We start from the raw sequence: 72,089 nt of genomic DNA on the forward strand, positions 1-72,089 counted from the left end.
TTTTAGAGAGAGGGGAAAGGAGGGAGAAAGAGAGAGAGAGAGAAACATCAATGTGTGGTTGCCTTTCATGCAACCCCTACTGGGGACCTGGCCTGCAACCCAGGCATGTGCTCTGACTGGGAATAAAACTGATGACCTTTGGGTTCTCAGGCTGGTGCTCAATCCACTGAGTCACACCAACCAGGGCCATATATATCTTACCTACTCCTGAAGAATCAGGAAATTGATGGCCCTGTCCTTTCCCTCTCTCCACCTGGAAGTCTCCCAGATGTCCAACTCTCTTGATTTGGGGAAGGGAAACATTGCACACCCCCAGGCTAGACCTCTTTTATCAACTGGACAGCTGGTTTTTCCACAGCAATATCTGTTGACTGGTGTCTGGCATTAAGAGTCTGGTCTTCTGAACTTAGAATATGGGGTATTGAGTGTCTTTTGCTTAGCTGAGGTTCCAAGAGAAAAGGTAAGCTATAGGGACAGAAACCAGATTAGTGGTTGCTAGGGGCTCAAATTGGGGGTTAGGGGATTGACTGTGAAAGAACATGCAGAAACTTTTGGGGGTGATGGAAATGTTTTACATCTTATTCTGGTGGTGATTTTATGATAAAACTCATTGAACTATGCACCTAAAAGGAAATACTTTTACTGAACTTAAATTATACTTCAATGAAAGGGAAGAATGGGAAATGGGAAAGTCTCTTTGGGCACCTAACAGTATCTTATCACTAGGTAAAGTGTGTAGTGCCTGGCACACAGTATTTAATAAATGGTAGCTGCTGTTTCCACTATGGGCCAGCTCTGTTGGTGATCTGCCAGCAATGTCATAGTCATGAAGTTATCTAGTTAAGTATCTAGTCACCCCATTGCTACCTTCCCTAGACTGCCCTGTTACCTGTGGCTCCTAGTATAGCACCATTACTGCACAGTCTGGTGAGGTTGCTATTTCTGTGAGACTCAGGCAAAGGAAGAGTCTGCTTCAACATTCCAGCTCTGGGTCCCTAAAAGTTTAGAGCCAAGGTGGAGGGGGAGAACCCCTCCAGAGAGGACCAAGTTGCTGACCACTGAGAAAGCCTGTATAGGACCTCCCAGAAGATTGGCTAAGTTGGTAGTTTGGTCTGTGCTCGCAACACTGCCTTTCCTGATGTCCCTGAAGAGAGGCATGACTTCATATTGAGCCAGACTCACTTATTCTCATTCCCAGAAGCCCTGCACTCAGCAAAGAGGATACAGTGAAATAAAGCAGGACAAAGAGACTTGTTTTTAGCTTACTGGTGACTCAGGATAGTAGCTGATAAGGCCTTATGTATGGCATATGCCTCCTTATTTCCATCAGAAAGTTTTACATATTTTATTTAAATATTTTAAGCTCTTGACCCGTGACATTTCAAAAAGGAGGCTTTTGAATAGCAGTTAATAGAGTAAATGAGTGACCATATGGTGTGGGCCAGCATTCTGTAAAAGTCAGGTATCACCCTGTCATTTGAGATTCCCATATAATTTGTTTAACCTCCTGTCCACATCCATAGGAACCCCAACATGTGTTTGGCATCCTGAGAACTTGATTTTCTCCTAATCACACACTTTTGGCTCTGAGTTCTTGCTTGAGCTGAATTAACTTAGCAAACAGATGTTCTCAACACCTCACCTTCACTGACACTATCCCCCATACTGGAGAAGTGGAATGTCAAAATTAAAAGCCCAGCCTTGGCTGAACATTTGCATCACCTGGAGAGCCTTTAAATCTTCTGATGACAAGGCTGCAACCCTTGTCAGTGTTTTTTAAAGCTCCCCAGGTGCTTGTGTTGTGCTGCCAAAGTTGAGAAACAGTGATTTTGAAGTTCAGACAGACCTAGGTTTAGTCCTGGCCTGGTCCACTGGCTGTTGATGCACCTTGAATATATTACCTAAGCTTTTTGAATCTCAATTTCTTCATTTCTAAAAGGGTTTGCCTAAGGAGCCTATGAGTTAATCCCAATAAAGCATAGTGCCTGGCAGAGAGTAAACATCTCATAAATGGAAGCTATAAATGCATTTTTCAGTTAGCAGTAATTGTGCCTTGGATAAACCTCATTGGCTATGATACTACCGCTGCACAAAGCTTGTAAATATATTTTTATAATACACTCTATTGCTATTATTTATGGTGGATAATGGGCAAGTTAATGCCCTTAGAACCATGAGCTCAGGAAACCAGTGCTCTGAATGGAGAAATTCATTTGGCTCTGAAATTTCATGTGGCTCTAAAATTTTAGCCACAAATATTTATTGTGATTTTAACTCTTGGTAAGCTTTGAGGAGATGAAGAGTTCATGTGATCTAAATTCTCCAGGGACTCACAAATCTAACTGTGGGGAGAATAGTTGTATAGACAAAGAAAAAGTTAACCTCAACTTATGCTACAGATGATAAATAAATTCAGACGCTATCTAGACTGGCAAGGACAGTTTTCACAGAGTAGGATGTTGCTTTGAAAGGACCTTGTCTTTGAAATATGTGTGGGGTTTATTTGTTTATTTTGGTCATTAGATACCACATATAAGTGAAATCACACACAACACAATATACAGATGATGTATTATAGAATTGTACACTTGAAACCAGTTAAAAAAGAAAAAAGAATTGTACACCTGAAACCTATATAATTTTATTAACCAATGTCACTCCAATAAATTCAATAAAAATTAAAAAAGAAATATGGGTATGATTTGAACTGGCAGAGAGGATTGGAGAGAGCACCTCAGAAAGAGTAAATAGCTAGGTAGAGATCCAATGCCTGGAATAAATATTGGTGGATTACTCTGACTGTAACACATGGTTTGTTATGGAAAGCACTAGGGGATAAGTGTGGAGAGGCAGGTTCAGGAGAAACGTGAATCCCAGATGAAGGGCTATAGACTTTATCCTATAGGTTCTTAAGAGGTGTGTGTATGTGTGCATGTTATGATTGAATCCTTTGGGCACTTAATGAATATATGAATGTATGTGTGTGTGTGTGTGCAGGGTAAAGGATGTGAATTAATTACATTCCCCCTATGGAATATAAACCAATAGAGAAATATACTCATGAATCAGAATGTCTGAACTTTGTTAATAATAAAGTTGTGTTGGAAAACATAGTATGACCCCAAGGCCAAAATGGACTTCCTACTCTTTTCTCCTAAATTAGATGAAATTAGTCATTTAGTCACAGGCAGGGAAAACCCTGACCTAGTTGTATAAGCAGGAAGCAGAAGGATATTTGCCACTTGTACGGAGAAATGGAGCAAGAGGTGAGGCCATTTATTTGCAGTGACTTTGAGCATATTAACTCTTCCCCGAATGGGAACCAATGGAAATAGGCTGTCATAAAATGGCATATTTTCTGTAAACCCCTCTCCCCACTGTTTACAGGAGCTACTATAAAGGACACATGGACAAAATCAAGGGGGAGGGTAGAGGCGGAGGAGCAAGGTGGGTTCGGCTGGGGTGGGGTGCAGGGATGGGGAAAAAATGCAGACAACTGTAATTGAATAACAATACAAATTTAAAAAAGAATAACAATAAAAATTTTTTAAATAAATAAAATGGCATATTTTAAATATAATTTCAGGAAGTTGACTCTCTAGGAGTTCATGAACCCCAGAATAAAGATCCCTAATGTAGGCAATGATAAGTCACAAGTTTTTTTTTTTTTAGTAGGGAAATGAAGTAGTAGATTTTAAAAATTGGAAGCAACCAAATCTCCTTCAACTTTCAAATGGTACATCCGTACCTTAGAATATTACTCAATTATAAAAAAGAATGAAGAGGATATGCTGGCACACTTGTACTTTTCAATTTATACCCTTCACTAAGAGAAAAACAAATAAATGTATCAAATATAAGAGGTAGGTGGTGAATCTAGATAAGTGGTTTTCATCAAAACTCTGGAGCCCAGCCCTGGCTGGTGTGGCTCAGTGGATTGAGTGCCAGCCTGTGAATCAGAGGGTCGCTGGCTCAATTCCCATTCAGGGCACATGCCCGGGTTGTGGGCCAGGTCCCCAGTGGGGGGCTTGTGAGAGGCAACCACACACTGAAGTTTCTCACCCTCTGTTTCTCCTTCCCTTCCCCTCTGTCTAAAAATAAATAAATAAAATCTTTTTTAAAAAAAACCTCTGAAGCCCACAAGGAGAAAGGACTTTGAGTTTATGGGGCTCTCAGCTCATTCAACCTTGTTAATGCTGAAGCATTTTCACTTTTATCTGTTATTTATATTGGATTTTAGTAGCTCTATTAGTGAGGACGAGAGAGAGACAGACAGAATGAATTGGAAAAACCTACAGTTCCCTTCCTGTGCTTTAACTATCACATAGAACACTCATAACAATCTGATACAAGATGAGAGGGGTTCCCCACCAAGCAATACTCTGTGACTGACACCAGCTGGGTGTCAAAATCACAGGTTAAGGGCTCAGTCACAAGATTGCTCATCACCCCCAATTCAGACACCAAAATCGCAAGTTCAGCTTGTTACCTGTACTTCTGACTGATCTTATATCAGGGGGTTGAAGAAGCGGGAGAAACTGCCAGCATCACAAGAGAGTTTGTTGGAAAGACCTACGGGGTCCTAGAATGTCCACAAGCCTACCCACCTGGGAATCAGCACCAGAAGGTCCAAATTTGCTTGTAGGTAGTGGGGAAGTGATTGAAAGCCGGCCGAGAACTGAGCAAGCAGCATTGTTCCCTCTCTGACCCCTCCCCAACATATAGTGCCACTGTGCAGGGCTGTGGGTTGCCCCACCCTAGTGAATAGCAAAGGCTCTGCCCCTTAATATGTAACAGGCATGCTGACACACACACACACACAAAGGCCCAAATGAAAGAACAGATCAAAGCTCCAAATATAGAACTAAGCAATGAAGAGATAGCCAACCTATCAGATACAGAGTTACACTGGTAATCAGGATGCTCACAGAAATAGTTGAGTATAGTTGCAAAATAGAGGAAGAAGTAAAGGCTATGAAGAGTGAAATAAAGGAAAATGTAAGGGAACCAACAGTGAAGGGAAGGAAATCAGGACTCAAATCAAAATTTGGAGCAGAAGGAAGAAATAAACATTTAACTGGAACAGAATGAAGAAACAAGAATGCAAATAAATGAGGAGAGGCTTAGAAAACTCTGGGACAACTTTAAACGTTCCAACATCCAAATCATAAGGGTGTCAGAAGGAGAAGAGGAAGAGCACGGAATTGAAAACTTCCTTGAAAAAATAATGAAGAAGAATTTCCCCCATCTGACAAAGGAAATAGACTTCTAGGAAGTCCAGGAAGCAAAAAGAGTCCCAAAGAAGTTGGACCCAAGGAAGCACACACCAAGGCATATCATAATTACATTACCTAAGATTACAGACAAGGAGAGAATCTTCCAAGCAGCAAGAGAAAAGGAGACAGTTACCTACCAAGGAGTTCCCATTAGACTATCAGCTGATTTCTCAAAAGAAACCTGACAGACAAGAAGGGGCTGGAAAGAAGTATTTAAAGTCATGAAAGGCAAGGACCTATATCCAAGACTACTCTCTCCAGCAAAGCTATCATTTAGAATGGAAGGGCAGATAAAGGGCTTCCCAGACAAGGTCAGGTTAAAGGAATTTATCATCACCAAGCCCTTATTGCATGAAATGTTAAAGGGACTTATCTAAGAAAAAGAAGATGATCAAAACTATGAACATTAAAATGACAACAAACTCACAACTATCAACAAGTAAACCTAATAAACAAATCCAAAAACTAAGCAAACAACTAGAACAGGAACAGAATCACAGAAATGGAGATCACATGGAGGATTATCAGCAGGGAGTGGGTTGGGGGAGAGTGGAGGAAAAGGTACAGGGAATAAGAAGCATAAATGGTAGACACAAAATAGACAGGGGGAGGTTAAGAATAGTATAGGAAGTGGAGAGGCCAAAGAACTTATATGTGCGACCCATGGACATGAACTAAGGGGGGTGGATTCTGGTGGGAGGGTGTTGCAGGGCAGAGAGGAATAGAGGGGAGAAAAAAATGGGACAACTGTAATAACAATCAATAAAATATATTTTGAATAATATAGTCCATCTTATTAGGATCAAAAAATAAAAAATAGGAGGTTTTCATGACCTTCTCCTTGGGTTTCATTATTTGCTACAGTGGCCCACAGAAGTCAGGGAAACACTTATGTTATCAGTTTAATAAAGGATATGATAAAGGGTTTAGATGAGCAGCCGGATGAAGAGATATATTGGGAAAGTTTTTGGAAGATCTCAAGTGCAGAAGCTTCTGTCCCTGTCAAGTTGGGTGTGTTACCCTTCTGGTACAAACATGTGTTTACCCACCTGGAAGTTCCTTGAACCCTATATTGGGACTTTATGAAGGCTTCATGGTGTAATCATGATCAATTATTAACTCCTTTTCCAGACCCTCTTCTCTCTCCAGAGAATGGAGGGTGGGGCTGAAAATTCCAATCTTCTAATCATGGCTTGGTCTTTCTGGTGACCAGCCCCCATCTAGTGGCTATCCCATAGTGCACCCCTCCAGCCCCACATTTGCCTCATTACAACAAAAGACACTCCTATTGTTCTTAACACTTAGGAATTTAGAAGAGTTTTAGGAGCCCTGTGTTGAGGAATGGGGACAAAGAGCAAATAGATATTTAATGGAAGTTGGTAAATCCCAAGATATACAAGGTGGATTGGCAAGCTGGAGACCCAGAATTGCTGATGGTTTAGTGTTAGTCTGAGTACAAAGACCTGAGAACCAGGAGAGCCAATAATATAGTTACAGTCCAAAGGCCAGCAGGTTTGAGACACAGGAAGACTGGATAATTCAGTTTGAGTCTAAAGACAGAAAAAATTCAATGCTACACTTTGAAGACCATCAGGTAGAAATAATTCTTTTATTTGGAAAGGGTCATCATCCTTTTTTGTTTTATTTAGGCCTTCAACTGATTTGATTAGGCCTACCCATATTAGGAAGGGCAATCTGCTTTACTCGGTCTACTAATTTAAATGTTAATCCATCCAGAAACATTCTCACAGAGACACCCAAAATAATGTTTGATTAAGTATCTGGGTACCCTGTGTCCTAGTCAAGTTCATACATAAAGTTAACTATCACAGTGACTAAACAATATTTGAATATCACTGACCTGCTAAATGTCCACCATTTTACTGATGAGAAAGTTGAAGTCGAAATGAGAAAGGCCATTGGTGTTCTGATCTTCCTTAGTAGATCTACTTTTGCTGATTCAATTCAGGTACAGGGCTTCATTCTCTTATGGGAGCTCCAGGGTAGAACCCATTTCCTTGCTTTTTCCATTTTCTAGAGTCTACCATGTTTCTTGGCTTGTAACCATCTTCCTCCATTTTCAAAGGCAGCAATGCTAGATTGAGCCTTTCTCACATCAAATCACTCCAACACAGACTTTCCTGACACCCTCTTTCACCTACAAGCTTGCTTGTGATTACTTTAGACTGACCAGGATCACTCCTCATCTTGACCTCAGCTGCCTTAGTTCTATCTACAGCCTTAATTCTTCCCTGTGAAATAACAGCATATTCACAGATGCTGGGGATTATGAAATGGACATCTTTGGAAGTCCATTATTCTGTCTTCCTCAATACTACTGCCAAAGACATCTGAAATAACCTCTCTCTTCACACTGTTGACCTGTTTCAAGAGGGACACTGGCTTCCTGGCCAGTATCCATGTGCCTCTACAAGAGGTTCTTAACCTACTTAGCCAGTATTATCTTCTCAGAATTTCTTCCTTTACTGGTTGTTCTACATGGAAAGTGAACATTTCTTTTTGGGCTGAGACTACAAAACCAAAGCTAACTCAACCTACCTAAGGTCAGCTTCTCATTAGTGAATGGCACATTGAATCAAAATTCCAAATAGTTTCTATACACTTCAGGGCCTTTTCATTTACTTTTCCTTCTGTTTTTGAATGTTCTTTCCCAAGATTTCCTTATGGATACCTCATTTCTTTCAGGTTTCTGCTCCACTCCTTCACAGATTACCATATGAAAAATTGCATATCTCTGCCCCACTCCATGTCTGTCTCTTTCCATCCCTTTATTCTGCTTCATTTTTCTTCTTAGCATTTATCATGACCTCACATACATCATATATGAAATTTCTTTGCTTATTTTTCTTTAACTTTTTAAAATTCAATTTAAAAAATTTAAGTATAGTTGGTACATGATATTGTACTAGTTTCAGTAGTTCAATCTAATGATTCGACATCTACATACCTTACAATGTGATCACCACACTAAGACTATTAATCTGTCATTGTGCAAATTTATCACAATATTATTGACAATATTCCTTTTCACCTTTTTTATCCATCCCCCACCCTTTTGTTTTTCTTTCTCCTCTCACTAGAACATGAGCTCCATGAGTAGATTTTTTTCTTCACTGCTATAGCACCAGCATCTAGAACTAAGTCTGTCACCTACTAAGTGCTTAATAAATACTTGTTTTAATGAATCCGCTTTTCTCTATCGCTATTGACACAAATTTAGTTTGAGTGTTCATCATCGCTTCTCATTTGGGTAATTGAAACAGTCTTCTAACTGGTCTCTAGGATTCTCCACTGCCATTTCTGCAGTCAAAATGATCTTTCAAAACCACAGATCCAATTGTGACATTCTCTTGCTCAAAACAGACAAACAAACAAACAAACAAACATACAAACAAAAAGCTTCAATGGTTTCTTACTTTCTTCAGGATAAAATAACATGGCACCAAGACTCTTCAAAATCTGGTCCCTGTCTACTTGTCATTCAGTCATGAAATAAGTACTTCATGAGCACCTACTATGTGTCAGATAGTTTCTAGGTTATGAAGCCACAATAGTGAATGAAATATGGCCCCTGTCCTCAAAAGACTCATAGGACTAGCTCATAGGTCTTGAAATTGACCAGTACAGAGAGCAGGGTGCGTTAAAGGATGAAAGTTGAGATGGAACAGCCAGATTTCCTAGGTATAAGCAGCAGCAGCATTTGTAACCAGCACCTATCCCAGGAGCTGCTTTCTTAACAAAGTAGAAAATTTACCTTGGGTAAATTGAATATGGAGATAAGGGACAGAATAGAAGAGAGCCTGGGATTTACTTCTGAGCTACACAGCAGACCTAGAGGGAAAACAGGAAGCAGCATCCAGGGGTAAAATACATAAGAATGAAGTCCTCCTTGCATTAGCAATGGGGGTGCTGGAAGGGTGACCTGAGCTGGTTTCTCCACCCAGGACACAAAGAGAAGTCTGTTTATTGGGGGCCCATCTACTTATACAGAGGCTGCAGTCAGGCAGTCTTTTCAAGGAAGATGATTTTGAAGAAATAGTTCTATACAAAGGCAAAGCTATCTCTCCTATGCATCAAAGTCCTCTAGATATAAGCATAAACGATCAACAAAGGAATGCCAAGTATTTAAAGGAAACAGTAACATAAAAGAAATCCAAGATGAACAAGGAAATATCTGATCCTGAAGAAACCAGATCAAAGGATTCAAAGGATCAAAAATTATCCTTTAAAAGTGTCCTTATTTAGCACACCCACAAAGATGAGAGAATATATTACATACATAAGGCCAGAGAGGGAATCAGAAAATGAGAAATTTCTTGTATAAATAAAGACATGATTAGAAAGTACAATGATATGAAGGACACAGAGAGGTAAATTAGATTTTCAGGAAGATATAGAAAGTATGAAATAGATTTCATCTGTTATAAAAAGCTCATAAAGGAGAAAATATTTTCAAAGCAGTTTTTTACAATCATTCATAAAAGTCCTGCTTTTGCATTCTATGTTGATGGACTATTGCAATTAGTCTTTATGCCTACAACTTGTTCCATATTTGGTGGCATAAGTGTATCACTGTGAAAAACAGCATCCCTCAAATCTGGAAGATCTCTGAACGTCTGCTCTTCATATCATAGGCAATACTTAGAATGAGTAACTAATTAAATAAAAAGTAGTCACTTATAAGGATTGGAATTATCCAAATATTTAAGAGAATACAGGGGTATTTCAATTTATACAATTAGAGATCCATGGATGTAGTCACAATTTTAGGAAAAGAAAGATAAGGACAATAGAGAGTAGGGGGAGGTGTTTATGGTCACTCAGAGCTTTAGCACAGAAACTGGCCTCCTCCACAGAGGAATGGAAATTAGTTTAAAGGTCATGAACAAACTCTTCTCAGAGTTTCCAAAGTTATGATTTTTTTACAAGTTTAGCAAAAATATTTAATTTGAAAATTATTTTTTTACTTTTAAGAATAACCTATAATGTCACTTCTACATAAGTAGAGAATATCTTTTTTAAAAAATTATTTTTTGTTGTTCAATTACAGTTGTCTGCATTTACTCCCCACCACTCCCCCCCACCCCAGCCAAACCCACCTCCCACCCTTGGTTTCACCCCCCCTTGGTTTTGTCCATGTGTCCTTTAGGCATTGCTTCAGTTGAACAGACTTTCATTAATGGAAAAACAATAGCTACCTTACAAAAATCTTTTTAAAAGGTGTCATACAAATAGTGAAACCAGGTGTTAGGGCTGCCTGTCACTACCAAACCCAATAAGCAATGACAGTGATTGAATCTTTATGGGCACTTTATTCAGATGGCCGGCGATCTGAGAAGATGGTGGGTTCATACCCTAACAGACCATCTTGTCTTCTATTTCCAGGCCAGACTTTTTATAATGGGGAATAAACAAGGTACGGTGAGGGCTTTGCGATTCAGGGAGGATTGGGTGTAAGAAGCTGCAACATTCCTGTCCTGGGCAGTTAGCTGTTCCCAGGGGCTGTGGTCATTTGTTCCTCCCTAGAACACAAAGGCCCGGATGCCTCCAGTTGTCCCCAGGCGGTAATCTTTAGCAGTGCCCCAGGAGGTCAGCTGTTTACCCAGGAGCCAGGACAGGCCTTATCTGTAGTTTCTGAAACAAAAGCTTTAACATGTACATTACTTGCTAGACTTATAACTTTTTACCTTAAGCTGAAATTTTCCAACTCTTGAGTCCCCTATCAATAGTTTTAGAGAAAACAACTCAGTTCAACTGCTGTTGGGGTAACAGGCAAACCATTTTAGTCTTGACCAGGATGTAAATGCTGTCCTCAAGTAAATGTGTAGTCTTAATGACATTCTAGGGCTTTTAGACACAAGTTCCCATAGAGATATGATGACCAATAAGAAATCACTTCTCTATACCTTTGACATTTTATGAATGATGTCTGTGTAGCCTTATCAATATGAGCTCTACTTCTGGGTCTGATGTTTAAGACTATTAAGACTTTGGACAAGTGAGTTCTCTGACCTGTTATACATTCAAGAAGTTGCAGCTATTATTAGTATTATTACCACTGCTACTATTATAAATTCCCACTTAAGATGGGGATAATTAAGTACTTACCTCATAGAATTTTTATGATAATTAAATCACATAACACACGTAGAACTTTAGCATGTAATAATACTCAGTAAAAGGTAGTAGCTGTCAGTAGCAGTAGCACTGTGAAAGTTAAGTTATAAAGTCAGCATGTCAAAACAAAACCACCTTATTAACAAAACAAACAAGCAAGCAAAATAGAACCAGAGACATTGAAGTTAAGAACAAACTGACAGTAACCAGAGGGGAGGGAAAGGGGGAAGGGTTGTCAGGAACATGTATAAAGGACAAATGGGCAAAGCCAAAGAGGGTAGCTTCAAGAGTCGGAGGTGGGGATGGCTGGGGTGGGGGGATTGGTGGGGGAAAAATGGAGACAATTGTACTTGAACAACAACAACAAAAAGGTTTTAAAAAAGACAAAATCACCTTAAAATTATTCCTGAAAATCCCCACAAATGTCCCATAAAGTACACTATCTGTGCTTTTGCATATATCCTGTCCAACTGACTAACTCCTTTTTCATGCTCATCCTGTAGCATATACTTCCTGAATGAAATGGCAAGTGAAATTGCTCTTTGTATTTCTTTTATTTTCCTGTATTGGGAGCAGGGGGAGGGGCAGCATGCACACACAGTTGAATTTGCGTTAATTATATGCAGGATATGGGACACCACTGGTTTATTAGTATTAGAAAGCTGGCTCCCTTCAGGGTTATCTACTGTGAGCCCTACCCTTTGCTACTTTCTTGTTTTCTGAGACAAAAGAGATGGAAAGTTTTTTAAAACCTGACCATGAGATCCTTTTCTATAAAAACCACAGAATTTTACTGATTGAAAGGATATTGAAGGTATTGGCCGATGAACTCACTAGGTGGCAGAATATGAATTCAGGTGTGACTGGGCTACTTAAAGTCAGATGAGCCACCTAACTCCCTGCCTTTCAGTATGCTTACAGGGGAAACGATAGCCTATTGCTGCCTATTTCAAAGTTGTGGAAAGACTTCATGAGATAGTAATTATCACAATAAAGATATCAGTAGTAGCAAACATTTCCTGAAGGCTAAGTTATCTCATTTAATTCATACAATACCCTTGAATCAGGTAGTGTCTATAATTATCCCCGATTTACACATGGAGAAACTGAGACACCAGAAGCTGTGTCAAAACATTTGGAAAACTCTAAAGGCTATGCAAGTGTAGAGAATGATTGGGATGAGGATGTTGAGAGGTAGAAATACAAATGTGACCTTGGGCAAGTTACATCCCAAAACTGGGCTTAGTTTTCTTATTTGTAAAATGAGGTTTAACTTTTTCAAGGTACATCCAAAACTTTGAGTATAAATACAAAAGCTTGGAGTAAGGTCCATGGTCTACACACCATAAAGCAAATAATTTAAAGAAAAAAATTTGGATAAATTTACTTGTCAAGCTCTCTACAGCAGCTCTATTAGATTCACATGTTGAAGCATGCATGACATTTCACCCATTGCCAAACCACATCTTTCTTTTGTGTTTATTTCACAAGCATGAATGCTTCAAAATATTTTCAATATTTCCTCCTCACAGCACAAAAAAAGGACCAAGGAACATTTTCCAGTAAAGCCTGCTTAGTACGGATTATAATTTAATAATATACGTGTGGCTACTTTGGTATGCTTACTGAAATATTTAATGTGCATTTTTCTGTAAGGCAAAAAGAATGTATTTCTTTTCCCATGTTTTAATTGTACACATAACATTAAAAATTTTTCAGAGAGAGAAGGAAAGGAAGGAAGCGTGGACAGAAAAGGAAGAAAAGAAGGAAAGAAAAGGGGGAGAGAAGGAAGGAGAGAAGGAGAGACTGATTCTGCTCCAACCCAATGCCAACACTTTTCATTCTCAGAGGCTTCTTTCAGTCCTCATTCAGGTACATCCAGGTTTGTCCCCATTTCATTCATTCAGTCCACAGGTATTTATTAGGCCATACCATGTAGCAGGCACTCACTGTCTAGGGACTGAACACGCAGCAGTAAAATTGTTGCAGCCCTAGTTGCAAGCCCTGTGCACATGCACTTTTATCCCCCCTCACCTTTTCTTTTTTGTGATTTAACATTATATTTTAAGCATTTTCCCACGTGTCTACTCTAAAAGAATGAGGACAGAGAAAAATAAAATAGGCTCTGTGGTCAGAGGGAATTAAGTTAATAAAACATTTGTGCAGTGCTGCTGGGGAAGAGATTAGAAGATAATAATGACTCTTTCTCGAGCACTTCCGTTGTGATAGGCACTATCTAAATAATACTCATGCATGATCTCATTTACTTTCATCTTCACTACAACTCTATGAGGTTGGAAATATTATCTTATCCCCATTTTACATATAAGAAAACTGAGGCTCAGCAAGATTATTACTAGCTCAATAATGTATACTTTATAAATTGCAAAGGCAGACTTGGAGTTCCAGTCTGCATTGCCTCAGACATTTCTTAAGAAGCACTGATTTGGTTCCATTCTTTCTTTTCAGGGAGAGTAAGGAGTGGAAAATCATTCTACACCACTTTTTGCTCAAGTTCATAACTACTTCCAGGCTTGAAGAAAGATAGAAGTAAAGAGAAATGAAGTAACGTTTAATTTAGAGGAAGTGAAATAAGTACTCTTCCTTGGCTTTTTTCTTGTCACAAGCCATTCTACTGCATCATTTTTATTTGGAAAAACAACTGAGAAAATAATACAAACAAGCTATTAGCAATAACATAAAACAAATTACTAAGATATAGTAGCTAGACTGAATAGGTAAAGAATGCCAAAGACCCACAGCTTTATTGCATACATGCACCAGTGATTGAAGAGAGGCCAGGGTCACCTTGAACCCTTGATATATCTCCAAGGTAATAACAACAAAAACAAAATTTCAGTAACAGGAATCTCTGGGCAGTCATGCAGCTGTTTACAGTGATAGTATCTTCAAAGACAATATGATATTATCTTCAATCCCTGCACAGCAGTTTCTCAAATATGAGCAATGTGTGGACATTTTCTACTGGAAAAAAAGTACTTCAAATACTCAGCATTGATCTTTTATTATGATATTTCTTAAATATGTGTTAACATAAAATGAGACACAAACTCCTTATGTTTATAGTAGTTAAACAACTATAAAATCAGACTGATGTTGCATATTAAAGCAAACAAAACTATAAAATCAATGAAATTCAAATCACTAACATTAATTTAATGTACTGGATGATGCTGTTTTCCTGAAACTAAATCACTTTCCCCAATATTGGTATGTGCGTTATTAAAACCCTTCCTCTGAATTAACTATGATATTATCTGCCTTCATTTGGAGCAAATATATCATTTATTAGGTCTACTTCTGATCTTTTGTTTTGGATCCAAAACAATCAAAACAGTGCTCTTCATGCTATTATGATTGTAAACAGAAAAGCAAATTCTGATGCTGAAATTGCATAACGATATGTGGTCATAAAGTGTTCATCCACTTAATACAATTCTGGGAGACAACTTGAGAACTGCAGTTTTGAAACACTAACGATTAAGAAGAGAATAAGCTTTGGGATCCTACAGATGAGTTTGTATCCTGTCTCTGGCTTTGTCACTTTCTAGTTACAACTTTTTCTGTTCTCAGGCTTCCTCCTGTATAAAAGAGGGATGACAATTATTAGTACTTTAATTTGCCAGCAGAGAGAGGCACCATGACCCACTTTCTAGACATGCATGATGCTTAAGCCCAAAACTGTAGAGAAACTTCAGAGCTCCTCTGTAACTTATTTCAGAGCTCCCCTGTAACTCAAGAACTACACAGAGTTCGGCAAGTTGAAAAAAAACTATTTCTCTGGCCTCCTACCTTACCCTCCCAATATCTGAACACGCTGTCCCAGGTTCATGTTTTAGACTGGAAACAGAATATATGATTGAGCCTAAAAAAGGAAACAATTGGTAATGCCAGTAGACAGTAGACAGTTGAGAATTATTTGAACCCATGCCACAGACAGCTGTTTTTATCTGAAGCCCACCAAGAAGAGCTTGCTGTTTTGCTTCCTGCCCTGGCATGAATCCCTTGATTCCTGAGGCCCCCAAGGTTGAAAATAGCCTAGCCACCTGCTAATGGTTGGTATATTTTTAGAAGGGGCAGGATTGGAAACAGGGCTCTGTATGCCTGGAACTTAAGCCAGACTACTGGGTAGGTCTCTTACCTCAATTAGGTTGGGAGCTCCTGAGCTGCTGGATTAAATCTAGCAGCCAGTCATGGAAGAGGTAAGAGTTCTCTGACAGGAACAGACTGGAATAATGAGAAGAGGTGGGGTTTTTTGTCTCAGAGGGGAGAATACAGGGAGAATAGTTTGAGTAGAGGGTTTTAGCTAATAGATATCTGGATAAAGAATATAGGAAAGTTATATAAAAGGTATAACCTCATAATAAGCAGAAATCACACCACTAGACCCTTTGTTTAAAAAAAAGTACACCCGCCTTGGGTGGTGTGGCTCTGTGGACTGAGTGCCAGCCTCTGAACCAAAGGGTTGCCAGTTCAATCCCCAGTCAGGGCACATGCCTGGGTTGTGGGCCACATCCCCAGTAGGGGGCAGCCAACAGCAACCACACATTCATGATTCTCTTCCTCTCTTTCTCCCTCTCTTTCTCTCTCCCTTCCCCTCTCTAAAAATAAATAAATAAAATCTTCAAAAATGTTAAAGAAACTATAGTTAAAATTGATCTTATCATCTTTCCAATCTCTCAAAAAAGCCCAATATACTAGAAATTGTTCAAGTACCATGTATTTGTCAAATTATAACAGAGAGGCCCAAAGGTTTTGTTCTTCTTCCTCTTATCCCCATCCCACTCTAGAGAAAAATTTATTCTTGTCTCACCATGGGTGTCTCTCTCTTCTGATTGATTTACCAAAGTCATTCTTACAAACTAACAGAAGATTTGCCCTAAGAGAATACACACACACAGAAAAGAAATGAATACATGAGAGAGCAGAACAGGAGGGCCTAACTTAATCTGGGAGACAGAAAATATTTCCTTGAGAAAATAATAGGATTAAAGCTGATTGTACACAAATGCTCATAGCAGCTTTATTTGTAATAGCTGCAAATTATAGACAGCGTAAGTCTTCATCAAGTGGTGAATGGATAAGCAAATTTTAGTCCATCCATACAAAAGGAATGAACTATTTACACATACAACACCATCAATGAATCTAAGGATAATTATTCTGAGTCAAAGAAGCTAGACCAAAATAAAAAGGATTCCATTTATGTAAGACTCTAAAAATGCTAACTATATTAAATATGTACAGCTTTTTACATGTCAGTCATACCTCAATAAAGTGATTTTAAAAATGCAATTTAATCTTTAGTGACATCTTATCAGGGGTTGATTGGAGAGTAGTGTAAGGAGGAAAGACAGGAACTAAGCAAAGTCATGAGAAAAATTTGGGGGTTGATTTCTGTGTTCATTATCTTGATTGTGGTGTTGGTTTCATGGGTGTATACTTATGTTGAAACTTACTGGTTTGTACACTTTAAACATATGCAGTTTGTTGTAGGTTCATTAAACCGCAATCTGTTTGAAAAATATTTTTAAATTGAATTTAAGACCTGAAGAATGAACAGTGGGTAATTGTGGTGCTGATGTGGGGGTGGAGAGGGGTGGTGGGCTGGGGACTAAGAGCACTCCAGGTAGAGAGAACAATGTATAAAGTTTCTGAGGTGGGCAGAAGGGTATGACATGCTTGAGGAATTCAGAAAAGTCCTATTCAGATCAGTTGAGAGATCAAAGGGAAAAGTAGCAGGAGATGAGATAAGAAAAGGCAGCAGAGACCAGATCATGCAGGGCCTCACATTCACCTATTTTTTTAGCAGATATTTGCTGAGTTCTTGGTATGTGCCAGGAGCACTTCTAGGTTTCGGGATTGAATTCATTTGCTAGGGCTACCATAACACAGTACCACAGACTAGGGAGCTTAAACAACATAAATTTAATTTCTCACATTTATAGAGGCTAGAAGTTGGAAGTCAAGGTTTTGGCAGGGTTGGTTCCTTCTGAGGCCTCTTTCGTTGGCTTGTAGATGGCCATCTTCTCCCTGTGTATTCACATTATCTTCCCTCTGTGTATGTCTGTGTCCTAATTTCCACTTCTTATAAGGACACCAGTCATATTGGATTAGGGTCTACTTACATGACCTCATTTTAACTTAATTGCCTGTGTAAAGGCCTTCCCTTCAACCACAATTATTTGCGGGAAAGGGAGAGAACACAGTTCAGTGCATAATAAGGATATAGCTATGTATAAAACAAAGATGCCTTCCCTCATGGAGGGGGTCTCATTCTACAGGGGGAAGACAGAGAATAAACAATAGTCATAATAAGTATATAGACTCTCAGAAGCACATAAGTGCTATGGGGAAAAAAGTAGGGCAGGATGAAGGGATTGGGAATACAAGCTGTGTGACAGAAGGTGGAAGTTGGGATAAACGTTAAGAGGGAGAGTTATAGTTTTATTTTTTATCCAGGAGGGATGAAAAGCTATTGATGGGTTTTAAACTGAGTTGTGGCATGACATTTTCTTTTGAAAAACATCATCCTACGTACAGGAAATTAGGAGTTCTGGCCAAGATGGAGGAGTAGGTAGAATCCCTTCACTTCCTCACACAACCAAAAGGAAGATAACAACCAATCTAAAATCAATAAACAACAAGAAGTGCCAGAAAATCAAACTGCATGGAACTCCGACAACCAAGGAATTAAAGAAAAAATCAACCAGAACAACCAGACCGGTAAGGTGGCGGACTGTGCGGGCTGGGCTGGCTCAAAAAACTGAGGTGAGGTGGTGGACCGCATGGGCGGGCTGGCTGAAGGCAAAACTGAGACTCAGAGCTGACTGTGGACTATGGTGGAGGTTGCTGTGGTGGGAGAAACTAACAGTCTCACACGAGAATCTGTTAGAAAGGGTGCTAGAGGCAAGCAGGCAAACTGCATTGTTCCCTCTCTGGCCCCTCTCCCACAGGCAGCACTGCAGCACAGCAAAGACAGTTGTACTGCTCAGGTGAATACCTAAGGCCCTACCCCCTTACAACTTATCAGGTGTGCCAAGACAAGGGTATATGGCCCAAATGAAAGAACAGATCAAAACTGCAGAAAGAGAACTAAGCAATGAGGAGATAGCAAACCTATCTGATGGAACATGGTTGAAAAAAGAAAAAACAAATGAAAGGTACCCAAAATGAAATAAAGCAAAATATTCAGGGAACCAACAGTGACAGGAAGGAAATCAGGAGTCAAAGTAACAATTTGGAACCAAAGGAAAAAATAAACATCCAACCAGAACAGAATGAAGAAACAAGAATTCAAAAAAGTGAAGAGAGACTTATGAACCTCTGGGACAACCTGAAATGTTCCACTATCTGAATTATAGGGGTGCCAGGAGAAGAGGAAGAGCAAGAAATTGAAAACTTATTTGAACAAATAATGAAGGAGAACTTCCCCAGTCTAGCAAAGGAAATAGACCTCCAGGATGTCCAGGAAGCTCAGAGAGTCCCAAAGAAGTTGGACTCAAAGAGGAACACACCAAGGCACATCATCATTAAGCTACCCAAGATTAAAGATAAGGAGAGAATCTTAAAAGCAGCAGGAAAAAAGGAGATAGTTACCTACAAAGGAGTTCCCATAAGGCTATCAGCTGATTTCTCAAAAGGAACCTTGCAGGCAAGAAGAGGCTGGAAAGAAGTATTCAAAGTCATGAAAGGCAAGGACCTACATCCAAGATTACTTTATCCAGCAAAGCTTTCATTTAGAATGGAAGGGCAGATAAAGTGCTTCCCAGATAAGGTCAAGTTAAAGGAGTTCATCATCACCAAGCCCTTATTATATGAAATGTTAAAGGGACTTATCTAAGAAACAGAAGATAAAACATATGAACAGTAAAATGACAACAAACTTACAACTATCAACAAGTGAACCTAAAAGAAAAGAAAAACAGCAAAAACTAAGCAAACAACTAGAACAGCAACAGAATCAAAGAAATGGATATTACATGGAGGGATTTCAGTGGGGAGGGGGAAGGGAGGAATAGCAGGTAAAAGGTACAGGGAAGAAGAAGCATAATTAGTAGGCAAAAAATAGATGGGGAGAGATAAAAAATGGTATAGGAAATGGAAAACTCAAAGAACTAATATATACAACCCATGGACATTAACTAAGGGGGGGGGAATGCTGGAGGGTTGGAGCATGGAGGGTGGAGGGGGAATAAAGGGGGAAAAATTGGGAAAACTGTAATAGCACAATCAATAAAATATACTTAAAAAAAAAAGAAATCACATCCATCCAGACAGGTAGGAGAGGCACAGACACAGAACAGGCTGGGCACTCACCCACATGTGATGGGTAAAAATTTGGGAGGGATATCTCTGGAACTAGGAGTCCCAGTCCCACACCAGGACCCCCAGCCTAGGGATGCAGTGACAGGAAGACAGGTCCCCACAACTTCTGGCTGCAAAACCCAGTGTGCATTGGTTTGGTGGAAGAAACTGCAGGAGCCCCAAGCAGTTCCTCTTAAAGAACCCATACGCAGACTCACCTTATTCAGCCTTACTCCCTCTGAGCTCCAGCACTGGGGTAGCAGCTTGAAAGGCACCGGCAGCACAAAGGGAGAAACTGAAGTGTCTGGCATCAAGGCAAGCAGAGGCTTCCACTCACAGAGCTGGCAAGCTGTTGCCACATCTGAGACTCCATCAACTTGGCTAACACTGTTTGCCCTGCCTTGGAGATCCACAGAGTCTGTCCCATCAACTTATGGGCCCATCCAAGTTGCTATACCATATGAATGGCAGATCTTGTGTAATGCTTCTCAACTTCCTAAATCCTATGAAACGTGAAACAGCTGGCCTCAGTGAGCCCCAAGCCCAGCACTAGCAGCAGCCAGACTAGATTAACAGTTTAGCTTCTCCTAGGAATCTCCAGGCCCAGCACAATGAGTAGCCATCTCAGATTGCTTAATAGCTTATGCAGAATGGCCCTGGGCAAAACACGGATGAGGGCTAACCTTTGCCTGTACCATCTGGGGAAAGCCCAGAGACTGCCCACCCAGGTGATAGCTACATACCATGTCTGAGCACCACCACCTCACCCTGACACAGCTGACCCTCCACAGAAGGCGCCAGTTGGTGTTCAGTGGTCATAGCCAGTCCTTGCAGCTGATTGGCCTGGTTAAATCCCTCCCATTGATCTGCCAACAGCAGCCAAGGCTGTACAAGAGGAGGGTGTACTCAGCGCACAAGAAGAGCACACCTTGAGTACCCAGCTTGGGTGATAAGGGAGGCTGTGCCACGGGACCCTATAGGACACCTACTAAATTAGGGCACACTACCAAGACACAGGGTCAAAGCAGCTCTACCTAACACACAGAAATAAACACAGGAATATGGCCCAAATGAAAGAACAGATCAAAACTCCAGAAAAAGAACTAAACAAAATGGAGATGAGCAATCTATGTGATGCAGAGTTCAAAACATGGGTTATAAGGATGCTCAAGGAACTTAGTGAGGACCTCAGCAGCATAAAAATGTCCAGTCAGAAACAAAGGATACACTAATTGAAATAAAGAACAATTTACAGGGAAACAACATTACAGTGGGTGAAGCTAAGATTCAAATCAATGATTTGGAACCTAAGGAAGCAAAAAACAACCAATCAGAGCAGGAAGAAAAAAGAATCCAAAAAATGAGGATAGTATAAGTAGCCTCTAGGCCAACTTCAAGAGGTCCAACATTTGCATCATTGGGGTGCCAGAAGAAGAAGATAAAGAGCAAGAAATTAGAAATCTATTTGAAAAAACAATGAAGAAAACTTCCCTAATTTGGTGAAGGAAATAGACATGCAAGTCCAGGAAGCACTGAGAGTCCCAAACAAGATGGAAACCAAGAGGTCCACTCCAAGACACATCATAATTAAAATGCCAAAGGTTAAGGGCAAAGAGAGAGTATTAAAAGCAGAAAGAGTAAAGCAGTTAGTTACTTACAGGGGAGTCCCCATAAGACTGTCAGCTAATTTCTCTAAAAAAAAACTTTGCAGGCTAGAAGATATTGGCAAGAAATATTCATATTCAAAGTCATGAAAAGCAGAAACTTACAGCCAAGATTGCTTTACCCAGAAAAGCTATCATTTAGAAACAAAGGGCAGATAAAGAGCTTCCCAGCCAAGAAAAAACTAAAGTAGTTCATCATCACCAAACCGTTATTATATGAAATGTTAAAGGGACTTATTTAAGAAAAAGAAGATCAAAACTGTGAACAGTAATGGCAAAACCCCCCAAATCTATCAACAATTAAATCTAATAAAACAAACTAAGCAAACAATAAGAATGGAGACAGAATCATAAATACGAAGAGCATTCTGATAGTTGCCAAATGGGAGGGCATTGGGGGGCGGGAATGAGTGAAGAGGAGAGGAGATTAAGAAGTACAAATAGGTAGTTACAGAATAGCCATGGGGATGTAAAGTACAGTATAGGAAGTGGAGTAGCCAAAGAACTTATATGCATGACCCATGGACATGAACAATGGTGGCAGGGGGGTCTCCTGAGGGAGTGACGGCTGCTGGGTGGAGGGGAGCAAATGGGGAAAAGTTAGGGCAAATGTAATAGCATAATCGATAAAATATAATTTAAAAAACAAAATGAATGAGTGAGCAGAGCAAAGAATCTGCACCAAATGTTGCAGTAAGCATGAACATTCCTCCATGGAAAGTATTCAGATGGTTCAGAAGGCCACAGCTATGGTCAACTGGTGATTGGCAGCCTTATCAAGACAATATGCTCACTCCTGTATCTTATCTAATGCAGAGGTTTTTCTGTGAAACATTAAATCACCCAGGTGACTCAGCCCCTCCACAGCCCATTATTTGGCACCCTGTGACTTCTGACTTTTCCCAAAACTAAAATCTCCTTTGAAAGGGAAGCGATTTCAGACAGTCAATGAGATTCAGGAAAATATGACAGGGCAGCTGATGGCAATTAGGAGAACTGTGGGAGGTCCCAAGGTGCCTACTTTGAAGGTGACTGAGGCATCATTGTCCTATGTACAATGTTTGTTGTAACTTGTTATGTTCTTCAATAAATGTCTCTATTTTTCGTATTACATGGATGGATACCTTTGGTACAGACGTCCTATACTGGGGAGATGGGGCTGGGATGATATATAAATAAAGGTGCTTAGAGTTGGAAATACACTTCTGAAAATAAACCTGTAAGCTACCTGAGACTTAGTCCTGCTGGCCTCTGGGAGAGTCAAACTCAGAACTACAAAATTCAGCTAAGGTTTTAAAAACAAAGTCCATGCGGTAATCATATCCTGAGGATATGGGGGATGGGAAGGCATGAAGTGGGTAGGAATGGATGGTCTTCTATTTTCTTAAAGGAAACCTCAGGCAGTTTTTCTCAGAACAACTGGACGTCGCCCCAAAGAAATGTGCACATCCATACCTGTTAAGAGATGGAAATGATTGCAGGCTTGAAACAAACTGACCCAGTCTGTAACCTTTGGAGTTATTTAAAATTATAGGGGCTTTTACCAGAGCACCTATTCAGTTATGATAAATCATTGTTAAGTGCTATAAATAGAACAAAAATTTAGCCAGACTTCCAGCCAAGATGGAGGCATAGGTAGATACACTTTGCTTCCTCGCACAACCAAAAGAAGAACAATAAACAAATTTAAAAACAAAAAACAACCAGAAATGCCAGAAAATCTAACTGTATGGAAGTCTGACAGCCAAGGAATTAAAGAAGAAACATTCATCCAGACTGGTAGGAGGGGTGGAGACAGGCAGCCTGGGTAGTAAGGATGCACGGCAAGGTTGTGGCTAGCAGACCAGGCAGGCAATGTGCCAGCTGGTGGGCCAGGTGGTCCCACATTCGCGTGTGGATAAACTGGGAAGAACAAGTGGGGAGCAAGACAGACCATGCAACCCAGGATTCCAGTGCAAGGAAATAAAACCTCAAAACCTTGGGCTATAAAAATGTGTGAGGATTTTAGCAGCAGGATAAACTCCCAGTCTCACGGGAGAGTCCACTGGGGGAACCTACGGGGTCCTAGAATGTACACAAGCCCATCCACCCAGGAATCAGCAACAGAAGGGTCCAATTTGCTTGTGGGTAGTGGGGAAAGTGACTGAAAGCACGGTGAGGGCCGAGCAAGCAGCATTGTTCCCTCTTGGACCCCATCCCCACATGCAGCAGCACAACACAGTGAAGTGGGTTGCCTCATCCTGGTGAATACCTAAGGCTCTGCCTCTTACAATGCAACAGCTGCACTGAGACAAGGACATGGCCCAAATGAAAGAACAGATCAAAACTCCAGAAAAAGAGCTAAGCGACAAGAAGATAGAAAACCTATCAGATGCAGAGTTCAAAACACTGGTAATCAGGATGCTCACAGAAATGGTTGAGTATGACTGCAATATAGAGGAAGAAGTGAAGGCTATGCAAAGTGAAATAAAAGAAAATGTACAGGGAACCAACAGTGAAGGGAAGGAAACAGGGACTCAAATCAATGATCTGGAGCAGAAGAAAGAAATAAACATTCAACCAGAACAGAATGAAGAAACAAGAATGCAAAAAATGAGGAGAGGCTTGGAACCTCTGGGACTTTAAACCCTCCAACATCTGAATGACTGGGGTGCCAGAAGGAGAAGAGGAAGAGCAAGAAATTGAAAACTTATTTGAACAAATAATGAAGGAGAACTTCCCCAATCTGGCAAAGGAAATAGACCTCCAGGATGTCCAGGAAGCTCAGAGAGTCCCAAAGAAATTGGACCCAAGGAAGCACACACCAAAGCACATCATCATTAAGCTGCCCAAGATTAAAGATAAAGAAAGAATACTAAATGCAGCAAGAGAAAACGAGACAGTTGCCTACAAAGGAGTTCCCATTAGACTATCAGCTGATTTCTCAAAAGAAACCTTGCAGGCAAGAAGGGGCTGGAAAGTATTCAAAGTCATGAAAGGCAAGGACCTACATCCAAGATGACTCTATCCAGCAAAGCTATCATTTAGAATGGAAGGGCAGATAAAGTGCTTCCCAGATAAGGTCAAGTTAAAGGAGTTCATCATCACCAAGCCCTTATAATATGAAATGTTAAAGGGACTTATCTAAGAAAAAGAAGAAGATCAAAACTGTGAACAGTAAAATGACAGCAAACTGACACCTATCAACAACTAAAACTAAAAACAAAAACAAAAATAAACTAAGCAAACAACTAGAACAGGAACAGAATCACAGAAATGGAGATCACATGGAGGGTTATCAGTGGGGAGGGGATGGTGGGAGAGTGGGGGAAAAGGTCCAGGGAATAAGAAGCATAATTGGTAGGTACAAAATAAACAGGGGGAGGTTGAGAGTAGTATAGGAAGTGGAGAAGCCAAAGAACTTACATGTATGACCCATTGACATGAACTTAGGGGGGCTAATGCTGGAGGGAGGGGGGTGGGGATAAAGAGGAGAAAAAATGGGACAACTGTAATAGCATAATCAATAAAATATATTAGAAATGAAAATTTTTAAAAAACATTGTTTTCAAGTATATTAATGCAGTCTGCTTTCCAAATGTGCCCATGAAGTGAATAGATCAGCAGGTGAGTGTTGAGTTGTATATCTTGGATGCTTAATGAAATCGTAGGGCTGCCCTTTGGCGTGTTCCCCGAAAGTGTGTCTCAAAAGTCTTAGTGCCATTTTAAGCTTTCCATATACGTATATTTTATTGAGTACCTACTGGATTACTACACAGAAAGTTTTAGATTGGTCTTCCGTTTATTAGAGAAGCCAAGGAGTTAATCATGAAGGATTGAGCCACAGCGAGTACAAACTTGGGAAAGAAACAGAGTGAAAGGGTGAAGACAGCAAGACATCAGAAAGCTACCCAGGGCACCATGTGGGGACTGTGTGACAATCCTTAAAATTTTCAGTAAAGGTACCCAGTTTAGAAAATCCTGAGTGTGTCTGGACTTCTTGTAGGAAATGGCAACACTTATCTGAGCTTAATGAATTACAGAACCAAAATGGCATGCATGAATGTCTGGGAGCAAGGAAGCATTGCAGTATGAGACTGTAAAATCATGAAAATCTTCTGGAAAGTACTGAGGTATGAGCTCAAATTTGGGGTGATTCAAGTCAGTATCTGGGCTACATCATCATTCAATAGTATGGACTCCCCATGACTTGTTACAACAAAATTGCCTAGTCTCAGTGGCCCATGGTCTTTACTTCTTTCTTTATCAGGTCTCATGTTCTTCTCGATAATAACTAGTGTGTACTGAATGCCTTCTACATTCTAGTCTCTTTACAAACGTGCATTATGTTCAGGCCATCATCTGAAGGAAGGGTTTATAGAAGAAGAATCTAAGCTCAGAGAAGTTTAGCAACTTATCCGTTTTAATAGCTCATGATTCCATGCTTCTTCTAGTAAACGATACTGGCTCATATGCCTTATTCCACAATTGTCTTCTAAATTCAAAAGGAATTCCTGACTTTGGCTTCTTTTCCCTTAATCCTATGCCTAAGACTATATCCCTGTATTAGTCAATTTTCTGTAGTGAACAGAGAGCCTTGTGTGACAGTGTTGTAACCTGACAGGTGTAAAGAGTATAGGTGCTCTGGTTGTTAAAACAGAAGGTAAAGACCATTCTTAGCTCTGTTCACAGGGTCACTAAGTTATACGCTCCTCTTGGTGTCACTCAGGCCACCTCAAGCTCCTGGAGCATGGAAAATGCTTCTACTATTTAAATAATAAAACAAATGAATTCATACATGGTGTTGCCATCTAGCAGGCAATTCAAAAAATGATTTTGACTGTTATTTTAGTAATTTATAGTTACAATATGTGTAGTGTGGCATGGGAAGATAAAGTACAGAACAATTTTTCTGTGGTTCATTCAATAAGTTTGGGCTGGGAATTGGGACAATAGGAAGTCTATTTCCAAGACCATAAGCAGAAATTTCTGGCCAGACCTACCACAGACTCATTGTAGTCCAACAACCTCACTGTACAGGTAGGTGAATTTTGAGGTCCCCAATGAACAAAGGTCATACAGCTAGTTAGTAGTACAATAGAAATCAGTTCCTAGTTTTGCAAAAAGTACTCTAGGCAATTAAATCTGCCCCTTATCTGTTTTGCCACCTGCAGTTATGATTGCTATTAGTTTTTTCCAAAATTGCAAAAATAAAGAGGAGAGAAGCTCTGGGCAAAGGCTTCTTCCTAAATGGTATAGCACTGCCATATGTCTGAATAGTCTAGAATTAGAGTTATGGCCTTTAATACCTCCATATGCCTAGACTTGTGATGTGTCTGCACTGTCAGCAGATAAGAATTCAGCTGAAGGCTTGTTGGTGTTCAGCCCTGTGTTAGCCACATGTTCCAGTCCCAGCCTTTGAGTCAAGGTAATGGGACAACTAGGCAATATTCCCCACTCTTCTCAGAAAGCCCTTCCCAAAGTAAGATCAGTTCCAAAGTAGCATGCCTTTATAAAGGCTATAAACCATATCTTCTCCCTAAGTCTTAATCCCAAGATGGCCAGTGCCAGTGCCACCCTCTAGGCAAAATTCCTGAGGCAAAGATTTGGTGATTTTGAGTCTTTATTCAAAAGTTACACAGTTTCGGAATAACAGCTTTCCATATGCATTAGTCACTTAAGCCTATCAATTAAGACTAAACTCTGTAACTCTTTTTTTTTTACTTTTAAAAAAAGGATTTTATTTATTTATTTTTAGACAAAGGGGAAGAAAAGGAGAAAGAAGGAGAGTATGTGGTTGCCTTTCACATGCCTCCTACTGGGGACCTGGCCCACAACCCAGGCATGTGCCCTGACTGGGAATCAAACTGGTGACCCTTTGATTTGCAGGCTGGCATTCAATCCACTGAGCCATACCAGCCAGGGCATAAACTCTTTAATGCTTTAGTTACAGCTTTAATCACTTATACTTATCAAGTAAGGCTAAACTCTTCAACACCTGAGTTCTCCTATCATCCTCCCTACCCCCACCATTAGTTTTTAATTATCTTATTTTATAGGGTTAGTTTACAAATTAAAACAACATAAGATACAAAAGCTACATTATTTTGGAAGAACGGCAGGCTTCTGCCTCAGAGCCCGTCCCCTCCAGAACACCCAAAGAAGAATAACCCTGCCACCCTCTGCCAGGCCAGCCTGATCCTACACTGTCTGGAGTTCCTTCCCATACAAAATTCCATCAGTTGGGAAACACAGGCAGCTGCAGCACCATCATCCAAGCATCCTTGAAGAAGAGAGTCCCAGAGAGCCCTTCTCTTCCCTCTTTTTGTTTGAATTCTCTAGCTCATAATTCCATGTGCTCTGCAGGCATTCAGCTTCCCAGACAATCCCGTCCTAGACCGTTTACCCTTTCCTAGGGCAACCTCCTCTGATGGACCCTCCCTACTCCTCCCTAGTGATCTGATCAGATCTCTCTGTATCATTAGTTCAGTTTGTTCATTAGACTCCACATATGAGTGAAATCATATGGTATTTGTCTTTCTCTGACTTATTTCACCTAGCATAATGTTCTCCAGGTCCACCCATGCTGTCACAAAGGGTAAATTTCTTTTTTATGACCGAGTAATATTCCATTGTGTTAATGTCCCATAGTTGTTTGATCCACTTATGACCCCTTTCAGCTACCTGAATTTATGTTAATGAGATGACTTTTGTACCCCACCTAAGGGTGGGGGCATTGTTTGCAAAGTCTCTGGTTGAACCAACCACATGATTGGAGCATTGGAACTTTTACTCTCACCCCGCCCCTGACTTCTGGGAAAGGTTAAGGGGCCAGGAGGTTGAATCAATCACCAGTGGTCAATGATTTCATCAATCATGCATATGTAATGAAGCCTCCATAGAAACCCAAAAAGACAAAGTTTAGAGAGCTTCCAGGTTGGTGAACCAGAATTCTTCTACATGCTGCCATGCTGGGCCTCAAAATCCACAGGGACAGAAGCTCCTTTGTCTTGGACCTTGCCTATTTGTCTCTTTTTCTGGATATTGATTCATATCCTTTAACATCCTTGGTTGTAAACCAGTAAACTAGTGAGTAAACTGGTTTTCCAGATCCTGTGGGCCACTTCAGCAAATAAATCAAACCCAAGGAGGGGGTTGTGGGAACCTCTGATTTATGGTCAATAGTTCAGAAGTACAGCACAGGTAACAACCTGGGCTTGTGACTGGCATATGAAGCGGAGGACAGTGTTATGGGACTGAGTCCTTTACCTGTGGGAACTGATGTTATCTCTGGTTGGATATTGTCAAAATTGAGTTGAATTTGACCCAGTGATTCCAGTTCTGGGTATATATCTGAAGAAACCCAAAACACTAACTTGAAAGAATATATGCCCCTCTGTGTTCATTGCAGTGTTATTTACAGTAGTCAAGCATGGAAACAGACCAAGTGCCCATCAATAGGCAGGTGGATAAAGAAATTGTGGTACACATATACAATGGAATAGTACTTGGGCATAAAAAGAATGAAACTTTACCACTGTGACAGCCATGGATGGACCTAGAGGGTATTATGCTAAGTGAAATAAGTCAAAGAAAGACAAATATCATATAGTTTCACTTATCTGTGGAATCTAAAGAACAAAATAAATGAACAAAATAGAAACATACTAATAGATACAGAGAACAGTCTGATGGTTGCCAGAGGGGAGGAAAGTTGGGGACTGGGTGAAAAGGGACTAAGAAGTAGAAATTGGTACTTACAAAATAGTTACAGGGATATAAACTACAGTATAGGGAATATAGACAATAATATTGTAATAACTATGTATGGTGCCAGGTGGGTACAGGAAATATAGGGGTGACACTTTGCTGCAGACCTGAAACTAATGCAAAGTAATATTGGATGTAAACTGTAATTGAAAAATAAAATGAAAATGAAAAAATCTAGTTGAATTGTGGGATACGCAGCTGGTGTCAGAGAATTGGTGGTGTGGACAAATCCACGCTTTAGAATTGGTCAGAGCAGAATCTTATCTGGATTTTTTTAATTCAGTAGGTCTAGGGTAGATTCTAGAAATGTGTTTTTAATAAGATCTCCCAGTGATTCTTCTGGCAAATTTGGGAAACCATGGTTTAAAGCATTATGCCCAGAAATTTGCAATAAAGGTTTTGATTCCAAATGTGGAATCTCAAATGCATATACCTAAGTAGTAGAGTGTGAAGGTTTTAAAAATTGTAATAATAGAACAGACCTTACATTTGAAGAGCATCTTATAGTTACATTATCACACATTGTGTAAATATTACCACCTTAGAATCTTAGAACAGGCTGCTAAACTGTTAAAAGTGTAGGCCAAGGATTCTTGTCCCCATTTTGGGGATGGGGAAACCCTGCCAGGGTATAGTTTGTAATATAATTTGAGAGAAAATAAATATGATTAAATGATGCAAGAACAGCTCAAATCAAGATGCATACTTTGTAAAAAAGAATACCTTGTAATACAGAATACAAGGTTTGAAGGGTTAGGGAGTCCAAGGGTAGCCTGGGCAAATAGGAGTCCCAACCTCCCAAAGGTAGGAGTTATGTCTGCATGTGGAAACTCAATTATTTTCTATGGCACCAGGAAATTTTACTACACTGTATTCTCATATGAACTGTACCGGTTACATTTTCCACGACCACATACTGTACCACAAACCAGTCTGACCTGCAAGGGAAGTACAAGCTTTGGTCCTTTTGCAATGCTGTTGCTGCCTAACCAGTTTGTGTTTGCAAAATGACATGTGGCTGGGTCAAGGTGGAGGTGACCTAGGGAAGGGAGTATAGTTTTATGAGGCATGGCCTAAAATCCTTTCTGGTTTTATTTAGGGCCTCAGATACTGTGGAGTTGAAGGATTCCATTTCATCCAATTGTATTGATGTCTTTTCTCGATTAGGTATTGTTGTTGGCCGCTGAGTAATTCATACTCTAGGTAGAAGAGAAAGGAAGACATTTATATGACTAGTGATTATGTAAGTCAGGAAAAGTTGCAAAGTAGAATAAGCAACGTTGTATGGTGATGGAGCAGGAGTTAATAGAAGTTCCATTTGTTTATTTTTACTTTAGTTTCTCTTGCTCAAGGGGACATACCGAAAAAGATATTACTCAGGCTGATGTCAGTTTACTACCTATGTTTTCCCCCCTATGGGTTTTATGGTTTCAGGCCTTACATATAAGTCTTTAATCTATTTTGAGTTTGTTTTTGCATATGGTGTAAAAAGAGAGATCCAGTTTCATTTTTTTTGCACATCCAGATTTCCCAATATGACAACCTACTGAATGGAAGAATATATTCTCATGTCCAATAGGGAGTTGATTTCCAAAATATACAAAAAAGTCATACAACTCAATAACAACAACAACAGAAATAAACAATCCAATCCAAAAATGGGCAGAGGACATGAAGAGACATTTCTCCAAAGAAGACATACAAATGGCCAACAGATGTGAAAAGATGTTCAACATCATTAATCATCAGGGAAATGCAAATCAAAAGCACAATGAGATATCAGCACCTTACACCTGTCAGCATAGCTATTATCAAAAAGTCAACAAATAGCCTTGACTGGTGTGGTTCAGTGGGTTGGGCATCATCCCACAAACAGAAAGGTCACCCATTTGATTCCAGGTCAGGATTATGGCCCAGGTACCCAGTTGGAGCCATGCGAGAGGCAACTGATCAATGTTTCTTTCCACATTGATGTTTCTCTCCCTCTCTTTCTCCCTTTCTTCTCTCTCTAAAAATAAATACATAAATAAAATCTTTAAAAATAATAAAAAATAAAGTTAAAGTCGTCAAGTAACATGTATTGGCAAGGATGTAGAGAAAAGAGAACTCTTGTGCACTCTTGGTGGGACTGCAAGTTGGTGCAGCCACTGTGGAAAACAGCATGGAGATTTCTCAAAAACTAAAAATAGATATACCATAGGACCCAGCAATCCCACTTCTGAGTATTTATCTGAAGAAAACCAAACACTAATTTGAGAAAATATATGCACCCTTATGTTTATTGCAGTATTATTTACATTAGCCAAGACATGGAAGCAAATCTAGATGTCCATCAAGAAATGAATGGATAAACAGTGGGATATATGTAGCCATAAAAAGAATGAAATCTTGCCATTTGCAAGAACATGGATGAACCCAGATGGTATTATGCTAAGAAGTGAAATAAGTCAAACACAAAGACAAATACCATATGGTTTCACTTATAAGAGGAATCTAATGAACAAAATAAACTAATGAGCAAAATAGAACCAGAAGCATGGAAACGCAGAAACCAGAGAGGAGCGGGGTGGGGAATACTGGTGGAAGAGGGGAAAGGACTAGTCGAAGAACATATATAAAAGACCCATGGACATGGACAATGGTGCGGGGATTGACTGTGGAAGCAGGGTGCAGGGTGTGGGCTGGGTGGAGGGGGGTAAGGAGGGAAAAAATGAGACAACTGTAATAGAATAACAATAAAAAATTTTTTCAAAATAGTTCTCATGGGAGATTCTGGGAGGTTTATTTCGGGACATACCATTTCCCCTGAGCCTTGAAAGATAGTATTCCAAAGACAGAGACGGGCATTATAAATGGAGGGAATCTGTGAGCAAAGGCATCAGAAGCCTGAGCCCAAGGAAGATCTGCTGGCAGCCCATTGCTTAGGTGGGCAACTGGGGAGAATTCTTTGGGCCTTATACTTGTGGGGAGAGGACCTGTGGCAGCTGCACCTTACTCTTCCTTATGAACATCATTAAAACTTAATTTTGAAAATTCTATCTTTAGTGATACTCTAAGGGGCCTGTGAGTCTTACTGACTCTATGGTCTCCGTACAAGGTGGAGGTGCAGGGGATTTGAGGTAGTTAGCACTAGTTGAGTTGTCCCAGGCCCTGCTGTGTTTCATGGATGGCCAGTTTATTGGGTTAGAGTATTGAGTGCATCAGAAAAGAGTTACAGAAGGCCTTATATACCATGCTAATGGATGTAGGTACTGCTGAGACATTGAAAGGTTTTAAGCAGAAGAGTAACACAGTCACCTATATATCTTAGATAAATCCCTCTGGCCGTTGTCTGGGAGATGGGGTAGACAAAGGCAACAGTGTAAGGAGAGACTCCAAACAGGAGTGTAACTGAGCAAAAGGTCATGGGGCCTAAACAGAGCCTGCAGCATTGAGGATAATAGAGTGGATAAAGGTGGTCAATAAGACATGTCTCAGAGATGGAATCGACTGGCCTTTGTACTCACTGGATCTGTGAGTGTGTGTGTAGGGGAGTAAGAAGGCGGAGGAGTCAAGGGTGGCTGCGTAACAAGTGCAAAGGTAGGTGGCACATCTGTAAGAGTCCCCAGTCTGAAGAAGCGTTGGGAGAGGAAGGAAGGGGAGGGGCGGAAGGGTCAGAGACAGGAGGAAGAAGTTTGGAGCACGGAGAAGGAAGAAACCGCACAGGCCAGGTGGCAGTATGGAAGCCCCGCCCTCAGCTCCGGGCCCGCCCCTGGCTCCACCTCTTCTCTCTTTTCCCACCCACCCCCAACAACAGCTCTCATCCTCGCGGGCGGAGAGAGGTGGTATTTGAGTCCTCCGGTATCCCAGCAGGCAGTGCAGCCTAGAGACGCTGACAAAGAACCGGAGGAGCAGTCGCAGCTGCTTTCCGAGGAGCCACTGTTGCCGAGGTGAGAGTCCCCTACCGTCCTGTCACCCACTTCCTCCGACTTCGGGAAAACATGGAAGTTACATTGCTGAGAGACCCCGTGGAAAGAACGAGCAGTCCCCAAACACCGAGCTTGTCTCGGTGACTGACAGCAGGGCTCTGTGGCGCCGGGATGCGGGTGGGAAGTGGAGAGAAGGAATCAGATGGGGTCCTTTCTGCTCCATTTCTGTCAGTTGCTCTGCCGTATGCGGATCCCAGCCCAGGGTCTCGCCGGCCAGTGAGTGTGTCTCTCGTTCCCGGGCGGAGGTGGCAGGCTCTGGATCCTCACTGTGTCTGCCTGACAGAGTTCGGTTACCCCGGGGATGCGACTCCGGGGACAACTCTTAGGCGGATGTTTTCAAGAGGACTGCGGGAGGGAGGTTGAGACTGTTCGGGGTGACACCGTCCTCGCATTTCCTCCTTCCTCCAGCCCTGCTGGTCCCCCTATTGAGCAACTGGAAATCGGCGGGGCTGGAACGAGGAGTACCGAGGTGGCTGGAGGGAGATGAAAGTGGGGTGGAGAGGCAGGGAGGGACAGCAATCGTCTTCTTGAAATAATGGTGGGGGGTGTAGGAGGTATGTGGCCTGTATACTTCCCCCTTCCAGGACCTCCGCACGGATCCTGATGGTTGCACCAGCTGCTCGGCTGTAAACAGGCTCACATGACCGGTTTCACGTGGAGCCGGCCGGTGTGGGGATGGGGGCTGGAAAGGCTGGGCCCGACCTAATCAGGTAGAGCTGAAGTCCTAGGACTGACTGTTTGATACTCCCTCCCCTGCCCTCCCTCCCTTAATCAATTGTTCTGCGGTTTCCCCTTCTGGGTAGAGTAACTGACATCTGTCCTCTCCGGACTATAGCAACATTTCTGCAACAGTAGACTCAAAGAGACCTCTCATGTTGGGGAACGAGAGGGCAAATATTAGATGAAAACAGTCCCAGATATTTGACCTTTGAAAGGAAGTGAGATCGATGCAAACCTGAAAAATTGGGTCCTTTGGATCTTGCCTAAAAAGCAGTCTAGTCTTGTTCTTTATGAATGCATTACATTCTTAATGTGAATTCCAGACAGGGAAAACGTTTACTTTTTCAGGCAGGACACACGTGGGGTTTAATATATTCTCGATGGTGAAAATACTGTCGACGTTTCCTGTAAGCTCTGGGAAATCTCTCTGACCATAAGATGCTATATATAGGATATTGTATAGGGAGTGGACACCAACTTTTAGATTATGGTGTATTTGATATAAAGCCGTGGGAAGTTTGGAAACAGGGTCAAATCTGCCTTTCAAGTTGTTCACGTCTATAAAGCCAAAAGGACGCGAGTTTAAACTAGTTTTTGAAGCATTTCTAGAACTCTCAAAATAAGAGGTTTACTCAAATAGCAGGATATTTGAAAATGTGTAGCTTTTCAAATCTGTGAATGATAGTTATGATACAGTTTATTTACATGTAATATATAATTAAATATAATGCACCAAAAAATAATGCACAATATTCACTATAGTTACCCCTTTATTGGTAGCCAGAAGATAGAACAAATAGCTTATAAAATAATGCATGTTTCTCCCCTTAAATTGTTCATGCACGTTTTCTCCCCAAATATTTTTATTTTTTTTCTTATGGAGCATTTACATTTAACTCCAATTCCTGAAAACCTAAAACAAGAAACTACAAGAAAAGCTTGTCCATCCCAATAAAGTAAGTAATTTGTTATTCTTTTTCTGTTTTAAAAAGTTTAAGATGGAAAATTTAAAATCTTGTCTAAAACTCAAAGGAGCAGATTATCTGTGTTGCTCTTAATCTTGTTTTGTCACCTTGTAACATTCTGGAGACTCTGGCCCTACAATAAACAGATTAACTGACTTACTCTTTGAGGCCCTCCGTTTCCTTATCTGTAATATGAAAGTTTTTTTTTTTTAATCTCCAGGGTCTTTTACAGTTCTCCAATTCCATAAAATAGTGTGGTTTTTGGTTGGGAACTATTCTTGGCCAAAATAAGATGGTCAAACAAGCCAAATTATTGGTATCAACTAAAAAAACATGCAGTAAGTAACAGGAGGTATCCAGAGTCCTGATAGAAATAGAAATCACACTGAAAAAAATCTCATGAGATAAATTAGCCCAATAGGTTGATCTGTACTCCTCTTTTCCATTCTCCCCATCAGGAGACTGAACATTGCCCCAGCAAAATCCTGCCTCCAAAACCAGAAATAACAGCCTCACCTGAGTTTCATGACCTTCACAGCATAGTACAAAGTCTGATTCTTTCAGGAAAAGTCCAACTTTTTCCTGAAATAAGTGGGCTATGTGATCAGTGGTCAAGTTAGAATAAAGAGAAGGTGGCTCTAGCAGGGCTTCACCTTGGTAGCACCTTGGTTAGATCACCAGAACCAATGCCTTTTTTTTGTTTGTTTGTTTTAGCTTTTTAGGGTTTGAAATTTAATTTTGCCAGCACATCTAGAAATTTACCAGCCTCAGGGATTGATTGACACTAACCACACTCATGAAAGATTTCTGTGTTAATATATGAATGCCAGTTTACTAAGTTACTGTGAGAAGTAGATCTACCAAGCAGACCACACTCATGTACAAGCCAGGGCATTCTTTGCTCTTGACACTATGGGAACACACAGAAATTGCTGTTGACCTTCCCTGACTCTATGGTCTATGTGGACCATTTCTTTCTTAAAACATCTAGTGGTCAATACATTCAATAAGAGTACAGTGTGCTTTTATGTAAAAACCATTACAGTCAGACCCTTGTATGGATCTGTCTTAGTCTCCTGGTAGAACTTGGGCCACCTGGAAAACATCTCTAAAATCTGTTTCCTCTGTACTCCTACTTTCTTAGACTAGGCCTCATCATTTCTCTATGCCACACTCATTCAATTGTTTGTTTGTTTGTTTTTTCTTCTCACTGTGACTACTCTGGAGTTGGGTTCTGTGCTTGACTGGTCAATGATAACCAGTTTCCTACTTCTGATTTTATCCAGTTAATTTCCTGCTTAAAATCCTTTAGAGGTTCTCCATTGCCTGCAGCAATGGTTCGCAAAGTGTAGTATGGATTAGAATTATCTGGAAGGCCCCAAACCCACAATTTCTGATTCAGTAGGTCTATGGTAGGACCCAAGAATTTGTATTTCTAACAAGTTCCCAGGTGCAACTGCTGCTCCTGTTCCAGCACCACATATTGAGAAACACTGGCATCCAGAATGAAGTCAAAACCCCCGAACTTGGTTTGTAAGATTTATCTCCATCTGCCCCCAGCTTACCTTTCCTACCTATTTCTTGCCACGTCCCCATGCATACTATTTTTAACCATATACAATTGCAAAGCTCGTTTTAAGTGTCCCTTTCATGTCTCTACATATATCCTTCCTAGAATGCACCCCCCTCTCCACTCCTACTACAAACTCCTATTTAAGGCAGACCATCACTTTATGCTCCCAGAGCATTTTATATCTACAAACATTTTAACACTTGCCACATCGTATCCTAACTATTTTGTGTATCTGTTTTCATGTTAGATGGAGTTTTGAAGGGCAAGACAATGTTTCCATCTTGTCTCCACATTCCTTAGCACAGCACCTGGTATATAAGTGCTCCGTAAATGTTTGTTGAATGAATTTATGATTCTAAAATGTCTAGTGTGCTATATGTAGCAACATATCAATATATATATATATATCATATAATGAATTAATATGACTTTTGCTTTAAGAATTGCATGTACATCTTGAAATAACTGAAAACAATGGAATATTGTAAAACAAATGTTGGAAATAACTAGCTTAAAGGAAAAATTTTTTTCAAACATTTTATTCATTTTTAGAGAGATGGGAAGGGAGGGAGAAAGACGGAGAGAAACCTTGATATATGTCAATCAGTTGCCTCTTTATGCCCCCAAGCGGGGACCTAGTCTGCAACCCAGGCATGTGCCCTGACTGGGAATCAAATCGGCGACTCTTCGGTTCGCAGGGCAGCACCCAATCCACTGAGTCTCACCAGCCAGGGTAAAAGAAATATTTTTAAAAAAAGACATTACTGGAGGGCATCCTTATTTTTTAAATGCTTAAAGCATACAACACTCAAATTTACATCTTGAATATGTAGTATCCTATCACCATATATCATTTACAGCAGTCAATCCCATGAGTAAGATATCAAATTGTACCAAAGAACCTAGGAAATATATAAAAACAAAAATTGCCTAATATTGAGCATTGAATCATTTTAAAAATATAAAGTGAATATTATAACATTACTTGTGAAAGAGTTGACTTTAGGAACATACTGGCCATTAAAAATCCCAGTAGACAATACTGGACATTCAAAGCAGAAGAGAACTGAGTTTATGAAATGGGAAGGAAAGAGTTTTAATACCATTGAGAGTAAAGCAAAAGAACTTATTGTTCTTAACTATTTTGTATTTAGTTGGTCATTGGCAAGGACTGCACCAAGTATGGAGAAAGAAGATAACCCTTGTGGCCAGATAAAAGGGAGCAGACCTGGAGGTGGAGCTAGGAACCCTAATCAGAGTAAACAGAAGAGCCAGGGACAGGTAGTAAGTAGCTGGTGCTCTGAAGCCAAACAGATGGGTCACTAGTGTATGGGGAAGTCTGTACTTTGAATCATCCCTAACTGTTTCAAACTTTGAACCACTTCAGTACAAGAATACCTGTTTCACTTATTTCATTTGATTTTCTTGCAGCCTCCTCTTCTCAAAAAAGGAGGGGCAAATGACAATATGCTTTTAAAGTGGTTTCTGTGGTCTTTAATAGTCTCCAAGTTTTGCATCTATGGTGGTAAGATACTGAAATTCCCTTGCTTATGTCAGAGTCTCATCTTTTCTTTCCTCTCATCAGTCCAAAGTGAGGGAGACAGAAAATAATCACACTTTTGGAATACTCTCTGGACTGATACTAGAAAGTGAGGATTTCAGGGTGTTCAGGCTTTTTTTTTTTTTTGGTGGTAAAGTACTTTGCAAACTGGTCACTGGGTGGTGTACATACATAGGGGTTTCTTTCAAATTTCATTTAGGATAGCATTTCTGTGCCTTTAGTGTGGACAAAAAGGGCAAGGTAGTTTCCTGTAGCACCAGCTCCTAGCTCTACTACATCCTTGAAAGGTTGTGGGTGTGGTGGTCTGTTGGAGCCTCGGATTTCTAAACACTACTGGCCCAATTGGGCACTGAAGAACCAGAGGAGATGACCTGAGGGAGATGGAAGGAAGAAAGCGAAGGATGGGGGAGAGGCGGCTGGGAGTGCTGATTGTCTTTTTGCCTCTTACCACTACCCATAGCAACTGCTCCTCTAATTTGGATCCTTTGCCTGTCTTCGGATGAAGTATGTTCAGCTACAGGGAAGGGAGGGAAGGGCAGTGTTCCTTGATGAAGGAGTCAATTATTAGTAGACTCCTGTAGGTTAACTGAAACTCAGTGTCTGCTAACAGCCTAACACGAAGCTTGGGTATATGAAGGATGAAAAAAAAAAAAAAAACACAGAAAAACAACTTGGCATTATGCCTGAAGTCTGGGGAGTCAAAATTAATCCCCACAAAACAAATGTCAAAATAGCCAATCCATACAGTAAGTTCATTCAAAATAATAAAATTAGTGAGATCCATGTAAATCAGGGTAGTAGAAGAAAGGTGCAAGGAGAGGGAATTTGAACTTGCCTTTGAAGAATGAGGAAAATTTTGGTGTCTAGAGAGAACAAATAAGATAACCCTTGGTTATTAATGCCTAATGGATGGTTACTGAGAGCCACAGCTATTCTTTAATAATAAGGAAAAGAAATTGTGCACAACTTAGTAAGTGGAATTTTCTCTTGATTTTTTTTTCCTTGTAAAACTGAAGAGGAAAAACAGGTATCAAGGCTTGAATTTTGGATCATCCTTTGAAAACTCTCTGGAAAAGCAGGGAAATTTTCTAGAGATGGGGGCATGCATGGATGTCAGTATGAGGGAGTAGGAATTTTAAATTGAGACACAAAGCAGATGATGACTGTAGGGAAGGGTGAGTCTGGAGACAGGAGTCTTGCCACTAATACCCTGGTAAGTCCCTTACTGTGCGCCTGCTTTCCTCAGCAGTAAAATGAGAAGGGTCAGGAGCTAAAATTCTTTGACTTTGTGTGTACTTTTATGAAAGCAACCTTATAAACAAATTTTCAGTTAGGTTTTACTGGCTTAGAATATAATCTCTGCCCAGAACTTTTGCAACTTACCATTTTGCGATATGGACTGGAACAAGGAGAAAGTGTTAGTCTCCAGAAAACCATCAGTTAAAGGCAGGTTTTAGCTTCATTAAGTTTGTTGGTAGAGTCTCTAATATTGCCCTGGTGACCTGGTGCTAACTCCTCCCTAACTTCCAGTGGAGGAAGTTTAGGAGGCAACTTATATCTTAGCCAAAATAAGTGAGGAATGGAAACAGGGATGTGAAAAGAAATAATAAACTGTCCAAAAATGATTAAATACTTATGGTGACCAGGAGATAGACAGTCTATTCATGATTCATGGGAGAATGTGTACATTTTCAACTGGTAAAGAGAAAGCTTCAAAACTAGAATAAAATTTATACTAAGCCAATACATAAAGCTTATAAAATTTCTACTCTGACCTGTGATGACTAACTTCTCCTTAATTTTAACTTCCTGGTTAATCTTACACTCTTTTATAACAAAAAGTTTTACATTTTCCTAAGTTTGCAAGTCATCTTAAATAAAACTTTATTTTCTCATTGCAATGAGTTTGTTGCATGTAAAATTATTTTAAATAATTGGAATCATTCTATTTTACACACTGTTTTAAGATTTTCAAATTTATGAAAGGATCATAAATTGGAAATGCAATTAACAGATTTTTTCACACATCGTTTCTACGTTGCTTCAAATCTGGCACCTTTTTCATGTCATTTTATTTTATTTTTATATATTTTTTGTTATTCAAGTACAGTTGACTCCATTTTCCATGCACCATGCCCCTCCATCCCATCCCCGCCTCCCACCCTTGAATCTGCCCCCTTTAGCTTTGTCCATGTGTCCTTTATAAACCTGGCACCTTTTACAAATTAGGCCCTAGCAGAGTTGTTTCATTTGATTTTCAAATTAACATGAATATCAAATTGATTTTCAACAATTAATTCAAACTTTTCGAACTTAAAAAAAACCAAACTTTTAAGCCCTGGCTGGTGCAGCTCAGTGGATTGAGCGTCAGCCTGTGAACCAGAGGGTCACTGATTTGATTCCCAGTCAGGGCACATGCCTGAGTTGCCGGCCAGGTCCCCAGTGGGGGATGTGTGAGAGGCAACTACATATTGATGTTTCTCTCTTTCTCTTTCTCCCTCCCTTCCTCTCTCTAAAAATAAATAAATAAAATCTTAAAAAAAACACTTTTGAATGGTTACTCATAGCATTCAGAATTCAAAAGATACTAGAAGGTATTGGGAGAAAGCTCTCCCAGACCTGTCCCTGGCCACTCAATTTACTTCCAGGTGTGACCCTGGCTACCCTTCTAGAGATATTTTACCCATATCAAAGGAAACAGATTTACATATTCTTTTGTCTCCTTTTTTTTTTTTCATACAAATGGCAGCATACTATACATTCAGTATAGTCACTATTAATGGACCGATGGTCTGTTTCCAGTCTTTTGCTATTGACGCACTAGCTCTTATTGAGTGCCAAGCTTCATTCTATGTGCCTCACATATACTTTAATCGTCAGTGCTGGGGAAAAAAGCAAAAATGAAAAATCCTTTCACATATGGTATTTCACATGGGGAATATTTATATCAGATAAATTCCTGGAATCTCTAGATTTGAGGATATGTGCACTTAATTCTTTCAGGTATAGTGGATGTGCCAGTTTATATCCACACTAGCAATGTTAAGAACATGCCTGATTGCTCCAGCCATGTGGTATCAAACTTTTTGATTTTTGCTAATCTGATAGGTAAAAACATTTATTTCAGTATGAATTTAGTGTGTATTTCTCTTTTGAGTGAAGTTACACAACGTTTTGTAAGGTTAAGAGCAATCTGTATGTCCTTATCTATAAAATATTGTAGTGTTTGTTCATTTTCATATTGAGGTATCTTTGTAATGCTTTGTAGGACCTTAATATATAGTAGGAAAATTAGAAATTGCCTATGATATGAATTGAAAATGTTCTTTTGGCTTGCTTAGAAAGTGTTTTGCCATACAAAATTATAAAAGTTTTTATATAGTTGGATTTACTAATATTTTTTAGTGTCTGGTTGTTAGAAAACCTAAGATTATAAAAAAGAAAATATTTCCCATGGTTTCTAATGTTTTATGGTTTTATTTCTTTACATTTAAAGCTTTGACCCATTTGGAATTTACCTTAATAAAATTTTGGAATTTTATAAGGTGTGAGGGATAACTTTTTTCCCTAGATGGAGAACCAGCTTTATTAACATTTATTGACTAAACTATCTTCTACAAATCAGAAATTTCACCTTTTATCAGAAGCTAAATTCTCATTCTAACATTTTTAGAATGAGATGTTGAATATTATTTAGTGATGCCAAATTTGGATGTTCTATTCCTAATAGTCAAGCTTACTAAGGAAGTAATTATAGAGCTTATTATTTTCTATTGAAAAAATAAGATGCCAAACATCTGAGAGCAGATTATCCAAAAACAAATGCATATGGCTTTTAGAAAAAAAAAGAAATTTCAGGGCAAATAAAAGCTCAAAAGTAGAATTATTTAATCAGATGCTTTTCAGAATAATGTTAGTTATATTTTATTGAAATGGACAGGTACTTTGGTATAGTGGAAAGAATACTGGACTAGGAAGCAGGAGGCTTGCTGACATTTTTTGTCTTAGTCTGGTCTCTTCCTAATTTAATAATAATAACAAATGCTTAGAACATTGCCTGGCCTAGATTAAGTGCTAAAAGTTGTATATATAATAATTCATTCAGTGTATGTAATTAATGAAAATTTTCAATTTGTGATGAATTATACAAATGTTAAATATTATTACATATGAAAATGTCGATAGGTCCTTTTAGCTCAGTAAAAAAAAAAAGCAACACTTTTATGAGCTACATGCATGCTATGAAATATATGGATATAAATTACCATGATGATCTGGGAGAGCCTGTGGATTACAACCCTTTCTTTTTTTAAAAAATTTTTATTGTTATTCAATTACAGGATTACAACCCTTTCAACATTTTCTCTTACCTTTACATTTCTGTGCCTTTGCTTATATTGTGGTCTCCTAGGTCTGAATGCCCTCCCTACCAAACCTCCCCAGCACAGAAGTCTGTGTCCTTCTTTTCTTTCTTTCTTTTCTTTTCTTTCTTTTTCTTTCTTACTTTTTTTTTTTTTTTTTTTTTTTTGGCCTCTCACACACCTCCAACTGGGGACCTGGCCTGCAATCCAGGTATGTGCCCTGACCGGAATGGAATTGGTGACCTTTTGGTTCATAGGATGACGCCCAACCCACTGAACCACACCAGTCAGGGCATGTATCCTTTTCTTTAAGGTCTACCTCAAATTCCATCTCCTAGCTTCTCTTCCAGGTAGAATTATTCATGTACTCTTCTAATTCTCCAGTACTTCATATACAACAGTATGCATTATAATAGAAGTAGCTTCAATATTTATTTTGTTTTATCAATGAGACTTGAGTTTCTTGAGGACAAGGCCTGTGCATTATTTATCTTTGTGTTTTTGTACAGCTCCTGACATAGTGCCAGGCCTATAATAGGCTTTCAGGTGAAAGAAAAGGGTAAACATTTGCATACATGACTATACAGTATCCTATTTGATAAAAGTTGCAAAAGCTTTAATCAGAATCAGAGCTCGTGCACCCCAATAGCTGGTAAAACCAAAAATTTTAATCATTTGCTACATTTCTGTTTGAATGTTTGGGAACTTGAATGCAAAGTATTAAATGCTTTATGGCCTATTTTAAAGGTGTGATCTACAAGGCGAAAATCAGACATTTTCTGTGATTGTGTGTTTAGCTTTTGCATTTCATTTGATTTTATTAAAAGTCACACTTAGGTTGTTAGCTAAATAAATGTTGTTGCTTAAAATTAGATTAGGAAATAAATACAGAAATATTGCACTTATCAGACAGTCAGACTTCTGCCAGTTACAGCTGTCTGGAACATATTCAAGAATTCCAGAAGGAATCCAGAAAGATCTTTGAAGTTGGAAGAAAATAGCTCTCACGAAGTCTGTGCACTTGACGTAGGAGGGGAGGCATAGTGCCATTTGCATGCCAAAGCCTACTTACTGATTTTGAATTTTCATAGAAAACTCCATGGACTGTTGAGCAAGTTTGGATATTTGGCTTCCCTTCCAGACATTTTTGCTTATTTTGGGTTTGAACAGAAAAGAGATGAAAAGAAATCTCCCATCCATGCTGTCTGAAGGCACTAAATAAAGTATTGTTGGAATGAGTGTGGAAGTGATTCTCATGTTTTTCTCATATAAATCATGGAAACTTACTTTGTTTTGTATTTTTTTAGTTTTTAAAAATTCCGATTGGCTCACATAAATTTGGTGGTGACAGTACTTAATTTATTCTGCTTTTTTAGAAACTGAGGTTTAGCCCTGGCTGGTGTGGCTCAGTGGATTAAGCGCCAGCCTGTGAACCAAAGGATCGCTGGTTCAATTTCCAGTCAGGGCACATGCCTGGGTTGCAGGCCAGGTCCCCAACAAGGGGTGCATGAGAGGCAACCGCACATTGATGTTTCTCTCCCTCTTTTTCTCCCTCCCTTTCCCTCTCTATAATAAATAAATAAAATCTTTTAAAAAAAACCTTATTTAAAAAAAGCTGGAGGTTTAAAAATAGTAGTATCTCTTTGATCTCATCTCTTTGAAAGGGGGTGATTATTTTGAGGTAGAAAGCCTTTATTCCTTCATTCAAGTATTAATGTTATTTATCATAGGTTGAAATCTTGAATGTGAAAGGAACATGTATAAATTTCTTGGCATAGTTTGGTAAGAACTATATAAATAAGCCAGGAGGAAAAGTCAAAAGACATGTTTAAATCATTTGGGGGCCTATTTTAATGCATTCTTTTTGTGGTGGTACAGGAAATGTAAACAGGTATCATTCAGTTTTCTTTTTCTCTTTTCTTTCTAGATTGCCAAAATGCTTTGGAATTTTTAACTAACTTTAAGAAAAGTCTAAAATAGATTTAAGACTCTAAAACAGAAGCTGCAGCAAGGGGGATTCAGTGCCAATGCATCAACAAAAAAGACAGCTAGAGTTAGTGGAAGGAAATCTTCCTGTTTTTGTGTTTCCCACGGAGCTAATATTTTATGCAGATGACCAGTCAACGCATAAGCAAGTGTTGACTCTATATAATCCCTATGAATTTGCCTTAAAGTTCAAAGGTGAGTCTTCTAGGTCTATTTGATGGATTTTCACTAGTCCCTACTAAATTTTTACTTGTAGAAACTAATTTTTTAAAAAACACTAATGGTCATTGTGAATTTTTTTTTTCAGTTTTGTGTACTACTCCAAATAAGTATGTTGTCGTTGATGCTGCAGGTGCAGTAAAGCCTCAGTGTTGTGTGGATATGTAAGTCCCAATCACTTCCTGGTAACATGTTTTAGTGTGTTAATATTTGTGTTTAACTGTTTAACTTGAAAAATGTTTTTTCTTGAAGCTGTTCCCACATAGGCATTTATTATACTTTTATTTTTGCTGAAAGTTTTAGTCTATCAAAATTCTTGAGGGGTGTAGGTAGTAAAGAGTAAAGGGGATTAAATATATGGTGACAGAAGGCGATTTGACTTTGGGTGGTGGGCACACAATACAATATACAGGTGAGGTATCATAGAAATATACACTTGAAGCCTATATAATTTTCATTGTCACCCCAATAAGTGTAATTAAAAAGAAAAAAATCTTGTTAAGAAGTATCTAAGAGATTCTAAACAGGTCAATCAAATAATATTTCATTTTGTTGGAACCAATGTGTGTGTTACTATTTCCATGAACATTTCCTCATTGTTGTGCTTTTAGTCATAATGGACATTTATGAAGGTAAAGTTCTAACTTACTCCTTTCAATTTCTCTAGCTATAGTAAAAAAAAATTAGCTTTCTTTGAAACATGTTGCTATTATAGTGACATTTGGGAAACTAATACTACACTCTCAGAACAAAGGTAATATAAGTTCATCTGAAATGATTCAGCTAATTAAGCTTGGAAGTTAATCTATACAAACAGGAAGCAAATAAAAGGTTATCTGAGCTCTTCCAGATAACTTTTTCTTAGCGTGTCAGATAAATGATTGTTTTCTTAAGCTGTTCAAATTTAATTTTCACTTTAGAACTGATGGTGACCAGATGGAAACATTGACCTGCCCTTAATTTAAACCACCAAGTAAACTGTATTTGTTTAAATTTTCTGTGAGAATGAGAAGCAGAAGTGTTTTCTTTTGAATAGACTTAAAGCCTTAAAATGATGTCTCTTTAAGGATGTGTTTTTGCACATTTCTTTTGATTTTCATTCGGTACAAAATAAGCAAGGACTACTCCAAAGAAATGTAGTCTCTAGTCAAATAAATGTGTTACCTTAGACCTAATGGTTCTGTGTTCTCTATTAAGAATTAAGTAGAATATATGGAATTGCAGATAAGTCGTAAAAATGAAAGTGCTTTATACTCTTTTCTTGTCAGAGAGATATAGATGTGTATTGTTAGCTTTTAGTTGGATTGCTCAGAATTGATTACTTATGCAAATGCTTATTTTCACCTGCATTCATGGATTTCAGTTTTAAGTCTAGGGTGAGGTTTGTTACTTGAAAAATAAGAGGCAATAGAGATTTATGAGACTTTTGTGGGGGAACAAACAATTTCATATATTTTATTTAGTAAATATTCCTGCATACAGATATCCAGAAAAAAAAGTCATTGCCAAAAGAATTTTCTTTACCTGTCATTCTTTTACTTGAGACTTTTATTCTATGTTTTGGAGTGTGTGCTTTTATCAAATATTTCAGAATTACCTATTTCTTTTTGGGTTTTACTGTATTTTTTTTATCTTCATTGGCTAATTTCTATATTTGAGTATTTGGTTTTAATCAGTTAATATTGTTTTATTGTATAAAATCTCTTGCTGAATTCTGTTTGACAGCCCCCCAGAAACCTAAACAGCATTTGTTATTTTTTAATGTTTTCAGTGTGATTCGTCATAGAGATGTTCGATCCTGTCACTATGGTGTAATAGACAAATTTCGTCTCCAAGTTTCTGAACAAAGCCAGAGGAAGGCTTTAGGAAGGAAAGAGGTCGTGGCTACTCTTCTCCCTTCTGCAAAAGAGCAACAAAAGGAAGAAGAGGAGAAAAGAATAAAGGAACCATTAAGCGAAAGTTTATTTTTTGAGCAGTCGTTTCAACCAGGTAATTTTGGCTTGTTTTTAAAGCCCTTTTGAGGTCTTATACATTTCTAACTTTAATCAGGGAGCTAAGAATAATTACTAGAAAATAATCTGTCACTTTGTGGGTCGGTGTAGCCATGGCCGCTCGTGTCCTTTGCTCCTGTGTCCGCCGACTGCCCGCGGCCTTGGGGTCGCTGCCCTGGGTTCCCACGCTGGCCGCCGCCCGACCGCTCAGCATCTGGCTCTGCCCCGCAGGGACCCAGACCAGGCCCGGGGTTCCTGCCCTGGCGCTCGTGCAGGTACCAGGCAGAGTTACACAGCTGTGCCGGCCATATAGTGACATGCCCCCTCTGACGATAGAGGGCATCAAGGACCGTGTTCTTTACGTCTTGAAACTGTATGACAAGATTGACCCAGAGAAGCTCTCAGTAAATTCCCATTTTATGAAAGACCTGGGCTTAGACAGTTTGGACCAAGTGGAGATTATCATGGCTATGGAGGACGAATTTGGATTTGAGATTCCTGATATAGATGCAGAGAAGCTGATGTGTCCACAAGAAATTGTAGATTATATTGCAGATAAGAAGGATGTGTATGAATAAAGTATCAGATCCCTTTCCTTCATGGATAGAAGACTTGGAATACACAGAAGAGTGTCTGGCAGGAAAACACATTTTGGCATTACTGCTGACATTGACAGAGTAAATTCTGTTTAGACTTGTATTTAAGTTGTCTACGTGTTTTTGCCCTTTGAAAATAAATCTATAAAATCAAAAAAAAAAAAAAAAAAAAAAAAAAAAAAAAGAAAATAATCTGTCACTTTAAACCTAATCAACTACTGCAAAACAGAACCTAGAAATCAGGTACCTAAAATTGAGCCTGAGACCTAGAGCTGGACTTGCAGAGAGGACTAGAGGATGATGTGGGGAGAGGGCAAATGTTGCCATAACCTTTAAGCCTATAAAACCTGAGGATGTACTTTATAATGCTAGCACAATTTGGCAATTATATACTTTTGTTTCTGTGACTTTCCTATATCCTTTCTCATTTAATTAGTTCAAAGAAGGAGAGAGAGATTGTGTTTGGCAATAGGCCATGCTTGGTGAACTGTTCATATTATTTTGAAAAAAATTCATTAAAATTGAAGTTAATTAAACTAAGCAGATTATAATATTCCCTGTGGGCTATTAATTGAGTACTTCTCCATTCCTCATTTCCTCCCAGCTTAGATATTCAGAAATGTTATGATATATTCTTTTAACATTGGCATTATCCTCATCTTCAACTCTTTGAATATTTCCCCCCTTCCCTCTTAACTTCTCATTATTTCCCTCCAACCCTATTATAAAGGGAGGAAGATAAATTTTCCATAAGAAAACATGGATAGTGTTTTTTTTCCTTTTGATAGTGACATATGAATGTGATAGTAGCTATCCTTGAAATTGCCACATGAAGTCTACTTGTTATTATATCAGTTTGTTCATCTTAGCATGTTTATTTCAATAACACAGGCAGTAATGCCTCTTTGATTTACCATAGTCAAGCCTTCTCAGTCCAAGTAGAAAGAGCTCAGATTTTCTGGTGATACCAAGACTAGGGACCAGGTAGTAGCTAGTAGATTGTTTTCTTCTTAGCAACTATTATTGACTGATAGAACCAGCTTTTCATCTTTTGAAGCTGAGAGACCCTCTGTCAAATGTCACTTTGACCTCAGATCAATAGTAAGTTGACTTATAAATATTTATGAAATGCAAGATTCCCCTTTTAAAATGCCTTCTCTAGAACAAGAAAGGCCATATAATGAATATTTGGGATTTTTTCATGTTAAGTTCATTGGAGCTCATTTTTATATTTAACAGACCAGTTTAATAGTCAAGAATAATAAGAGTTAAAAGTTTAGTTGTATTTTTTCTTTTATTTTTATTTATTTATTTTATTTTTAAAAAGCTTTTATTTATTTATTTAGAGAGAGGGGAAGGGAAGGAGAAAGAAGAGAGAAACATCAACGTGTGGTTGCCCTCACATGTCCCCAGCTGGGGACCTGGCCTGCAACCCAGGCATGTGCCCTGACTGGGAATCAAACCAGCAACCCATTGGTCCACAGGCTCGCACTCAATCCACTGAGCTACACCAGCCATGGGCTTTTTCTTTTATTTTTAAATGTATTATAATTCAGTTGAAAAATTATCCTGAAAGGCTAAATAATTACAGTATGTATTAATTGAGCATTTTATTCTTATTTTATTTTTATAATGAAACTTTGGTATCTGAAGTATATTAAAATATTCCTCTAATTGTAAAATTGGAGTAGGTAGATGAATGAAGATAGGTGATATTGAAATAACATGTGGTGATCTCTGTTTTGGAAAAAAAAAATCTCTAAGCCATCCATGTCAGGAAGCTCAATGAAAATAGGCCCCTTATTTGTCTTGTTCACCATTATGTTCTCTGCACAGAGTACAATCATCCATCCCTTGGTATCCAAGGGTTATTGGCTCCAGGAACCCTCCCTCTCCAGCCCCAAACACTAAAATCTGAAGATGTCCAAATGCCTTTTTCAGCCCTTTGTATCCATGGGCTCCACATCCTCCAACTGCAATTCAATGGTTTGTTGAATCTGCAGATGTGGAACCTGTGAATATGAAGGGCTGACTGTAGTTACATGGGAAATGTGTATATGGGCTACACTAGGAAGGCTGGACTTCTTATTTTATAGGGTGTCTTGGGTTGGTTTTCTTTGTCTTACAAGGTTTCCACTGCTATGGACACTCTAGAACAAGGGCAATATGACAATAAAGTCCCATATACAGTCTTGGCCAACACGTCCTGTTTGTGGGTTGTTAACCCAATGTTTCTAATATGGAATTGAGTCAAGTTTTCTTCTTTAATAAAGTATAATTGTGACTAACTTAGTTTGTGTTGACAAAGTGATATTTTTAACTTCTCCTATTTATTATTTTAATACAGTCATGTGCCACTTAATGACTGGGATACATTCTGAGAAATGTGTCATTAGACAATTTTATTGTTCATACATCATCGAGTACAATTACACAAACCTAGATGATATAGTGTACTACACACCTAGGCCATATGGTACAGCCTATTGCTCCTAGGCTACAAATCTGTACAGTGTGTCACTGCACAAAACAACACAATATTAAATCAAGCACAAGAGAAAATGATGCAATCAAGTGATGTGGAAAACATGAGACCAGTTATGGTCTCATTTCAAAACATGTTATGAGACTGCTGTTGCCTGCATAACACAGTGTACTTTTTTATAGCAAACTCTATAAGTAGAAAGAGTATACTGTAAAATAATGATAAAAAGTTTATATAGTATAGCAAATACAGAAGCCATTAACATAGTTGTTATCATTGTCATGTACTATATACTGTACACAAGTGTATGTGCTATACTTTTATATGACCGACAGCTCAGTAAGTTTATTTACATCAGATTCACCACAAAAATGTGAGAAATGTATTGTGCTATGACACTAGGATGGCTAAAATATAACTAGGTGATAAGAGTTTTTCAGCTCCATTATAATCTTATGGGACTATGGTTGTATATGCCTTCTGTAGTTGACCAAAACATAATTATTCTGCACGGGACTGCAGTGAATTACTTGTGTGTGTTTTCCAGTATGTAGAATTCTAAGGTTTTTCATTAAGGTTCTCTAAGCTAAAATGTTGAAATAATTGAGATTATATTTTGGGGGACGTTTTGAAGTGGTATTATTTTTTTATGTCTTTAGCTTGAAAGGTGTTTATTAGACATATTACAAGTACAAAAATGTTGTGAGGCTCTTTGAGCTAGCTGGAAAATGGTCATAGGTTGTACTCATTAAAGATTCAGATTTTTAAATGTATTGAGGCAATAAAAATGAGAAAATTTTTTCTCAAGTTTATTGTATAAAAACATATAGCAATAAATTTTTAAAAGAACATAGCCCCTATAATCCCACACACTTAACATATCTGGCCCTAGCTGGATAGCTCATTTGGGTAGAGTATCGTCCTGATACACAAAGGTTGTGGGTTCCATCCACAGTCAGGGCATATATAAGAATCAACCGATGAATTCATAAATAAGTAAAATCTCTCCCTTTCCCTCAACCTTTCCCCCTCCCTCTTCCCCTCTCTCTCTAAAAACCAATAAAATAAACTAAAACTTTAACAAAAAAAATCTTGGACAAAAAAATCTGCTGATATAAATGTCCCGTGTTACTATGCAGGCCTTGTCTATGCACATAAATATAATTTTGTATATATATTTTTAATTTAATAGAAATTTAACTAAGAGAAACCTACAAAGCATACTTTTATAAAATACCACAGCCCAAGTTATTTAAAAGATGTTTTGAAAAGATGTTGCTGAATCTTACTGGGTTTGTCTTAATTACGTTACTAATGAACTATGTCTTTGTAGTGTTTGAGTCGGTGCCCTCTGGCTTAAGAAAATTGGGCTCTTTCTTATTGTTTATAATAATAAAAGATTGAAGATGACCTAAAAGACCATCGATTAGGGATTGATTAAATTTTGAATATTTGCAAGATGGGATGCCAGGCAGGCATTTACAAGGAATTGATAGAATGATAGGTGGTTATATACTGACATGGAAAGAGGTTCAAATATATTCCTAAGGATTCAAATATACTCCTAAGTGAGAGAGAAAAAAAAACAGGTTTAGAACAGTAGGTATAATGTAATCTCATTTATATAAAGTTTTATTTTACATATTTATATGGTCATTGCTAAAATCTGAAAGGATTTATACCATGCTGTGAATAGTGTTATTTCCAGGAAGATGGGATTACATAGGAACATGTATGATTTCTATCTCTTTCAGATTTTACAACAATCAGAAAAAAAGCTATTTCTGTTTTGAAAAATTTTAAGCATTTATGTAAATGTTTTTGGAATTTCTCTAAATACTAAAGATTCCTTGAAATTATTTTTAGACAAAATCAGAATCCTGGTGAGGTGGACAGTATATGTGAAAAAAACTTTTGTCTAAGTTGTTTTTAGAAGCAAGCTCAGGGATTTTTGTCTTTTCACAGAAAATAGAACTGTCTCCTCAGGACCTAGTTTACTAACTGTCTTCCTGGGAGTGGTGTGCATTGCAGCTCTAATGCTTCCTACACTGGGGGATGTGGAATCTCTGGTGCCTCTTTACCTCCACTTAAGTGTGAATCAAAAATTAGTCGCTGCTTACATCTTAGGTAAGTGTTTTAAAGATGCATTTGGGGGCATATGTGCAGGCAGTTTTTATGGCTTGCAGGTGGTAGTGATGGTCTTATGAGTATGAGGTGATTGTGGTGGTAGTGGTTTTTATTTTTAGAAAAACAGATAAAAGATTGCTTTAAAAGCATGTTGAGGTAAAGTGCATTGTAATGTTTAATTCTTGGCTCACATTTAGTTCTTTTCAATTTATTTAACTAGTACCTAATTTATTCAATTATTTTCTTTTTTGATGACTTACAATGGTATAAAACATGTGTAAAATGCATAGATTCCATGATACACCATTTCTACTTGTAGGAATTGATTCTAGGGAAACACTTAGACAAAGTGTACATAGTGATAAAGATGAACAATGCAGCCTTGTTTAATATTGTGAATCTTTCTCTTCAAACCCGTTTCCCTTTTTCCTGTTCACTCATTCTTTCGGTCATCCTGACTTGAAATCTTATAATTAGTTTGACTGAATAACTCTTCAGTACCTACCTAATGTGTCAAGGATTAGGGTTCTGGTGATGAATGACTCTTTCCTCATAGTCTCTCACAACTTCTGAGATGCCATCTCTTTTCAGTATTCTCTGTCAGTATTCCTGGGTGTGCTAATTTCAAAATTGTTTTCTATTAATAAATTGTCTCCCTACCTTCTGTCTGTGTCTCTTCTCTTCCTATTCCTATCCTCTTCCATTATTTCCTCCCTCAAACTATCTGTTATATTGCTGTCAGACTTTTTTCCATTCGGTTTTGGTTTCACCACCACTACTCCCTACTCAAAAACCTTCAGTGCTTCCCCACAGTCCATACGATGAAGTATAATTCCATAGTTTGGCATTTAAGACTGTCCATACTCTTTTTGAGACCTCTATGAGCTACTGTTGTCTAGCTGTTGCCTTACATAAATCCTTGATTAGAGCCATTAGATTATTTGTTGATCCCAAAAAAGCTCATCTAGAGTCCCAGTCTTACCTTCATGCCCTTGCTTTTGCCCTCCCCTCACCTGAATGTCTGCCCATCTCATTGTTCTATATTTTTCAAGCTTATTTCAGCTTTACCTTTTGGGGTATCTTTTCTGACTGCCCCAGTCCTACATGATTATTCTCCTTCTCTATACTTCATCACATACTTTTTTTAACCACTCATATAAGACTGAGCATATTATTAAATTTTTATGATTTTTAGGTCTGGAGTTTCTTCAAAAGAGACAAGCCAAGCAAGAATACCATGCTACTGTCTATTTGTGGCTCTAGGACCCTGGGATGTAAATAGGCCCACAGTGTTTTTGTTGATGAAGTCAACTAGCTTTACTGACATTTTAAAATGGCATGTCTCCTATTATTATAGCTGATGAAACCGGATAAGATGGGAGGTATATTTGATGGTTAAAAAATTAGCTATGTTCAGACACTAGTGATTTAATTAAATCTGTCCAGTAACTTCCCTTTGCTATCAATTGGATTTCATCTGTATAATATCAGCTGAATTTGAATTGACTTCAAGTTCTTGATAGAGTACCTGCTTATGTGCTGTATTTTGTTTGCTCATTGAGGGCTAAACAATTGCTTATTGAATGGAAAATTTTATAAAATGCGTATCTTTAATTGTTATCCAATTTTTTTTCTTTCAGGTCTTATCACAATGGCTATACTTAGAACATGAGCAAAGAATTCAGTTGACTTCTGAAGTAAATTTATCTTGAAAATATGAATGTGGACTGCCTTTTATCTCTTTCACTCCATTAATATGGTACAAACTATTGAATGATTTACAATGATTATAAATGTATAATATATATTTTAAATTACTCTATAATTTTATTCAAAGGACTCCAGGACACTATGTTACAGACAACAGGATGCTTCTGAGTGACATCTAGGAAATTCTTTTAAGAAATTCTTTTTATAAGCCAGGGTAGCAATACTTATATCAGACAAAATAAATTTCAAAACAAAGGCCATAAAAAGAGACAGAGAAGGACACTTCATAATACTGAAGGGTAGAATCCATCAAGAATATATAACCATTGTAAACATATATGCGCCCAACATAGGGGCTCCCAAATATATAAGGGACATCTTGGAGGGCTTCAACAAAGATATAGACAGCAACACACTCATTGTAGGGGATTTTAACACTCCACTGTCAACAATGGATAGATCTTCCAAACAAAATATCAACAAGGATGTGGTGGCACTGAACAACACACTAGATCAAATGGACTTAAATGATATAGAGAGAACCTTTTACCCCAAAGAAACAAAATGTGCATTCTTTTCAAATACACATGGAATATTTTCAAAGATAGACCACATGATAGGACAAAAAACAAACTTCAACAAATTCAAGAAAATTGAAACCATATTAAACATTTTCTCAAATTGCAATGGCTTGAAACTAGAAACCAACCTCAAGGAAAAAAATTCAAAAACAATCAAATCCATGGAGACTGAATAGCATGCTATTAAACACTGAATGGGTTAACAGTGAGATCAAGGAAGAAGTCAAAAAGTACCTGGAAACCAATGAAAATGAACACACAACAGCCCAGAACCTATGGAACACAGTGGAGGCAGTCCTGAGAGGGAAGTTTATAGCAATAGAGGCCTACCTAAAAAAAATAGAAAAGTCTCAAACAAACAACCTAACCCTACATCTACATGAACTAGAGGGACAACAATAAACAAAGCCCAGAGCGAGCAGAAGGAAGAAAATAAGATCAGAGCAGAGTTAAATGACATAAAGACTAAAAGAACAATTCAAAGGATCAATAAATCCAGGAGCTGGTTCTTTGAAAAGATAAGCCAAATCAAAAAGTTTCTGACCAGACTCAAGAAAAAAAGAGAGAGGAACCAAATAAATAAAATCAGAAATGAAAGAGAAGAGATTACAACTGATACCACAGAAATACAAAGGAATGTAGGAAATTACTATGAACAACTATATGCCAAGAAATTTGAAAATCTGGGGGAAATGAATAAATTTCTAGAAACATACAATCCTCCAAAACTGAGTCAAGAAGAAGCAGGAAGCCTGAATAGACTCATAACAGCTAGTGAAATTGAAGGGGTAATCAAAAAACTCCTGACACACAAAAGCCTTGGAAAGGACAGTTTCACATGTGAATTTTACAAAGTATTTAAGGAAGAGCTAACCCCTATCCTTCTGAAACTATTCCAAGAAATCCAAGAAGAGGGAAAATTCCAAAACTCTTTTTATGGAGCCAGCATCACCCTAATTCTAAAACCAGATAAAGACACAACAAAGAAAACTACAGGCCAATATTGCTGATGAACATAGATGCTACCATCCTCAACAAAATATTGGCAAACCACATCCAACAATATATTAGAAAGATCATACACCATGATTAAGTGGGATTCATCCCAGTGATGCAAGGATGGTACAATATTTACAAATCAATAAATGTAATACATCATATAAACCAAATGAAAGACAAACAACAGATGATCTTATCAGTAGATGATGAAAAAGCATTTGATAAAGTACAGAACCCATTTATGATAAAAACACTTAGCAAAGTGGGAATAGAGGGAGCATACCTCAACATAATAAAGGCCATATACGAGACACCTACAGCCAACATCATACACAACAGGTAAAAACTAAAGGCTATTCCCCTAAGATCAGGAACAAGACAAGGGTGTCTGCTGCCACCACATTTATTCAACATGTTATTGGAAGTTCTAGCCACAATGATCAGACAAGAAAGAAAAGGCATCCAAACTGGAAAGAAAGAAGTAAAACTGTCATTGATTGCAGATGACATGATAGTGGATAGTGTACATAGAAAGCCCTATAGAATCTGCCAAAAAATTGCTCGACCTAACAAGTGAGTTTGTCAAAACAGTGGGATACAAAGTCACTATTCAGAAATCAAAGGCACTTTTGTACACCAACAATGAAATATCAGAAACAGAAATTAGGAAAAAAATCCCACTTACTGTAGCAACAATTAAAGTAAAATACCTAGTAATAAACTTAACCAAGGAGGTAAAAGATCTGTACTCAGAAAACTACAGAACACCGAAGAAAGAAATGAAGGAAGACACAAATAAATGGAAGCATATACCATATTTATGGATTGGAAGAATTAACAACCTTAAAATGTCCATATTACCAAAAGCAATCTATTCATTCAGCGCAATCCCTATCAAAATACCAATAACATTTCACAGAGACAGAAAAAACTTTTCAAATATTTATATGGAACCATAAACAACCCAGAATAGTCTCTGCAATTTTGAGAAAGAAGAAAATAGGAGGGAATCACAATACCTGATATCAAACTATATTACAAGGCCACTGTAATCAAAACAGTCTGCTACAGGTATAAGAATAGAAACATAGATCAGTGGAACAGAATAGAAAGCCCGGAGATAAACCCATGTTTCTGTGGACAATTAATATTTGAAAGGAGGGCAGGTGCATAAAATGGAGATTAAATAGCCTCTTCAATAAATTGGGTTGGCAGATATGGTCAAGTGAATGCAAAAAACATGAAACTAGACCACCAATTTACACAGTACCCCCAAATAAACTCAAGATGGATAAAAGACTTAAATATAAGTTCTGATACCATAAAATCCCTAGAGGAGAAGGTAGGCAGGAAAGCTTGAAATATCCCATGCAGTAATATTTTCACCCATATGTCCCCTAGGGCAAGGCATATAAAGGAAAGAATAAACAAATGGGACTACATCAAATTAAAAAGCTTCTGCACAGCTAAAGAAAACATCAGTAAAATGAAAAGGGAACCAACTGTAAGAGAAAATATATTCACAAGTGATACCTTGGACAAGGCTTTGATCTCCAAAACATATAAAGAACTCACACAACTCCACACCAGGAAGACAATCCAATTTAAAAAATGGGGAAGAAGCTGAACTGACACTTCTCCAAGGAGGACATAGAGTGTCCATAGACATGAAAGAATGCTCAACATCACTAGCCATCAGAGAGATTCAAATTAAAAACACAATGAGATGCCACTTCACACTGCTCAGAATGGCCATCATAAACAAATCAACAAACAAGTGTTGAAGAGGATGTGGAGAAAAGGGAACCCTAGTGCACTGTTGGTGGGAATGCAGACTGGTGAGGCCACTGTGGCAAACAGTATGGAATTTCCTCAGAAAACTAAAAATGGAACTGTTTTTGACTCAGTGGTTCCCCTGCTGGTGTATATTCTAAGAATCCTGAAACACCAACTCAAAAGAACCTATGCACCCCAGTGTTCTTAGCAGCGTTATTAACATTAGCCAAGTGGTGGAGACAGCCTAAGTGCCCATCGGTAAATGAGTGGATCAAAAAACTGGTACATTTACACAATGGGATACTATGCAGCACAAAGAAAGAGGGAACTCCTCCCCTCTGAGACAGCATGGATGGAACTGGAGACTATTATGGTAAGCGATGTAAGCCAGGCAGTGAAAGACAAATACCACATGATCTCACCTATAAGTGTAATCTAATCAACAAAACAAGAGAGCAAAATAGAACCAGAAACATGGAAATAAAGAACAAAGTGACAGTGACCAGAGAGGAGAAGGGAGGGGATAATGGGGGGAAAAGGGGGGAGGGGCGAGTTAAAGAACATCTGTAAAGGACCCGTGGACAAGGACAATGGGATGAGGATTCACTGGGAGTTGGGAGTGGGCAGGGCTGGGGAGACCAGCGGGGGTGAAAATGGGACAATTATAATTGAACAACAATAAGAAAATTCTTTTTCTATTTACACCCATTGTGCAAAAGACTTCAATGAAAATAGTTGAGATTTTTCCATCTTTTTTTCTAATTTACATTAAATATAGTTTAATTGTTAGGCTCATGTGTCCTTCAAAGTTAAAGGCCTAAAACAGCAAACTGACCATCCTAAGAGTAAAATTGCATTTATTTCCTAGCTATGAACATCAATGTTACTATGTAAATTATACTGTGGCCTTTATCATTATAAACAGTTGCCATGGTGTTGCTAAAATGAGTTTTACAGTTAATGTGTGGAGGCTTTTTTTAAAAAGCACAAAATACTGAGGAATGATGGCTATCCTAGAGCTCACAGAAGACAGGGCATATTTAATTCATCTTCTGAATTACAGAACAGATTGTGGTCTCGACACCAAGCATGTGTGGTTATTTTAAACCTCATAAAAGTAGGATGATCTCTCTATTTGGTCTAAGAACTCTAAAGGAAGGCAGACATTTGTTTAGTTAGTTGATTCACCCTGGCTTTACTTCTGAATAATGCTTTTGATAGGATAAAAAAATCTCTTTTCTCCCCAGCCTTTTGCCTAACTGTAAATGTCCAGCCCAAATTGGGATTATTAGTTGCTGGGTGGTTTATATGGAGATAATTTTTCACCTTTAAACCCTAAGCCAACTATAGAAAATCCTTGATATCTTTGTCTATTTTATATCAGTCAGTGAGACATTTTTTAAGTTTATATTTGTTATTAAAACAACTTTATGAAAAAAGTCCCTGAAGCACAACTATTTACATTTCTTTATAGCCTCTTCTGATCTCTTAACATATATATGCACTTTTAACCGTTATTGTCATACTTAGGATTTTTATCAGCAAGCACAATGCATTAAGAGTGTCTTGAAATTAATTTTTCAGATCTTTTTAAAGAATGAAATTATGCACTGCTACTGTAGTATTCTCAAGGAGTATATGTAAACACAAAATGTATGCCTGAGGTTGCTTTTTGCTGGAAACAGTACTTTGCTTCTAAACTAAGAGCTTTTACATATACTTTTTCATAGAAAATCCTTACTGGTTTAACCATTTGGGGAGCATAAATCATTAAATGGATCATGTCTGTACATTGTGTAATGACTGGAAAGTACATAAATGTTAATGTAATCTATTTTGAACTTTGTGAAAAAAAAACCTGTTTGGAGGTTATCCTTGTTTCTCTGTTCATCTCGAGTCCTGTGTGTGTGTGTGCACACATACAAGTGCACTAACATGTGTGTATACATGTGTGATAACACATTGTAAAACAATTACTTTAAAAAATAAAAGAAAATGGAAACCCAAGTTTCACATCAATTTACACATTTTGGGGGGTTACTCTGAGGAACTCAGATTTTTAGCTCTCCTAATTTCTAAAGCTGTGTCTTATTCCTCTGAGTTAAATAGGAAAAATAATTGAAATATGTGAGCTTAAATATCTTAACTTTCTTAATTCACCAAGGCACTTAATTTTTAAAAATTATTTAACAGGTAAGTCATATGCTTCAGAAGTAAAAAACTATAAAAAGGTATATAGTGAAAAATTACTGCTCTCCATGCCTCTCTACCCAGTTCCTTCTCCAGTCAGCCCCTTCAAGTCACCATTTTTATTAGTTAAATATGCTTTTATTTCTTTATCCAAATACATATATACTGGTATCCCCTGCTTTTAGAAAGTTTGCTTTACACTACTCTTTTACAAAAGTCTTATGCAGTACCTGTTTCCCCTAATTGAAAGAAATCTGAAGAGGATTTTCACTTTCATGAAAATAGGCAAAAAGCAAAAACAGTGTTCGGTGTTTGTTTTGCAGGGCACACCCTGAGCAGCAAGAGTAGGCCCACCAAGCTCCTTCCCTGGAAATTACACTCTGTGTCAGCATCAAGCCACCATAGCTTTGAACTCTGAGCATGTGTGATTTATCTTGCATCTATTAGCAAGATGTGTCCTAAGGTAATTGTTTCTTTGCTTGACACCATTTCAGTGTACCAAGGTTTTTTTTAGGAGTCATTTTTTAAAAGATTTTTATTTATTTTTTAGAGACAGGGGAAGGGAGGGGTAGGGAAGGAGAAAGAGAAGGGGAGAAACATCAATCAGTTGCCTCTCGTATACACCCTGATGGGGACCAAACCTCAACCCAGGCATGTGCCCTGACTGGGAATCCAACCAGCGAACTTTTGCTTTGCAGGACGACAGCAAACCAACTGAGCCATACTGGTCAGGGTACAAAAGGTTTAATAGGGATGAAATTCCTTAAAAGTATAAAAAAGAATAGTTTTAAATAGTGGGGGAAACATTTTTATATAAAAGTGGTACCTGTTATATACAATATTGCACCTAGGTTTTTGTTTTTGCTTAACACTGTATCAGTAATTGAACTTTCTATATCAGTAATTGAAGAGTATCTTCATTCTTTTTATTATAGTTGCATAGTATTTTCTTGTATGGTGTGTAGCATAATGTATTTCATCAGTTTATTTCTGACCAGTTTATCAGCAATGCATGAATGCATGTTCTTTCATAGTCTCATCAGCCATGTGTTTTCCAACCTGATAGATGAGAAATGGTATCTTAGTATACTTTTAATTTTTATTAACTTATAAGTGAGGTTGAGTATATCTTTTCATAGGGCTATTTATTTGCATCCTTCACCCCTCAACCCCTGCTTTCTGGTGGGTGGATGAGTTTTTCCTTATTGACTTGTAGGAGCTGTTTGCAATATAAGTTACAAATATTTCCTTTCACTTAGCATAATGTTCTCCAGTTCCATCCATGCTAAGTGAAATAAGCCAGGTGGTGAAAGACAAATACCATATGATCTTACATTGAACAGGAACCTAATCAACAAAATGAACAAGCAAGCAAAATATAACCAAAGACACTGAAATTGAGAACAGGCTGACAGTGACCAGAGGGGAGACGGGAGGGGATTATAGGGGAAAAGGGTAAAGGGTTTGCAGGAACTATTATAAAGGACACATGGACAATAACAAGGGAGGGGAGGTGGAAACAGGGGAGGGAGGTGGGGAGGGCTGGTATGGTGGGGAGGGGTGGGGGAAAAAGGCAGAAAACTGTACTCGAACAACAATAAAAAAAGTTTAAAAAACCCAAATATTTCCTTTCAGCTTATAATTTTTCTCTTGACTTGGATTATGGTGTCTTTAGCATGCAAAGTTTATTTTGGGGTAGTTGAATTTATTAATTTTTTATTCTGTGTTTTGAATCATAGGTAGAAAACCCCACCCCACCCCAAGGTTATAAATCATGGATACATATATATACACACAAACACCACTTAGAAGATTTCATAATACAATAGCAAACAATTTTAAAAACCTAGGTTTAAACTTTAAAAAGTTCCCAAACCTTTAAACTAAAGACACTCCTGGTAAACACAAACATAGTCCTTTTTTTTTTTTTTAGTTTTTTACATTTTATTTTTATTTTACTTTATTGATTATGCTATTATAGTTGTCCCAATATTTCCCCCTTTGTCCTGATCTGCCCAGCATCCCCCACTCTCTCAGGCAATACCCACCCTTAGTTCATGTCCATGGGTCGTTCATGTCCATGGTTCATTCATGTAAGTTCTTTGGCTACTCCATTTCCTATATGGTTCTTAACATCCCCATGGATAGTCTGTAACTACCTATTTGTACTTGTTAATCCCCTTATCTTTTCACCCATTCCTCTACATGCCCCTCCCATCAGGCAACCATATTCATAATTCTCCACATTCTCCATATTCATAATTCTGTGTCCTTTGCTTAGTTTGTTTTTTTAGATTCCATTGTTGACAGGTATGTATTTATTGCCATTTTATTGTTCATAGTTTTGATCTTCCTTTCTTAAATAAGTCTCTTTAACATTTCATATAATAACAGTTCGGTGATGATGAATTCCTTTAGTTATTTCTTGTCTGGGAAGTTCTTTATCTGCCCTTCGATTCTAAATAATAGCTGTGCTGGGTACAGCAATCCTGCTGTAGGTCCCTGCTTTTCATGACTTTCAATGTTTCTTGCCATTCTCTTCTAGTCTGCAAAGTTTCTTTTGAGAAATTATGGGAACTCCGCTACAGATAACTAACCTCCTTTCTTTTGCTGCATTTAAGATTCTCTCTTTATCTTTAACCTTTGGTATTTTAATTATGATGTGTCTTGGAGTTGGGCCTCTTTGCATCCATCTTGTTTGGGACTCTCTGTGCTTCCTGGACTCACATGTCTATTTCCTTCACCAGATTAGAAAAGTTTTCTTTCATTATTTTTTTCAAATAGATTTCCAATTTCTTGCTCCTTCTCTTCTCTTTCTGGTACCCCTGTGATGTGAATGTTGGAATGTTCAAGGTTGTCCCAGAGGCTACTTATACTATCCTTTTTTGGATTATTTTTTCTTCTTGTTCTGATTGGTTGTGTTTTGCTTCCTTATGTTTCAAATCCCTGAATTGAATCTTGGCTTCATCCACTCTAATGTTGTTTCCCTGTAAATTGCTCTTTATATCAATTAGTGGATCCTTTGTTTTGGACTGGATCTTTTTTTATGCTGTTGAGGTCCTCACAAAGTTCCTTGAGCATCCTTATAACTAGTGTTTTACAACTCTGAGTCTGAGAGATTGCTCATCTCCATTTCGTTTAGCTCTTTTTGTGGAGATTTGATCTGTTCTTTCATTTGAGCCATGTTTCTTTGTCTCCTCATTTTGGTAGCTTCCCTGTGTTTGTTTCTATGTATTAGGTAGAGCTGCTTTGAGTCTGTGTCTTGGTAGTGTGGTCTAATGTAGTAAGTGGTAAGTGTCCTATAGGGTCCAGTGGCACAGCCTCCCCTATCACCCAAGCTGGGTACTTGAGGTGTGCCTTTTATATATATGGGCTGAGTACACCCCCCTCTTGTAGTTGAGCCTTGATCGCTGCTGGCAGGTCAATGAGAGGGATTTACCCAGGCCAGTGAGCTTCAAGGACTGGCTGTGACCACTGATCACCAACCGTTGTGCTCTGTGGAGGATCAGCTGTTCAGGGTCAGTGTGGTGGTGCTCCAACATAGTCTGTGCTGTCCACTGGGTGCTCTGGCCCTGGGGTTTCCTGGGTGGTGCAGGCCAAGGTCAGCCCCCACCTCTAACGGAAAACTAGTCTTTAACAAATAGAAGATATGTGAGATGTTCTTGACTATGTGTATTCTTGACATAAGAATTTCCTTTTTCCTAAGTTATATGAATTTAACATGATTCTTCCAATAAAATGTTTTCTTTACTTTTTTTTTTTACCTAGGTAAGTTGATTCTAGAGTTCATATGGAGAAACTGGCATAGCTAGGAAAACTCTTCAAAAGAAGAGTAAAGGGATAACTTTTTCCAGAAATTAAGACATATAACTTCAAAATTCCAACTGTGTGACACTTGCCCATGAACAGACCAATGGCAAAGAATTGGAAAGTACAGAAACAGACCTAAGTACACCCAGGAATTTAGTATATGATAGAGCTGTCTCTGAAAACAGTGGTCAATAAACAGCACAAAAACAATTGGATAGCCATCTAGAAAAAAATGAATTTGCTTGATGCATTTCACCAAGATAAACTCCGAAAGAATAAAAAATTTAAATGTATAAATAGTGAAACCATAAAGGTGCTAGCCAGCAACATGGAACCATTAATTTCTGTACAATCTCAGAAGGATTTAATTCTTGATGACTCAATAGCACTATTTCATATCAATGACTAAAATTTTTAAAGATTTTATTTATTTACTTTTAGAGAGAGGGGAAGGAAGGGAGAAAGAGAGGGAAACATCAATGTGTTAGAGTACATCGATCAGTTGCCTCTCACACAACCCCAACCAGGGACCTGGCTCGCAACCCAGGCATGTGTCCTGAGTGGGAATCAAACTGGTGACCTTTGAGTTCACAGGCTAGTGCTCAATTCACTGAGCCACACCACTGAGGGCTCAATTACTAAATTTGTAACTAATCTCTTCCCTTGGCAGTTGTTTTCCTTTCCTATTCTGTATAACTTCCCAGTTTTGTAAAAGCCTCCACAAAAATTTCCAAAGTAGATTCCCAGAATCATAAAACAGTTGGATCTTCCTATTAGAGATTACTTAATTCAACTCATTTAAATCTTGCCCTTTAATTCAAAACCTGATGCATTTTGACAGGCTGTAGTCAACAAGAACTGAGTGCTTGGCATGTGATCATACAATGTGTGTCTGCACTGTCTACATTTACAGTCCACAGTTGAGTGTGTGATGGTGTTGGGGAAGGGCAGAAAAGAAACTGGAACTCAGACAGCCTTTGGTCCAATTCCATGCTGAAGTGTGTGGCATATCCCATAAATGCTGCAGGAGGTGGAATACCTAAGTTAACTCTAAATGGGTGGGCTTGATTCATATACAGAAAGGAGTTGGGTTCACAAGAATAGGCAAGGATGAATGCTAACATGTAAAGAGAGCTGTTTTGAAAGTTTCTAGGGAGATATTTGAGATTGTGATGTGTGTGCCATTGTTACCTGTCCACCATGAAGAAAACTTTTTCCTGCCATCATTAAAGGGGCTGAACATAGGGTAGTGAGGAAAGAACTAAGCTTACTAAGGGGCCACAAGCATTACAAAGTTTAATCAAGGACAAGGTAAAGAGGTAGTTGACATAATGAAAACAATTATGATTCATCCTAAAAAGGAGCTAGCAAACAGGAAACACACAGTAAGAGTCATAGCAATAGCTATAATTATCTGTCACTGCAGGTGTTTCTGCCACCTCAAAATTGTTAGGCCTGCACAATTATGCCACCTGAGTTCACTTCAAAAGGAGTTGTACAAAGTCAGCATATAAAGTTTCAGCCTTCTAAAGGGATACTAGAAACGGGTGTCTATGAGATATTTTCAATTCACCAAACAATTGAGTGGAAAATGATATAGCAGCTGCCCAGAGGAAACATCCAGGGTTTCAACATGAAAATGGAAACAGAATGCTGAGGTTTCAAAACTTTGCTATTATGATAGAGATTGAAGATTTCAAGTAGCACCTAAAACCCTGACATTTTGAGAGAACATGCCTAAAGGAAACGATTTAAAAATAGACCTAAAAAATTGGAGGGAGGTGGGACTTGGACCATGTAGCTACACTAGAATATTCCCCACAGAACCTACCTGTTTCTTCCCGTAGAATAATGTCAAGTTAGTGATTATTTCATTAGAAAAATATTTGTTACACCTGTAATCTGGAGGTGATAAACAACATACCAGGGCACAACATTACTCTCCAGGATTAAATACCAAACAAGTGACAAGAGTTGACCTAGACTGTGGGATTAGGCCTTATCCAGTTACCACATCAAAGATCCTTTAAGTAAGCCATATGCAGAAAAAAAGAGGAATCAATTAGGACACTGCTTTGGAGAGTCTTTATATACCTAAGGGAAAAAAGAAATGCAAATCAAACTCAAGTTGGATGTTTTCTTTATTTTATTCATTTAGTTTCTCTCTGATTTGCCCCTCTCACTTGGTTAATCAAAACATGTCCAAAAATTTACACCTACCTTGTCAGCTCAGTACCTAATAAAAACTGGGCCCTGTAGAAAGACAAGGGGAATGTACAGATCAATAAGTGCATTTTCTAATGAGCTAGACAATTGCTTTTTGAATCACTGACTTTATGAACCTACAAACCGAGAAGTTTAGGATGTAATCAAGGTAGCAGAAATGCTCTGATTCAATGAATGAAATGATTCATGTAGATATAGACAGATTTTAGTCCCCCGAGGTAGAGAAAAACAACGCAAAATCCATCCTGATAAAATGAAGTGTGAGCTGTGCTAATGTTAAGGGAAAAAGTGTGCTAAACCCTGGGATGGATGGATGAATTACCTTTGCAGTATCATGTCATGGGAAGCAAGGTTAGGAGTGGATTTATTTATAGAATTGAAATGAAAGTGCTCTCTCTCTCTCTGTCTCCCCCCCCCCCCCCAATGAACAGGTTAGGGAGTTAATCACTGTTCTAGGTAACCTGTATCTTCTGTTGTTTTCAGGTTATTAGGAAACAGGTGTTTTCTGTTTGTGGGTTTTTTTTTTTTTAATTCTCACCTGAGGATATGCTTTTTGACTTCAGAGGGAGGAAGGGAGAGAAAGAGAGACATTGACGTGAGAGAGAAACGTCAGTCACTTGCCTCCCACATGCACTGGGGATTGAATCTACAATCTAGGCATGTACCCTGACCGAGGATTCAACCTGCAACATTTTGATATGTGGGGCGATGCTCCAACCAACTAAGGAACCTGGCCAGGGCTGTGCGTTTTTTAACTTTATTACTTAGAGCAGTTGTGGGTTCATAGCAAAATTGAGCAGAAACTAGAGAGTTCCTATATACCCTCTGTCCCCTCAAACACATTCATAGCTTCCACCATTTCCACATCCAAAAGTGGTACATTTGTTACAATGGATGAACATAGATCGACACATCATATCACCCAAAGTCCATCATATATTTACTGTTCACTCTTGGTGTTGTATATTTTATGGGTTTGGACAAATGTATAATGACATGTACCCACCATTATGGTAACATACAGAATATTTTCACTGTCCTAAAAATCCTGTTAGGGTTTTCTTTTTTAACTTAAAAAATTTACTATGGAAAATGTTAAACATGTACAAAAGCAGACAGAATAGTATGAACCTCTCCCATGTACCCATCACCTACCTTCAGAAATTACCAACCATGGCCAGTCTCAAAGAGACATTTTGAAAAGACTATAGGAACATAGCTATAAGCAGATGGGTATTACTTTTGTGGAAAAAGGTTTCCTCTCAGTAATTTTTGAGTGATTGAATTATTTGGGGGTGACCTTGTATTAAGCAGTAACTGTGCTAGGCACTTTGCAATTGATATGCAGAGCCTTGTAACTCCAAGTGTAGCCTGTGGACTAGCAGCATGGGAGCTTACTGTCAATGAAGACTCTGGCCTCACCTCAGGCCGACTGAATTGGGGTCAGCAGTTTAACAAGATCCCCAGGCAATCTGTATGTGCATTAAAAGTTAGGAAGCACTGACTGCCTGGCCCAGAGTAGACACAACCTCCTAACAACCCTGCAACAACACATCAAGGCAATATTATCATGCCCAATTTATAGATGAGGAAACTAAAGCTCAGAGATATCATTGACCTAAGATCTCGCAACTAATAAACTTAGATCTGTCAGGCTTCAGAGTTTATGTTTTACCACTTGTAGCATGCTATCTCTCAGTTAGTTCACTTTGGGGGCAACTCAGTTAAAAAACAAAAGGATATAGTATGTTTTTACACAACACAAAAACAACCGGTCACCTTGATGATAACAACAATAACAGAAAAACAAACTGCTGTCAGGCAAGCAATCATTTGCTCCACTGAAAGACCTTTTCACTTTTCAAGAAGTTATTATGGTATCATGTAGATAACTAAATATTTCAGAGCAGCGGGGAAAAAACCCAAAACCAAAAACTGGAGCGATCATCAAAGTTACTCCCTTTGACAGTTACTGTTGATCCAAATATTAACCCAACTGCAAACCACAAGCTCTCCTAGAACAAAATATTTAGTTTGACAATTAATAGGCAGGAAGAGCAAGTAGTCGACTGCTATTTCACTTTCCAACCAGCTGGGGGGGTCTAACCCTATAGCTCTGTTGGAGTGTGAATTGCTTAAACTGAGAAGGAAGCTTTAAATGTGGAGCACTGCTGGGCAATGCAATAGGTCCTTTTGTTTTCTGGGGAGCTTTTTGAAAGTGGTATTTACAGGGAAAGGTAGAAAAATCGTAATTCCTGGAGCATGTCCCCAGTTTAGCAGAAACTTTTTATTTAGACCTCAGGAACTTTTTCCCTCTAATCCTAGAAGATTGGACCATTTCCTTCTCTCTGCTGCCCTAATGATACTGGAGACGTACATTAATGGATCAGCATGGCTACTTGGTTTTGCAATGAGCTAATTTGATAATTAATTAGCCTCTAGCAGGAGCATGATAAAGTTCTCAGCTCGAAGCTCCAGAGATCTAGTTCAGGGCAATCTGCCTTCACACACACACAAAAGGTCAGGTGAAAAGGCACACAAACTGGCCTATGATAGGCTGCCACAGGGGTTATGATTCACTTTGTACTTTACAGCCAGATGGACTGGACACAACTTGCTGTTTTGAAGCCAAAATTCAACTTAAAAGTAATAAACATACTGGCTCAATGAAGCCAATTGTCTTTGTGCATGAAATCAAATTGCTAGTGTATCTTCTCTGCCTCATAAAGAACTACTTGGTTCACTTTACTCCACATTCTTTTTTTTAATCCCACATTATAAACAGATGACAAGAGCAAAATCCTGAGATGTTCTAAATTACAGCACCTGGAGAGTAAGAAACAGAAATAGTTAAGTAGTTAATAGCTGTGGGGCAACTAACAAGACTGCTCACATTCCTGAATGTCTGCTGGAGCTTTGAATCAACCTCCAGGCATCTATTAGCCAACCACTAGATGCCACCGCATCTTGTATATGCTTGAACTTTCGGGACTGTGGCCTGTAACCAATCAAAAGCAGTAAATATTTCTTCCTTAAGGACTGTGCACCTACCATAGAGCTGCCCCTGCTTCACCTTTTCCTGTCTCCCTTACCTGTAGCCAATGTAAATTCTTTCACAACGACTTACATCTTTCTTTCCCAAAACATAATGTGTAAAACAGGCTGCAACTCCAGGACAGCGGACATGTTGTCTTTTCCATCTGACCATGCTGCTGGTGGTTTAGACTAAATGCCCCAGGACCTAGTTCTTTTCTGGATAGCAGTTGGGTCCATAAAACCTTCCTTTTAAAAAGCTTTGAGCCGTAGAAGTTGATTTTTGTTTAAAACAGATTTCATGATATTTTATGGTCAACATTGCCCTCATGCTAAAAAATATAACAAATACTGAGAATTGACTCAAAATAGGCCCAAAAAGCTACCTAAGGTAAAATACATCACATATTAAGTTACTTTAAGAATGTTTTCTTAAACATTAAAAATTTTTCTTTTTTAAATTAAAAAAAATATTTTATTGTTTATGCTATTACAATTGTCCCACTTTTCCCCCTTTTGTTCTCCTCCACCCAGCCCACTCCTCACTTCCATAGTCAGTCCACAGACCATTGTCCATGTACCTGGGTCCTTATGTATGTTCTTTGACTAATCCCTTCACCTTGTTTCAATTAGTCCCCACCTCCCCCCTCCCCTCTTACAGCTGTCAGTCTGTTCTATGATTCTATGCCTCTGGTTCTATTTTACTCATTAGTTTATTTTGTTCAATAGATTCCTCGTGTAAGTGAGATCATATGGTATTTGTCTTTCACCAACTGCTTATTTCACTTAGCATAATGGTCTCCAGTTCCATCCATACTGTCACTAAAGTTAGGAGTTCTTTCTTTCTGCCGCATGGTATTCCATTGTGTAAATGTACTACAGTTTTTTAATCCACTCATTTAGTAGTGGGCACTTAGGTTGCTTCCAGCACTTGGCTATTGTAAATTGTGCTGCTATGAACATTGGGGTGCAGAGGTCCTTTGGATTGGGGTTTCAGGGTTCTTAGGGTATAATCCTAGCAGTGGAATTGTCGGGTCAAAAGGCAATTCCATTTTTAATTTTTTGAGGAAATTCCATACTGTTTTCCACAGTGGCCGCACCAGTCTGCATTCCCACCAACAGTGCACTAGGGTTCCCTTTTCTCCACATCCTCACCAGCACTTGTTTATTGATTTGTTTATGATGCCCATTCTGACATGTGTGAAATGGTATCTCATTGTGGTTTGAATTTGCATCTCCCTGATGGCTAGTAATGCTGAGCATCTTTTCATATGTCTCTGGACCCTCTGTATGTCCTCTTGGAGAAGTGTCTGTTCAGTTTCTTTGCCCATTTTTTAATTGAATTGTTTGTATTCCTGGTGTTGAGTCCTATAAGTTCTTTATATAATTTGGAAATCAGTCCCTTGTCCAAGGTATCATTGACAAATATGTTCTCCCAGTCAGTTCCCTTTTCATTTTGATATGGTTTCTTTAGCTGTGCAGAAGCATTTTTATTTTATGTAGTCCCATTTGTTTATTTTTTTCTTTATTTCCCTTGCTCTAGGAGATATATTAGCAAAAATATTGTTACATAAGATATTAGAAATTTCCCTGCCTGTTTTTCTGGATTTTTCAGGATTTTTATGGTATCATGACTTATATTTAAGTTTTTTTGTTCAGTTTGAGTTTATCCTGGTGTATGGTGCAAGAAGGTGGTCTACATTCATTTTTTTGCATGTACCAGTCTAGTTCTCCCAACACGTAGTTTTTAAATTTATTGTTGTTCAGTTACAGTTGGCCTACATTTTTCTCCATTGCTGACCTCTATCCAGCGCCCCTACTCTCACTGTCAATCCCCTCATTGTTCGTGACCATGAGTCCTCTATTTGTGTTCCTTTGTTGAGGAGACTGTCTTTATTCCATTGTATGCTCTTGCCTCCATTGCCAAATATTAATTGAAAAAACATGGAACACTTCATGGATTTGCATGTCATCCTTGCACAGGGGCCATGCTAATCTTCTCTGTATCATTCCACTTTAGTATATGTGCTGCCAAAATGAACACTGAAAAAAAATTAAATAGTATTTTTTAATGCTGTATTTGAATGTTTTAATCAGTATATTTTCCCTCTGAAACTTTCACAATGACTTTTCTAAGATTTGTTTATCTAACATTTGTAAGATGAGGAGGGCAGTTATTATTTATCCCTCTTTTTTTTCTTGTTTTAAATATATTTATTGATTATGCTATTACAGTTGTCCCATTTCCCCCCCCTCACTCCACTCCATCCTGCCCACCCCCTCCCTCCCACATTCCCCCCTATAGTTCATGTCCATGGGTCATACTTATAAGTTCTTTGGCTTCTACATTTCCTACACTATTCTTACCCTCCCCTTGTCTATTTTCCACCTATCATTTATGCTACTTATTCTCTGTACCTTCCCCCGCTCCCCCTCCCAATCACCTACTGATAACCCTCCATGTGATCTCCATTTCTGTGGTTCTGTTCCTGTTCTAGTTGTTTGCTTAGTTTGCTTTTGTTTTTGTTTTAGGTGTGGTTGTTAATAACTGTGAGTTTGCTGTCATTCTTACTGTTCATATTTTTTATCTTCTTTTTCTTAGATAAGTCCCTTTAACATTTCATATAATAATGGCTTGGTGATGATGAACTCCTTTAACTTGACCTTATCTGAGAAGCATTTTATCTGCCCTTCCATTCTAAATGATAGCTTTGCTGGGTAGAGTAATCTTGGATGTAGGCCCTTGCCTTTCATGACTTTCAATACTTCTTGCCAGTCCCTTTTGCCTGTAAGGTCTCTTCTGAGAAATCAGCTGACAGTCTTATGGGAAGTCCTTTGTAGGTAACTGTGTCCTTTTCTCTTGCTGCTTCTAAGATTCTCTCCTGTGTAATCTTGGGTAATGTAATTATGATGTGCCTTGGGGTGTTCCTCCTTGGGCCCAGCTTCTTTGGGACTCTCTGAGCTTCCTGGACTTCCTGGAAGTCTATTTCCTTTCCAGATTAGGGAAGTTCTCCTTCATTATTTGTTCAAGTAAGTTTTCAATTTTTTGTTCTTCCTCTTCTCCTTCTGGCACCCCTATAATTCGGATGTTGGAACGTTTCAAGATGTCCTGGAGGTTCCTAAGCCTCTCCTCATTTTTCCGAGTTCTTGTTTCTTCATTCTTTTCTGGTTGGATGTTTCTTTCTTCCTTCTGGTCCACACCATTGATTTGAGTCCCAGTTTCCTTCGCCTCACTATTGGTTCCCTGTACATTTTCCTTTGTCTCTCTTAGCATAGCCTTCATTTTTTCATCTAGTTTTCGACCAAATTCAACCAATTCTGTGAGCTTCTTGATTACCAGTGTTTTGAACTGTGCATCTGATAGGTTGGCTATCTGTTCGCTGCTTAGTTGAACTATTTCTGGAGCTGTGAAGTGTTTTGTCATTTGGGCCATTTTTTTTTTTGTCTTGGTGCATCTGTTACTTAAAGGGGCGGAGCTTTAGGTGTTCCTCGGGTCCAGGTAACGCTGTGATGCTGTGCTGTGATGCTGCACGTGGGGGAGGGGCCGAGAGGGAGTAATGGTGCCCGCTCCACTCTCTGCCGGCTTTCAGTCCTCCCTCCGCTACCCACAATCAAATTGGGCCCCTCTGGTGCTGGTTCCCAAGTGGGTGGGCTTGTGCACGCCCTAGGCCCCTGTGGGCCTCTCCAATGACCTCTCCTGTGAGGCTGGGAGTTTCTCCTGCTGCTGCTCCAACCCCCACAGGTGTTTTCAATCAGAGGTTTGAGGCTTTATTTCGCCTAGCTGGAGCCCTGGGTTGCGAGGTCTGCTTCGCTCCCCGCCGTTTGTCCTGGTTTATCTATGTGCGAATGTAGGGCTGCGGGGTCTGCTCGTGGTCAGACTGCCTGCCCTGCTCATCCCACACTCCGCCAGTCTTGGTCCCGCCACAGCAACGTGAGTCCTCTCCACCCAGGTGCCTGTCTCTGCCCCTCCTACCGGTCTGGATGAATGTTTATTTTTTATCTCCTTGGTGTCGGACTTAACTTGCCCGTTCGATTTTCTGTCAGTTCTGGTTGTGCG

General features: G+C 38.7%; 2 protein-coding genes, 1 non-coding gene and 1 pseudogene across 6 annotated transcripts; 2 read left to right on the forward strand and 2 right to left on the reverse strand.

Annotated features, from left to right (window-relative positions):
- Positions 1-2,015: 2,015 nt before the first annotated feature.
- Positions 2,016-2,097, reverse strand: LOC112310917 (U4 spliceosomal RNA; annotated as a pseudogene).
- Positions 2,098-32,927: 30,830 nt separating this feature from the next.
- MOSPD1 (motile sperm domain containing 1) lies at positions 32,928-58,780 on the forward strand. Of its 4 annotated transcripts, XM_053917193.1 has the most exons (8): positions 32,940-33,084; positions 33,708-33,833; positions 34,727-34,799; positions 44,231-44,484; positions 44,597-44,672; positions 46,280-46,497; positions 51,546-51,707; positions 53,348-58,780. In XM_053917193.1, the coding sequence occupies exons 4-8, from the start codon at positions 44,331-44,333 to the stop codon at positions 53,377-53,379; spliced, it is 642 nt and encodes a 213-aa protein (XP_053773168.1). In that variant the 5' UTR covers positions 32,940-33,084; positions 33,708-33,833; positions 34,727-34,799; positions 44,231-44,330; the 3' UTR covers positions 53,380-58,780. The 4 variants fall into 4 exon arrangements, with proteins under 4 accessions (XP_024422766.1, XP_053773168.1, XP_045056934.1 ...); XM_045200999.2 differs by lacking the exon at positions 34,727-34,799; XM_024566998.3 differs by lacking the exons at positions 33,708-33,833; positions 34,727-34,799 and having other exon boundaries at positions 32,928-33,084.
- Positions 46,604-47,251, forward strand: LOC128779969 (acyl carrier protein, mitochondrial-like). The gene has a single exon (XM_053917195.1). It carries the CDS (start codon positions 46,613-46,615, stop codon positions 47,075-47,077), a length of 465 nt encoding a protein of 154 aa, XP_053773170.1. The 5' UTR covers positions 46,604-46,612; the 3' UTR covers positions 47,078-47,251.
- An 11,190-nt stretch (positions 58,781-69,970) lies between the features above and the next one.
- On the reverse strand, positions 69,971-70,076 carry LOC112310925 (U6 spliceosomal RNA). Its single transcript, XR_002975429.2, has one exon. It is a non-coding gene; the product is annotated as a U6 spliceosomal RNA (small nuclear RNA).
- Positions 70,077-72,089: the final 2,013 nt, after the last annotated feature.

The sequence above is a fragment of the Desmodus rotundus genome, chromosome X (assembly GCF_022682495.2).
Source record: "Desmodus rotundus isolate HL8 chromosome X, HLdesRot8A.1, whole genome shotgun sequence".
NCBI lineage: Eukaryota > Metazoa > Chordata > Mammalia > Chiroptera > Phyllostomidae > Desmodus > Desmodus rotundus.

Bases quoted from the DNA above. Each gene is read 5' to 3' on its own strand.
- LOC128779969 (XM_053917195.1), top strand. From the start codon at position 46,613: ATGGCCGCTCGTGTCCTTTGCTCCTGTGTCCGCCGACTGCCCGCGGCC.
- MOSPD1 (XM_024566998.3), top strand. From the start codon at position 44,331: ATGCATCAACAAAAAAGACAGCTAGAGTTAGTGGAAGGAAATCTTCCT. The intron at 44,673-46,279 runs GTAAGTCCCAAT...TAATGTTTTCAG, and splicing joins CCTCAGTGTTGTGTGGATAT to TGTGATTCGTCATAGAGATG. The intron at 46,498-51,545 runs GTAATTTTGGCT...GTCTTTTCACAG, and splicing joins TGAGCAGTCGTTTCAACCAG to AAAATAGAACTGTCTCCTCA.